The sequence below is a fragment of the Capsicum annuum genome, chromosome 11 (assembly GCF_002878395.1).
Source record: "Capsicum annuum cultivar UCD-10X-F1 chromosome 11, UCD10Xv1.1, whole genome shotgun sequence".
Lineage (NCBI taxonomy): Eukaryota > Viridiplantae > Streptophyta > Magnoliopsida > Solanales > Solanaceae > Capsicum > Capsicum annuum.
Window position 1 is genome coordinate 107,319,839 of NC_061121.1, and position 72,089 is coordinate 107,391,927.

Consider the following 72,089-nt stretch of genomic DNA (forward strand, 5'->3'; position numbering starts at 1 on the left):
TATAGATTCATGCAAACCTATGACTAAACCCTTGAATGATGAAATTAGAATTGAACCATGATGTTTAATTAGTGTACAATGGTGTTTACATGTACCATGCCTACAATATGTTTGATTAAATGCCTAGATGAAGAAAAAGTTCCTAACTAGCATGATACCATGAAATCCCCATGTATGTATAAATTATGCCTATCACATGTTTTGATGAAATGCTTCTATAAATGTATTATGGATTATGATGTTAGTTATATGTTCAAGTAAGTTATGCTTAGTCTGTTTCCTTCCATCAAGTCCTGGGGGTACTTATACCCCAAATATTATCTATGTGCCTAGAGCCATGTCATGTTTTCACTATACTCTCAGTCAAGCTATGAATCCTTAGACTTCAAATAGCCTTATGACTCAGGAAATCTCCATGATCTCATGATCTCAGTCAGTTGTCAGATATCAGTAGTATGCCATCAGTCAACGGAATTCAGTAACTCAGCCCATGTTCAGTTCAGTAAATTATGTTCAGAGTCTATTCAGATGGGAGTAGGAATTAGCAACGAGTGAACCCAAGGATGGAAACACACACTATCAGATGAGGGTGTGATTCTTAGAAGTCATCCTTGCGTTCTAGAACTATGTAGCCAGCATAGGTTGAGACATCAACACTATCCGATGAGGCTTGAAGAGGAAGATAAGCACTGTCAGATAAGGGCTCTACCGTTCTCGTATAGGGGACACTATCAGATGAGGGTCGCCCACAGCTTGTCCTCCAATTGGAGTTACAGATTAAACTCCAACTCAGCCATAGTTGCGTATCAGGGGCATGTCGATTAGATAACTACTCCCACAGTTTCATGTTATAGAATCAGGATTGTCAGACACAGTCAATCAGTCTCAGTATTAGAACTCAGATAGTTCTTCAGATTTCAGGACTGTCAGATACAATCAACTCATATACAGTACGGAACTCAGAGAGTTCCATCAGATTCAGGATTGTTCAGTATTGAATCTTATGGCCTTTCAGTTCATGTTTCCGCATTATAAAGTATTTTATGTAGTATACAAGTACAGATATCAGTCATGGGTTAGCTTGTGGTCCTTCGAGATCATGAACACCATGTAGCATTCTGAGTACCAGATTAGGCACGTTACAGAAATAAAACTTTTCATGAAAGTAAAGAACGCAATGGTTTAACGTGGAAACCTATTTACTCAAGGGAGAAAAAATCACGGCTTACCCTCACAAGCGCTCAATAATCCACTATAATCAAATTCATGATTACAATTCCATTGGAACTTAACTCTAAGCTCCACTAGTTTGTAACAACTCTATTATAAACTCTCCTTTACAATTTTGTCAAGATCTCTCCTCAAAATTGATTAACTCTAATTGATATCAACTCAGGTAACTCTATCCAAGCACTCTACAGACACAAGAAAAGCATTACTCTTATAAGACGAGTAATTCAATTATAGACCAAGAGTTGACTCAAGAACAAATACTCTTTCAGCACAAAGAAACTTAGAACTTGAGCAATATTGAGTTTTTGCCAATTTCCTCCTTAAATAATCATGATTAGGGTAGAAATTTGATTAGGTCAGGTGTCCTGTTTGGTACACTGCTCACCTGCGCAGTTTGTTACACTAACAGACAAAACTGCACATAAATGTGACAGTTGTATTGAATTCAGAACTCATGAAGATCCATAGACCTGGTCCCTCGTTGTCAGCAGATCATCATCAAAACAAGAAATAGCACATAAATTAAAATTAAAAAAATAACATATGCTAAGTACTAACACGGCCTTCGATATGCAGTCTTAAATAAAATCCCAACTGCTCATTTGATGAATTATAACTAGGGAGTTTTGAATGTCAAATAAAAAATAAAAGTCAATTGCCATTTGTAGTCCACAGTCGAGAGTCTACGAGCAGTATAGGTTAGAACGTTGAACGTTGCCAATTAATTTATTTGACTATGATAGCAACTACTCTTATTAAAAAAATTAGAAGTTTCGATAAATCCAGATATTTAGTACTACTAGTTTAATCTCACGTGTCTCGCATGTGTAATGTTTAATTATTTAAAATTAAATAATTTTTTCTATTACAAAGATTTTAAATAAAGTGTAAAAGTTCAAATCACTTTTTAAAAATCTTTTACACTTTAATATAATTATATAAATGTAAACATATACACATATATATTACCTCCAGAAATTCCAAGTGATTGATGGATCATCACTTTTGTGTTTGTCATATAGTATCTCTTTCCTTTATTGCCAAACGCATCAATTTGAATCATATTTGTGTTACGGTTATTTTATTTTCTTAATATGTAAAATTTTTTCTTATTTTTAAAGTTAAATCTTTACAAAATCATTAATTATATTCTTATTACGTACTTTAAAGTTTTAAAATTCTAGTACATCTTAAATTTTTCTTATTCTAATAGTTTTATATTTATTTCTAGATTTTTCAAATCTTCTTAAAATCAAATTTAGTTGATTAAGAATTCTTAAACTAATTAAAATGGTATTAGTTTTCATCAATTTTGATTACTAAGGAAAGGTTTTACCATAAATATATTTAATTAATTTTCACCTCTTAAATTAGAAAAAAAATTATTGAAATTCTGATGACTTCTAATAAGGAAAGGTTTTACCATAAATATATTTAATTAATTTTCAACCATTAAATATTAGAAAAATAATGAAAAGACGATTTTATCTAAAGCAATGACTTTTAATGAAGGACAAAAAGTTCAAACAACATTTCTAAGGCCTTCACACTTTTAATAGATTATAGATATAGATGACAGATAGATTATAGATTATAGATTATAGATTATAGATATAGATAATATAAAGAATAATATAATATTGCGATAAAATAATTTAATTGTAATATGGTCGGTCTCTCTAATTCCCCACGCCTTAGGTTGATTAGTATATAGAGATAGTCCAAGTTGTAGACCAGCAGTTTTAATTTGACTTTAATAATTCTATTTTTCTCTTTTTTTCATGAATTTTAATCCTTTTTAATGAAATAGTTCTTGGACTAAAACGTAGTAAAAAAATACTAACACTTGGAATGAATTGAATTGATATATATTTTCTGTCAATAATAAACGATTAATGTGTTGTTTTTCTATAAGATTTTTCCTTTGGGAACTTTTGAATATAATTTTCACTTAGTTTTGGTCTAATTTTTTTTATTTTTTCATCCGCTGTTCGGTACCCGCATTGGAGTCCGACTAATCCAGATTCACGCCGAGTAGCACCCATTCGGGGGTAGTGCTCCCTACCAAGGATTTTTCCACACCCAGGGCTCGAACCCGAAACCTCTGGTTAAGGGAGTAGCAGCCCCATCCACTTCACCACATCCTTTCGTGGTATGGACTATTTGAAGATTAATTGATTGATTTTGTCAAACTCTTGATTATTTCATTTAATTAAAATATATTACGTACTTGCATAATTTGAGTTAAGAACTTTCCACAGTTAAGTAGTCATTTACTTTCTCCATTAAATTTTTTTTAGTTTAATTTTTGAATTTTATTATTTAAAAGAAAATAAAAACATAGTCTTTACATCAAATGGGTCAACCCATCCGGATAAAAAAACAACAAAAAATGAAAATACCCAACCCGGCCCAAACCAAACCCCTATCTTATTACATATATACCAATGTATAGGGTTTCCTAAATCAGGTTTCTATTTCCCTCCATTCCCATCTGAGATATGTTGCCGCCTCCTCCATTGTTCAACCATTAGTTCTTCTTCCTTCAGCCCTAGGTGATAAACTCGGTACCATGGATGCTCCATATGCTTGCTTTTATCAGCTTTCAAAAGTAAGACTCTGTAGCTTCTTTCGTTTATATTTTTGAATTGATTTTTCAGCTGATTTTTATTTGATTTGCTTCTCAATACCTATGCTCCCCGGTGGAATCAAAATCAACTTTTTGTGCTTCCTTAAAGAATCTTGTCCACTGAATATTGTTATCAATTTCGAGTAATAATCTTTCCCTTATTTTTTTCTTTTCTGTACTTCGTCAGTGCTCTAATGCTTTCAAAATGACAAATACGGCTAGTATGAAGATAGTGGGATGCTTCGAACCACAAGTATTTAGAAAGTAACACATATCTCAGGTTTATCAACTCTGATCTGACCCTAAGATCCTTCTCTTTTGCTGCAAGTCCATTTTATTGGTTGCTATAGTTTAGGCTAGTTAGCTTTACACCTTTTTTGTAGCCTTGCATGGCTTGTAAATATTTGCTTATGGAACTTGCAAGCTTTAGCCTTATCAGCTCTCACCTTCTCTATGGCGACACTCTTAAAAATAAAACTTGTAATTTGTCACTGTTAAGTATTTTATTTCTAGTAACTTTTAGCTGCTGAAAGCACGTAAATGTGAAATTCCCTTCATCTATTGCATAATTAGCTAATAGTCTGCTAGCTTATTCCTCTCCCTTAGAATGTGTTGGCATAGTCTTTCATCGGTGTCTATATTTTCTCTATTATGTCTGATATACTCCATGAATAGTTTAAATTCTTGTTTAAAATCTTCTGCTTGGTTAATGAGTCTGTCTGAATAATCACATTGCTATGTTGTGACTAATTCCAATGTACTGCTGCCTATAAAATAGCTTCTGCTTCTGCTTCTATATTTATGGTATCATCAATATTATCTCCCTTAGCATATAATAAATCCCCTTGATCATCCCTCAAACAAAATGCATAGGAACTTATCACTGAATTACCCCTAGATGCTCCATTTGTATTGTAATTTAACCATCCTTGCTGAGGAAATTCCCACATAAATTTAGAAACCTTCCCTCTGGCTCTATGATTTTCAAATTCTCTCAAAATGTCTGGCCATGTATATGGAAAATCCTTATAGGATCTTATCACTTTAAGCAATATTCTTAGATTTCTGATTATGTTGTGTTGTACTCTATGCTTTGCAACATTCTTTCCCTCATGTTTTGTAGTATTTCTCCTTTTTCACAATTCCCAAATAATCATGCTAGGAATGTCCCGATAATAACGTCTATCCTTTAGACTGACATTTGAATTCCACCAAGCCAGAGTTGTTTCCCTAAAGCTCAATCCATAAATGTTAATACCTGCAAAAGAAGAGAAGTAGGACCAGGTCCTATTAGCAATAGGTGATCTTAGAAACACATGTGATATGATTTCCTAATCAGGATTAATACAACACCAACACATAGATGATCCTTTCACACCCCATCTTCTTATAAAATCATCCACTAGAACTTTTCTTTTCCATATCTTCCATATTAAGAAAGCCATTTTGAAAGGCAAACCTTTTATCCACATCTTCTTGAAAATTTTGCTACTTTCTTCCTTCTACCTAATATATTGCCATGCTGATTTTACAGTAAGCATTCCACTAGATTCAAGAATCCAATGGGTCTGTCTTCTTCATCTGCATGTCTAGGTGACTTTATTTTTTCTAGACTATGTATATCAATTTCTTCTGAAAATATCTCCTTGATCAACTCTACAGTCCAACTTCCTTCTCTGACCAAATCACTAACTTGTTGATACCTATCATCCCAATCCCTACACTCCTCACTGATACTATATAGTTCCCTCAAGGTTGTCCAATTATCACACCAGATGTTAGAATTACCCTTCCTAGTTTGCCATAGAATTTGGTGTTCAATTAGATACCTAGCCTGCAACATTATCTTCCAAACTTGTGATCCTCATGCACCATTCTTCCATATAATCATATTAGGGTGCTCATTTTTACAATATTTTTTATGCATGTATGCACTCCAAATAGACTTTTTGGTTCAAAAATTCCACCACAACTTACAAAAAAGAGCCATAGACATATCCTTCAATAGTCTAAATCCCAAACCCCTCCCCCTCCTCAGGCAAGTATATAGAATATCATCTTACCTAATGTCTACCCTTACACCCTATATAACTACTCCAAAAAGATTGAGCCATTATTTTCTGAATTGTATTAAGAACATTCATAGAGGGGTTCATTACTGATAGACAATAGATTGGTATACTTTGAAGAACATGCTTGATAAGAATGGCCCTACCTTCATAAGACAACAATTTCCCTTTTCAGCTTTGCAGTTTTCCACTAATTCTGTTCATGATATACTAATAGTAGTCTTTTTTTTCCTCATATGAAAAATGATACATCCTAGGTATGTAAAAGGAAAATTTTTTCTTAAAATACCTGTTGTTATTTCTTCCATCACTACACTCTTTGTGATACTACTTTATGCAAATATATTGCACTTTTCTCCTTATTAATCCTCTTCCATGATGCCTTTTCATACTTTTCTAGAGATTCTAATACTGTCTTTAAAGTACTCAAATCATCCTTGTACACATTTATCATGTCATATGCAAAGGCAAGATGATTAATTCTTGGACTCCCCCTAGGCATTCCAAACATTTTAAACTCATCCTTCAATAGCAAAAATGTTAAAGACCTTGACATCACCTCAGCAGCAAGTATAAATAATATAGGAGATAAAGGATATCCCTATTTCAATCCTTTTGATGATCTAAAAAATCCTTTAGGTTGACCATTAGAAAGATTAAGTACCAATTATTACTCACTAACCTCTATACCAAGTCTATAATAACTTCTCCAAATCCCATTTTTCTCATCACCTTTGTTAAATAAAGCCACTCCACCTATCATAAGCCTTCATCATTGAATTTCATAACCATGTTTGGGGGTTTACCTCTTTTTCCTATCTCAGATATAATTTCTTGAACCGCCAGTATATTTTCTGTTATGTTTCTCCCTTGAATAAAACTTGTCTGTTCCTCTGATATAATCTATGGTAGAAGACTCTTGATTCTCTCATGAATAATTCTTGAGAAGATCTTATTAATAAATTACTTAATGATATTGGCCTTAAATCTGAGAAAGTATTAACTACTAACTTTTTAGGCTACATCACTAAGTTAGTATGAGTAATAAATCTTGGCAATTCATAACCACAAAAAAACAACTATCATATTATATACATCCTCTCTAATAATGTCTCATGGATCCTGGCAAAAGGCTCTTGTCATTCCATATGGCCCTCCAGCATTGTTCCTGTTTAACCTCATAACTACTGATTTACCTCTTGCTTGTTGGGAACTTTAATCAATTCTTCATTCTGCTGTGAAGTAACCATTACTGGTAACTCATCTAAAACTGAAAACTCCTCAAAATCCTAATCTTTTGAGAACTGGCACCTTTTGTTATATTAATCCGATCTTTCATCTAAATTTCCTCATCATTTTAAATTTTATTCACCTTCAATTTGTTTCTCCTTCCTCTAACAATAGTTTCAAAGAATTTTGTGTTTTTTCACCATTCTTAAATTATTTAAATCCAGCTTTTTGCTTTTAGAAGTCTTCTTCTCTTCTTAACTGAATACCTAAATTTGCCCGAGCATTAAACAATTTTGCTCTATTTGTCCCTGAATGGTCCTACTCAAATTGTACCTCCATTACCTTAATGATGTCCTCCAATGTTGCAATCTTTTGAAAAATATTACCAGACTTTTCTTTACTCCATTGAGTTAAGGCATATTTGGTCTTTTTCAACATTTGATGGAACATAATGAATGAATTTCCTTGAACCTCTATTGTCCAATTTTGCTTTATAGTCTCCAAACATGATTTTTCCTTCAACCAGAAATATAGAAATCTAAAAGATTTGATGATTTTCTCATTAGAAATACTAAAATACAACAGCAAAGGAGCATGATCTGACCCACTTCTTATTAAATGTTCAAGTTCTAATATTGGAAATAGATTTTGCATCATGACATTCCACAATACTTTGTCCGGCCTTTTAAATATAAAGTCTTCATCAACTCTTCCATTCCACCATGTTTACTTTCTTTGAATCCTGGATCCTATAGATTGCACAAACTAATGCAATGGTTGAAATTATCAGTTTCTACAATAATAATAGGTAAACCCCTTAATTTCTCTTCATCACAGGTGATCACATTGAAATCACCCCCAATAATCCATAGATCATGCATAGATTGAGCTATATCAGTTAAAGATTTCCACAAAATCAATCTTTCTTGTTGATTACACTTAGCATATACTAAAGTTACCACCACTGACATTCCTGCTTCCTGATTGTGCAACTTTAATGTCATCTCTTGCACTTCATCCCTAATGACTATGTAATCAACAATAGCATCACAAAAGGCCCAAATTTTTCTAGATGAATTTTCCACTGCATGTTGCATTCCTAATCTTGCTCTGTAATCCTCTATGTTATGACTGTCTTGAAAAGGTTTCATAATACCTATAAAATAAAAATGATATCTTCTTTGTAAAGTGATTAATCTAATGAATGTTTTTTGAGTGTTCACGACCTTATATTTCAGATCAAAGCATTCATCCTAATTTATGCTTTGAATGACTCCTTGTCTGCATTGTAGTAGCACTTATATTCTTGCCCTTTTTATACCTTCTCCATTACATATTAGTTGATCAATTTCACTTTTGCACATCCTAAAGAAATTATAAATAAAAAGAATATTTTGTTAATTTACCCCTTATAATACTTTCCTGAAACTTTAAAAACTTATTTTTATTTTTTTAAAGATTATTAATTATAGAAATAAAATGAAAGATTTTACTTAATTTTATCTTAGCTTAGTAAGAAGAAAAATAATTTAGGATATTTACTTTTAATAAGGTGATCAACTTATATGAAAGGAGGGATCACTCATTTTATGGAGGTCTTTTTTGTTTTTTGTGATTTTCACATCTTTTTAACCTTTTGATTTCTCATTTGAAACAAAATATATATAAGTGCGACACAAAAAATCATTTTTCTTAGAAGATTGATCAATCACAAATTTGGTTTTAAGAAAACTAAATAGTTAAAATATTACCTCAAACATAATCAAATCACTTACACATTGTTTAGATGGTGGTTTTTTATGGTTTCATAATGTACGATTATTGTATAGTATAGTACAATACAATGCTTGAATGGACTGTATCATTCACTGCTGTTTAATAATAATTTTATTATTTGATTTAATGATATGGTACTGTATCATAGCCCTAAATTATTATAAATGTTAAATTTATTAATAATTGTTAATAAAATAATTTTTTCTGCTAATCTGTCATAAATTATGTCATGTAAATATATTAAGTTGTTAAATTCATGTAAATTTTAACAAAATTAATACAAGAGTTGATCAAAATGAATGTAATCGAATTTATTTTTTATAGAAACAAATTCTATTTCCTTTTAATGTTTGAAATTGACCACCAACGAAAAGTAAAAAAATTAGGGTGGGGGTTTGGTAAGGGGTGGGGTCAGGGTCAGGGTCAAGGTCAGGATAGGGGGTGTGATAAGAAAAAAGTTTTTATAAAAAATTTAAAAAATAAATAATATCTTTTTTGGACGGGGTGGGGTGGGATGGGGTAGAGGGTTGGGGGTGGAGAGAAGGGGAAGGGGAGGGGTGGCTCATGGGGTGAGAGGAGGGGTAGAAGTTCGAGTTTAATAATATATGGTAAAGGATAAAATAGGATTATATAATATTAAATAAGGATATAATTGGAAAAAAAATAAGCAAACCATGATATACCACCAAATCAGTGGTTCAATAAAGTGAGTGTTTTCATGGTTATCAAACCATGAAATTAAACCATAACATATCATACATTTTAAGAAATAATCAAAACAAACATGGTTCCCTAAGTAACAATAACATACTATACCATAGAAAACCACCATCCAAACCGTGTGTTAATATATTTGGATAACAAAAGCTTAAGAGGGTGTTTGGATGAGCCTTTTTTGAGTGACTTAAAAGCTAAAAGTCAAAAGTCAAAAGTACATAACAACCTACTTTTAATTTTTTACATATTTTTTTTACTTTTTAAGTTTAAGTGCTCAAAAGTATTTTTTTTTTGTCTTTGTCAAACACTTTTAAAAATAAAAAAAATACTTATAAATTAAAAATACTTAAAAATAATTTAATCCAAACACCCTCTAAATCTAAAACAGATATATTGAATTATTATTTTTTATGCAAGTAGCAAACATGAATAAGTTTTTTTTATCTTTTTTTGTCAACTAAAGAATACGATATGAGATGAAATAATCATGATACGAAACTTGGAATACCAATATTTATTTATATTCATAAGAATCTTGCATTGGATAATTCGTTAATTACTTTTCATCTTTTTATGGGGGTAAAACTGGAATGTATTAAGTAAGTAAATTAGGAGTAATTTATAAAGCCTTAGTCTGGCTCAAAAATATGCAAATTCAGACTACTAGTCCCCCCCCCCCATTACATACTGATCTACTGTGAGATCTCCCAGAATAATTTTTCCAAAAACTACTCCAATACTAGCTGGTGGAGTAACAAAAACATGGAGTTTGTCAAAACAATTTAGTTGGGATCCCCTCTTAGCCATCAAGTCAGCCATTCTATTCCGTTCCCTGTATGTATGATGGACTGGTGGTCTCCCAAGCTCCTTAGTAGTAACCTCCATTCAAATATAGTTGGATCATAAAGTAAGTTACCATGATAAAGCATGTTGATAACTTTCTTAGAGTCAATGCATATTTCAAGGGGTTGGAGGTTGTGCTCCAGGGCCAGTTTTAGGCATTCCTTCAAGGCCAACAGTTCCATGAGGTTATTGGTAGCATGGATGAAGCTTCTGCTAAAACCAATAACCCAATCCCCCTACCTTTCCTAATTACACCAGCAATTCCACCTCTATTGGGATTACTAACAGTTTCCAAACGCATATGCAAGTATACGTGGTCTTATCAAGTAGTAAAGTAGCCTTCAAGAATCCAAGCATCGATCCCACAGAGACTTGATTTAACAACGATTCTATTTTAGTTCACAATTTAGATTCAATTGATGCAAGCGTAACCAAAAAGAGAGTTTGGAATTTGTAAATTGTAGAAAAGTAAACAATGCGGAAATTAAAGATCTTAAAACAATCAATAGGAGAAAACCCAAGGTTAAAGCACTTTAAACAATCATACTATGTATTGAATTTCATTCGTTAACTTGTTTATCTTGGTTGTTGATTCATAGGGTTAGTCGCATGATTATGATTTCTCAACCTCTAATTCTTTACCTAAGTTGAACCTTACAACTACATCGTTGAGCAGGGATGTAATGGTCTACTTAAGTTCTTTAAAGCTATCATCCTATGTGTGAATCAAGTAAGCCATCTAAGTACATCCTTGTCCTAGGTTATAAGTTCAATTCTTTTTTCATAAAATAATAAAAACTCAAACTTTATTTATTCCCATGTTCTATCTTCCTATTCCCTCTCCCGAGTTCACAAGGTTGACAATAGATTTATTCTAAGGGACGCAAATCCTTAAAATATTTATAACAAGAATAAACAAAAAAAATAATAATAAAATCAAACAAACTTAATTCAAAACAAGAGTACTCATGTTCTTGGCTTTAATCCCGGATAAGGGCGTTTAGCCACGCATAGTCATAATCATAATCACAATAGTGTAATTAACGATTAAAATATGAATAAACTAAATTAAAATAATAAAAAACTAAAAAAGAAGTTTTAGCAGCCCATTGATATCCAAAATACATCCAAATATATATAAAAATGTGATACAACATGTATTTATAGTATAGGAGTAAGCCAAGGCGGTGTTGGAATTGAATTGCAGCACTTTGTGAGCACGGGAATGGGTGGGGTGTCACCCTGGCTATAGCCCCACTCAAGGTGGGTCTGAGCCCTTACTAGAGCGCCGATCCATTCAAGGTTGTGCCCTGCCCATATCCCTACTCCAGGTGGGGTGGTGCCTTCATATCGCCCTGAGCCTCTGGAAGTTGCTCTCCGAATTTTGGTTAAGTGTTGAGTCTCCCCTCTTAGTCCCTTGTCTTGTGGTGTCTTTCAAATAGATTTACAGCCTTATTAACATCAAAATATCATCATATTCAGCTCCCAAAGCATCCTACAAACTCACACCACACGAATTAGGAGACAAACACAACACACTACTCATAATGATGAATCAAAACAAGAGCTAAGCTAGGCTAGTTCGCATTGATCTTTCACTTATTGTTCCAGCTGTACACTCAATAAAATTGAACTTTGATCACCCCCAAAAATTTATTACACTCATAATTATGCATTAAAATCATTTGGAACACATTAAACACAATAGAATCCAACTGAATCAACTAGACAAGCACCTAGCTCAAGCTAGTAATGCTAGTTTTCCGAGTTGAACTTCTAAATGAATCTTTTAGGTTCAAAATTGTTTGGACTTCACTTTGAAAATTGTAAACACATGATTTAACACTGTTATACACATTTATATCATTATCAACCCATATATTACACGAATCATCCTCAAAACAAGGCTAAAAAGGCTAGAATAGTGATGCTAGAATACAGAAATACACCCAACATCACCACCCCATGCTTAAAGACTTGTTCATCCTCGAATAAATCTTCACTATAAACATTATGAGATGCAGACTCTACACCTCCAATACATGCAAGACACTCAAGATAGTACTAGAATCACTACACAGAATGCAAGTTTCTATACTAAGAATATTACAAACACGATTGAAAGCTTATGAACACTACTCCAAAACATCCTAACCTCAATAATTGACTCACCTAATTGGAAAACTCATGCTTATCGTTCAATCAAGGACATCATACAAATCACTCACATTCATCAAATATATGACCCTCACAATAAAAGAGTTACCCATAATCACTCACAATTATGTAATTCATACATGGGTACATAAATCAAATTACACTCACTCTCACAAGGAATTCATAAGTTACACATAGTGAACCATAGGTTTTACCTTAGTGTAGTGCTCCACTAATATTAGAGTATCAAGTATAGGATCAAATTGGTCTTTTTCGGGCTATAATATAGGATAAGGGGCGGGTAGAAACTATTTAGGAGTAGTGACTAACCTCTCTAATTGCTTTAATACACTACATTGTACATTTAAAACCAATCTCCAACAACCAAATTACACTATTTTTGTCTACCCCATTTTTTTTATTTTGCTCCATCTCTTTTAAGTATTTTCACAAACACTTGATGGGCGTATTGTTTATTCCTTCAAGATTCAATTTTTCCTATTTTCTACAATCATGGAAATATTTATAACACCATTTATATCACTGCCAACCACCACACATCAAATATAAAAACCAGTAACTATTACCTTGGGGCATCAATTTCACCTTTTTCTTCTTCAATTTATCAGACTCTTTACCAAATTAATTTTTCATTAAACCACTTAGGAGCTTTTTGGATCAAATTATGATATGTTAAAGAAGGTATTAGGCTATATATGAGGCTACTAAAGAAGAAGATAAAGGCTCAATGGGGATTAACTAGGATAATGCACAAAGGGTAGGACAAATAGAAGGCATAAATCAAGGCTATCAAAGAAATGCCTAAATTATCTCCTAAACCCACACTCTCTATTTTTCTTTACACACACACCGGGCAAGTTCTAAACATCACATGCAACAAAGAATATACAAAAATCTCACACGCACATGGTACATGTTCAACTCAATAAGATCATCATAAACTGTCAACCAAATAATAGCACAAATTCAAATTTAAGCTAAAAAGTACAAGAGTCACAAAAATGAGTCTAAGAGTCTCAAAAGTAGCAATTCACTTATTTCGCTTGCTTTTACCAAACAAAACACTTGCACCATGTAATCAAAAATAGCACCTACAAGAATATCTTACACAAAAAAAATTAAATTGAGCCAAAATTTAGGAATTTTCCCACCCCACACTTAAAAATCTATTTTGTCCCTAAAGTGAATTTAAAAGTAAGAGATATAAATACTCTCTGAGATATCTAGTAGCGTCTTTTGCATTAATGGGATCTGCAGGACCCCACACTCTATATTTTTTATGCTCCTTAGTTTAAGTTTATGGTACTCAGACTTATCATTAACCTATAATTCAACCAAAAAACAATAACTATGTGAAATAAAAATAAAAACTAAAAAGAAAACATACCTACTTAACTTGGGTTGCCTCTCAAGCAGAGCCTGATTTAGTATCGCGGCACGATCCGGCTCACTCAACCATATTCCTTTACCCTTTTACTCACACTTGTTCTCCATTTTCTTATTCTCTTTACCCCTCTTGGGTGTGAATTTTCAAGAGCACCAGGTTTTTCAACTTTAGCCTTTTCAGGATCATTAATTTCCATCAAATCAGGCTTAGGAGATAGAAGCTTAGGCAGCTCAATCAGGTAGTCCAAAGAGGTCTTTGGTGGATTAACCACCCCACACTTGTCCCCTTTAATAACATTGATCATACATAAATCTTTATAGTGGGATGTTATATTGGGTGCTTTGTAAAAGTCAAATACCACTTCTTATTCCTCTATCCTTATTTTGAGTGTGACTTCTCTAATATCAATCAACGCTCTTCTGGTTGCTAAGAATGGATGCCCAAATATGATTAATACCTGTTCGCGTGCCTTAAAATCAAGAATAATAAAGTTAGCAGTAATAATAAATTTAGGCTCCTTTATGAAGATATCCCCAATTACTCCTTCCAAATATGCCATGGATCCATCTGTGAGCTACAAAACCACAGTGATCAATCTAGGCTTTCCCAAGCCTAATGTTTCAAATAGAAATAGGGGTATCAAATTTATGCTCGCCTCTAAGTCACTCAATGCATGGACTACTTTACTCCCAGTTTGGATAGGGAGAGTAAACTTTCCTGAATCTCTCAATTTCTTAGGGATTTTTGTGTCATTACAATGTTACACTCTTCAGTGAGTGTTATCGCTTCCACATCCTGGAATTTCACCTTATTACAAACCACATCCCTCAAGTACTTAGCGTACTTGTGCATACCCTACAAAATATCTAACAAAGGTAAGTTACTATAAAGCCCTCTGAACTTGTCAAAGAACTTCTTAAGAATTACATCCTCCTTCGCTTTCATGTGCTTTTGAGGAAAGGGTAATGGCGGCACTTGCTTCTTTTCTAGTTCAGTAACAACTGTCTCTTTCAAGTACTTAGACTTTCTTGACTTATCAGCAGCTTTTTTAGAAACTTATTGGGGAGTCAAATCTATATCTACCTCATTTATTGCCTTGGGAGGTTCTTCTTAAAGCTCTTTACCATTTCTCAAGGTAATTGTCATAACCTGTTTTGGATTTTCTGTATCTGCTGGCAAACCACCTTGTGTCCTAGTATTTAATACTTGTTGTATCTGCCCAACTTGAATCTCTAAGCTTCTCTGAGCAACTTGTGAATTTTTCATGTCTACAACCAATTATGTCTGGCTAGCTAGGAGCTGCTTCAACATCTCTTCCATGTTACTAGTTGACTAATTCCCTTGTGCCTGTAGTTACTAAATTTGTTGTGGTTGTGCATTCCAAGACTGATTTTTCCACTTTATGTTGTAGGCATTACCATAATTTGTCCTTTGAGTATTACCTACATACATCACTGATTCTGGATTGGCAGCATATATACCTGCTAAGTGACCACTATTACCGTACACTTCACACCAACCTGCAGCTTGTTGGATGGTATTGACTATGGCTGCAGGTTGTAGAGCTCCCAATTTTAGGCTGTTGAACTGAGTGTTTATCATATTTTGCAATGCTACAACCTAAGTTGATAAGGCAGCAAACTGATCTACCTCCAATACACCCGCAATTCTTTTTGTGGAACTTCTCAAATCTGAATGTCATTCAGGATTTACTTGTGATATATGATTCAACAATATGTATAGCTCATCATAAGTCAACTCTAGCATTTGACCACTTACGGCTAAATCTAGCAAAATCTTTGTATTCTGATCAAGTGCTTCTAAAAAGTATGAGAAATTACCTTATTGGATTGTTAGTAATGCGGACAATCCTAAAAAAGAGCCTTGAAGCATTCCCAAGCATGATATAGATTTTTGTCAGGATTCTATTTGAAGCTCACTATCTCACTGCGAAGTCTTGCAGTCTTGCCTAATGGAAAGAATTTGAAAAGGAACTTTCTGGCTAAATCTTCCCATGATGTAATTGAATTGGTTGGATCCGCATTCAACCACCTTTTAGCTTCCCCCAACAGTGAATGGGAAAAAGTGTCAGACTTATAGAATTTGTACTCACCCTAGTTGGAATGAATATGTCGGTAAGCTCAATGAAAGTCTTCAAGTAAACTTGTGAATCCTCGTGTGAAAGCCCTGAAAATTGTCCACTACTAATGAGAAGCCATACAATATTGTGCTTTAACTCGAAATTCCCCCCAACAGTCAGTCTTTGAATTGGGGAAGTCAAGTTCATCGGAAGTGGGACTACCACTTCCCAAACTGTCCTGTAGGTTGCTTGTTCTTTATCCATTGGAGCAGGAACTACTTGGTCTTCTTCTATTTATGGAAATTAAAGAAGATGGATTGTGTCTCTTCTTCATTGATGGAAGTGTTGTTCAGGTTTGGGGCTTGGTTCAACCAAATCCCTATCCCTTGCCAGTTTTCTAACCTTAAAATCTATTTTCTGCAATCACAAAACCAAGACGAAGTGTAAAAACACCAAATAAATCTAAAAGTAAAAACTAAATAAACAATTTCCAAATAACAAGTCCCCGATAACGACTCTAAAAATTTGACAGTGCTCAAGCACACACGCAAGTGTATGTGGTGTTATCAAGTAATAAAGTGGCCTTCAAGAAGCCAAGTATCAATCCCACAGAGACTTGATTTAACAATGATTCTATTTTAGTTCACAGTTTAGATTCAATTGATGCAAGTGTAACCAAAAAGAGAGTTTGGAATTTGAATTGTAGAAGAGTAAACAATGTGAAAATTAAAGATCTTAAAATAATCAATAGGAGAAAACCCATGGTTAAAGCAATTTAAACAACTATACTATGTATTGAATTTCATTCGTTAACTTATTTATCTTAGTTGTTGATTCGTAGGGTTAGTTGCATGATTATGGTTTCCCAACCTCTAATCCTTTACCTAAGTTGAACCTTACAACTACATTATTGAGCGGAGATGTAATCGTCCACTTAAGTTCTTTAAAGCTATCATCCTACGTGTGAATCAAGTAAGTCATCTAAGTACATCCCTGTCCTAGGTGCTAAGTTCAATTTTTTATTTCATAAAAGAATAAAAATCCAAACTTTGTTTATTCTCGTGTTCTATCTTCCTATTCCCTCTCTCGAGTTCACAAAGGTTAACAATAGATTTATTCTAAGGGTCGCAAATCCTTAAAATATTTATAACAAGAATAAACAAAAAAATAATAATAAAATCAAACAAACTTAATTCAAAACAAGAGTACTCATGTTCTTGGCTTTAATCCCAGAAAAGGGCGTTTAGCCACAATAGTCATAATCATAATCACAAGAGTGTAATTAACGATTAAAAACATGAATAAACTAAATTAAAATAATAAAAACCCAAATAAGAAGTTGTAACATCCCATCAATCTCCAAATTATGTCCAAAGATATGTAAAAACATGATACAACATGTATTTATAGTATAGGAGTAAGCCAAGTCCGTGTTGGAATTGAATTGCAGCACTTTGTGAGCACGGGAATGGATGGGGCGTCCTCCTGGCTATATCCCCGCTCTAGGTGAGACTGATCCCTAACTAGAGCACCGATCCATTCAAGGTTGAACCCTGCCCATATCCCTGCTCCAGGTGGGGCAGCGCCTCCATATCGCCCTGAGCCTCTAGAAGTTGCTCTCCGAATTTTGGTTAAATGTTGAGTCTCCCCTCTTAGTCCATTGTCTTGTGGTGTCTTTCAAATGGATTTCCAGCCTTCTTAACATCAAAATATCATGATATTCAGGTCCCAAAGCATCATACAAACTCACACCACACGAATTAGGAGACAAACACAACACACTACTCATAACGATGAATCAAAACAAGAGCTAAGCTAGGCTAGTTCTCATTGATCTTTCACTTATTGTTCCAGCTGTTCACTCAATAAAATTGAAATTTTCTCACCACCAACAATTTATTCCACTCATAATTACACATTAAAATCATTTGGAACACACTAAACACAATAGAATCCAACTGAATCAACTAGACAAGCACCTAGCTCAAGCTAGTAACGCTAGTTTTCCGGGTTGAACTTCTAAATGAATATTTTAGGTAAAAACTTGTTTGGAATTTACTTTGACCATTTTAAAAACATGATTTAACATATTGTTACACATTCATCTCATTATCAACCCATATAGCACACGAATCATCCTCAAAAGAAGGCTAAAAAGGCTAGAATAGTGACACTAGATTGCATAAATATACCCAACATCAATTACCCAAATAGGAACCATCAGTATTTGGTTTGAAATGGTTAGCATAAGGAGGTAGCCACTTAAGGTCGATTGAGGTTTTTACGGTGATAGGACCAGTGCTGCAAAGGTGGTGGTACTTAACTGCTTCAGTATAAGAAATGTTGAAGCAAGGTTCGGTATGAGAGTTGTTAGTTATTGGCATTTTCAATTTTCCAGATATGCCAAGGTCAGTAGGGGAGGAGCATTTCCCAAGGTACAAATCTATCAAACCACTCTTTCTTGAGGATCCCCCAGGTGCTTGTCCAGTTCATTGTGTTGAACATGGAGAGTTGAAGGTGGGTATTTCCCTTATATTTTTTGGATTAATTCTAGCTAGATTGGCTTTGTAAACCTATAACCAAAGAATATATGATGTTGATCTTTAGAAATTTGGCCAACCCTATTACAGAGGTTGGAGATGTTGATACCTCTTTGAGTAAGGGTGACCTTGGTAGGGAGAATGTTATAGTATAATAGCCATAAGAAGGTTCTAATTTTGTTGGGGACTTTCAATCTCCATAACTAATTAGAGGAGGTAGGTTCCCTAAGGGTGGTGTTAGAGAGATTTTTCAAGTGATAGTAGGCACTCTTGCAAGAAAAGATACCATTACCCCTTAGTCTCCAAAGGGAGGTTACCTATCTAAGGAGTCTGTTAGGCAGGAATGAGTTTGGATGCTATAGGAGATGTTAAGGGGAATTTCATAGGAAAAATCCTAAAGTTCCAAGTCCCCTTTTTCCAAATATCCTTCACCATAGAGGGATCTTGAGGGTTCTGATGGGGGCCATGTAGGATGTTGGCTAAGGGGGGCATTCCAGGTATCCACTTGTCCTTCCAGACATTTACCTTGGTTCCATCACTGATTACCCAGAAGATGGAATCCTTACAGCTATTCCAACCCCTATGGATGGCATTCAAAGTATAGTAGGTAGAATTATTCGATATACCCCCAGGCCCATATCTAGAAGTGGGTATGGTGGACCACAATAAGGATGGATTGGTGTACATTCTCTAGGAAAGACTGCATAAAAGAGAGTCATTCTTGATATTTTTGTGATGTATGCCAAGTCATTCCTCTCTCTTAGGCTTACTAACAGTGTTCCACTTAACCAAGTGAATCTTCCTATTTGTATTAGTGGTTCCCCAGATGAAATTTCTCTGGGTTTTGTCAATAAGGTGATGGATACTATTGTGAAGGTGGATGTACTGCATGACATGGTTTGGCATGCTAGTAATAAAATATTTGGCTAAAGTGATCCAGCCAGCCATGTTGAGGAATTTTGTTTTCCAGCCAGCCATGTTGAGGAATTTTGTTTTCCAGCTAGCCATCTTGTTGTTAAGGTTGTCAAGGATAAATTGGAAGTTCCCCCTCTCAGGTCTTTTGTGGAAAATGGGAAATCCCAGGTATTTTCTAAAAGAGTTTGAGGGATTGATGCCTAGGGTATAAATGAGGATATTCTGGTCTTCTTTACCACAATTCTTGGAGAAAAAGACTTTGGATTTAGCATTGTTAATCTTTTGGCTAGAATGGGAGATAAAACTTTAGAGGATCTTATCAATTGTTTGGCAGTTCTTAAGTTCAGCTTTTACAAAAAGGGTTAGGTCATCAAAAAAGAAAAGATGGAGATAGAAGGGCCCCCTGGATATGGAGACAGGGGTCTATTGAAGAATGTACACTTCAGAGTTGATTTTTCTAGAAAGAAGTTCCATACAGAGTATAAAGAGGTAGGGTGACATGGGGTCACGCTGCCTGATTCCCTTTGAAGGCATGAAAAGAGGGATTTCCCTCCATTGACTAGGATGAAAATATTTGAGGTGGAGATACAGGATAAGATGAGTTTGGAGAGATGCTGTGGAAAGTTAAAAAAAAAAAAAAGGGCATGTATGATAAAAGACCACTCAAGTCTGTCAAAGGCTTTTTCTAAGTCAATTTTAAGGATATTAGCTCTTTTTCCTTTTAGTTTTGAAAAATGGCTAATATACTCCTGGACAATAATAGTGTTTTCAGAGGCCCTCCTTTTGGAGAGAAAAATGGCTTGAGATTTGCCAATGATAGCAGCAGAATTTAACCAAAGGAAGTCCAAGAATTTCCCAGTATTTTTGGTACATAAAATAGTGCATTCCATCAGGCCTAGGGGCCTTATTTGGTTTAAAGGAGAAAATAGCTCTTTTAACCTCTTTTGGGCTAGGAATCTGTGACACCCCGTATTCAAGTACGTGTATTGGCGTATTTAAGTACGTGTATTGGTCTTATTTATATGGAATTAATTTTATTTTATTTTATTTATACCGGAATTTGCCCGTCGATGGTTCCATACGAAGGTTATTGAATAAGATTTCCAATGATATAAAGATTTCCAAAAACGGATAGGATTCAGATATAATCGATCGCGTTCAAAATTATAAAACGGTGGCCGGGATATTTAGGAATAGTAAATGTGCAGGAAAATTTCCTACATACAAACTATTTTGGGTCAACTTCGAATGATCATAACTCCCTTAATATAATGAACTGGGAGATCTTCGACCTATGAAAAGAAAGATCTTTGAGTCTTATTTTCAATGCAATTGGTTTCATCCAAATACAACATCTGAGTAAGGAGTTATACTCGTTTACTTCAGCCTCTCAAAATAGATTTTTAGGGTCAACTTCAAATAATCATAACTCCTTGTACAGGACAAACTGGGTGTCCTACTTTATATGAAATGAAAGCCCTTTGAATCATCTTTCCAACGATGCCAATTTCACCCAAATCCGATATCGGAGAAAAGAGTTAACGTTGATCTACTTTAGCTTATCAAAATAGTCCACCAAAGAAAAGATTTGGTATTATTTAAATTTTAAAGGCATTTTGGTTATTTCCTACTATATTATGAACGGGAATATGTGTATATATACATGTATATGAGTTCAAAAACTCATTTTCATCATCAATCATTGAGAAAGAACAAACCCTAGCCAAATTTGACCTTTAAATTACTTTTGATTCAACCGTAGAAATTTCAAAGTAATCTAATAACTGCGTTTGTCATCTCGAGAGCTTCGAACGGCACCTATTATTTGTGCAAACAGGATTGCATAATCAAGAGGTTAATTCTAAGGTATGTATATTGTTTGCCTTGTTCTTTTCCATATGTATATGTGTGATAAAGGATTATATGTGTTGGTTGTTATTGAAAGGTGATGGAAATAGGGTTATGGACTATTTTACATGGTTTGGTTGTATTGAATTATGGAAATTGGATATGGTAATTGGGTTATGAAAGATGGATATGGTAATTGAGTTATGGAAGGTGGATATGGTGATATACTATTGAATTGATAATTATTTATGTCTATGGCTCAATTTGGTTTAATGGATTGGTTGGAAGGATAAATGAATCCAAACTTGATATTGGATGATGTTGTATGAATATGCATGGCATGTGAATGTAATTGGAGTATAAGAGGGTTAAAGTGACACCCTTTATGGTGTAATTAAGGCTTACTACTCAACCACTAGTTTGGGGAATTCAAATAATTGAATTATGATGTTTGGTTGCTAATACTAGATTGCTATATATGTTCATTGTAGATAAGTAATCCAAAAAGACGGGAAGTCCATTTGGGACTAGTATTGAAGGTTGACAGTCAAGTATGTAAAGCATACTCTATACCATATCTTTGGCATGAAAGTGAACAATTGTTCTACTAAGAAAGTTTCCAAAGTTATTCAGTAACATGTGATCCATAATGATTTTGTATGATGTCCTACGTTACCAATGAACTTGTTTCCACCCTATAAGATGTCAAGACATTCCAATACTTACTTGTTTTCCAAATCTTACATGTTTATTGCACTAATGAATGTCAGAAAGTATTCGGTTACTCAAACAAGATCCATGTGCTATTAATGACTCCAAAACATTTCATTGATATACCAATAAGTTCCTACTTCATTGTTATGGCATTGATGACTCCAAAACACTTCATTGATGTGCCAATGAGTTCTTACTTCATTATTATTGCATTGATGGTCTATTTATATATCTCTTATTGATGTATCATTGTTTCAAAGTATCAAAAATGCAGTGGCGACCGAAATAACAATCTCAAAGATTAATTGAACTAAGTGATGAAAGTTCTCTCTTATCAGGTGGTATCCTAGGGGCATAAGCCTATCATGGGTTGATCCCTATTTATGTGTTTACGGATGGTATCCGAGGGGCATAAGCCTATCATGGGTCGATCCCAGTTGATATGTACTGGAGGCAGCCTAATGGTCACAGTACAGTACAGTAATGATTACAAAAATGATAAGAACGAAGGTAAAGTGATTGAATAAATACCATGTACAGGTTGTCATAAGTTCTAGTAAGTGTGGTCCACTCCTATTACGATTTATTCACTTGTTTCTGATTTCTATAGAGCTCCTATATCATATGTGATTATCTACAGCTTTACATACTCAGTACATATTTCGTACTGATGTCCCCCATGGGGGACCTGCATTTCATACTGCAGGCACAGGTACCTCAGCTCATACACCGCACAAGTAGGAGCTAGGATATCCAGCTGCTTTTGGTGAGCTCTAGTTTGCTTCGGGGCCTTCCGTGTCATATCCAGTCACTTTTGGTATTGTATAAAAGTTAGTTATATGGCGGGGTGTATCCCGACCTTAGTTAAACTCTGTGTATTGTCTAGAGGCTTTGTAGACCTAATGTACAGTCAAGGTGGTGTTTTGTTAATAGACGTGATGGCTCCGATGGCCAAGTATTGTATATACATATATATATGTGATCGAGCTTATACAGGTGATTATTTCCTTTTATATACGACATGATGCTGTCCGAATTTTGGGTTGTCATAGAGGTATGCATGGGAAGTATAAGGTTATGAGCTGGTTCTCCCAGGCCTCCTCGGTTACGGGTGCCAGTCTGCCCCAATAGGATTTGAGGCATGACAGAATTGAATCCAGGAAAGCATGGTTTAATAAGTTGATGGATCCAAAGGATGAGGGATTGAGTTGAACTCTTAGGTATTCCAAAGAATGCTTGGTAGTGTAGAGTGTGCAATAGAAATTAGTGATGGTATTGGCAATGTCTCTTTTCTGGTAGTACCAGATGCCATTCCCATCAGTGAGAGAGTTTATTCTTCTCCTTGAGGGATTTAATTATTCTCCTTCTCCTCCTTTTGAGAGTGGAGGTATGGAACAACCTAGTGTTGGAGTCTCCCTCCATTAGACATGAAATCCTGGAGTTCAGCTTCCATGATTCATTCTCTATATTGAGTATTGGATTGAATTCTTAAAGAAAAGTCTATTCTAGGCCATGGAGGAAAAAGATGATGGGCTAGTTTTAGGAAGCCTGAATTCCAGCTAGCTTTGCAAGCAAGTGCTTCTTTTTCTGGAAGATGTTCCCAAAAGTGCTCTTGTTTCAGTCTTTGGCCTTGTCTCAAAATTAGAGGTAGCACTGGTGAGGTTAGAGCAGTTAAGAAAGGAGGCCCTTACAAGATTAGGAAAGTCAATGTGACTAAGCGACATGGACTCCACCCTAAATGGTTTGTTCTGGTTCTTGGGGGAAGCCCAAGTTTAGGAGCAAAGGGAAGTGGTCTGAGTGGGTTCTTGTGAGGTGAGTAATAGAAGACTCTGGGAATAAATAGATCTAATTGTCATTGGCGAGGCACCTATCAAGTATTTCAAGGATTAGACTCTATCTACTCCTGTACCTCATATTAGACCAGGTATACTTACTCCCCCTGAACCCGAGGTCAATAAGATTACAATGGTTGATACATTTCTAGAATTGGTTGGTTCTATTGAGGTTTATCCTATTGCCACCAAATTTCTTAGTAGCTCTTAGGATTTCATTGAAGTCTACACCTACCAACTAACTTTTTTCACTAATAGAAATGATGCTGTTAGAGAAGGAAGAGAGATGGTCCTAAAGATCAAGCCTAGAGATGAAGTATGTACAAGCATATATAATACTAATAAACTAGGAAGAAAAGAGGAACTAACCTTAAAAGAGGCATGAATTGCCTGAGAAGAGATGGAGACAGTGTTAATAGAGATGGAGTCATCTTTCCTTATTATAGCTAGCCCACCTGAGTTCCCCACAGCTACAGACTGGATGTGGCATTGAAAACCCAATTCATCACACAAATCCTAATGGTCAGTCATCCTAGTTTCCAGCAGATCAAGGATGATAGGCTAATAGATGTTGACCATGGATTTATAATGCTTCCCGATTCTTAGCCCCCTAGTATTCTAAACAATGCAGCTTTGTGAAGGTTGGTGGGGTTTTGTAGCAATCTCCTTCCCCTTCCCCTTGGAGTTAGAGGTTTCTTCTATTGATGAGGCTTTTCTCTTCTTATTTAGAGGAGTTATTTTGACTGAGAGCTTTTCTTCTTTCATACAGTTTAGAATATTTACCTTTAGGCTTAGTTTGGTTAGGCCCTGAGGTATTAGGATGATTACCATCTCCTAAATAGCTCTATGAACTCTAAATTTATGCATCCTTCAAGGGTTAGAGCTTCTGTTCTTGGAATTGTTATCTGAGATAGAATCTTTTGTATTTCCCTATTATATACTCTTAGAGCTTCAGAGTAGTCTCTCTTTCTACCCTCTTTAGAAGCGATGAGGATATGGTTAGGGGCAGTATCAGGGATTGACTAGGGAATCCCTGGTTTCCCCCAGAGGGCTTTGCAAAAACTGGTCCTTGAAGCATTAAATTTAGGTTTTGGAGATGCAAAGAAAGGTAGGTTGGTAGATAGATGGTTTATGATGTTGGAAAGGAGAGTAGGTGTCAAGTCCTCCAGGGCAAAGGATTTGATCGCCTAGAAGAGAGTTGTCATCCATAATTGGTCGCATAGGTCGATAGCCCATGATTTAGAAATTCCATTGCTAATTAAGCCCGGTACCTTGGGTCCTAAATTAGGATGGCTATTTTTCTCCCTTCCCACTCTAAGTGCAATGAAACAGTTTGGTTGGATAGGCAAATCTCCAACCAGGAGGCTGATTGGTGGGTTGAAGGAAGTGGTTGTGTTGATATGGTTAATGAGTTGGCATTTGTTGAGGGATCCATGGTTTGTTTCTTGTTTAGACTCAACCATGAATTCCTCCAGGTATATAGCCTTAGAGGTCACACTGACGGGGAGCTGTAGAGTTCCACCATTGGGAACTCTAGCAGTATTAAATACAATGTCCATGCTTGGGATAGTTCCCGTCACATCTCTATGGAAAGTGGAAAGGCCTCCCGCCGTCAGGAGCTTAGGTTCATGATTTCCAGAGTCTAGGTGGCATGTGGGGGGGGCCCATTCTGAAGGCTCTTTTCTTTTTAACTCAAAGGAGTTCGGAGGTGCAGAATTGTTAAAAGCTTTTTGAATTAAAAGCTGGGCATTGGGCTCTTTGACAAGGGATTGGGCTCCCAATTTTTTTGGGCCTTTAGTAGGTAAGAAGCACTTTGTTGAGGCATTTACCTTGGGGTCTGTTGGTCCATTATTTTTTTGACCCACCCCATGGGCCTCCAAGGCTAGATCAGGTTTCGGCCCAGCAATAGTCTTACTTTGGGCTTCAGCTTGAAGAGACTGAAAGGTCCCTCTATGGACAGGCCATCATCCCTACGGTCAATGGGGACGGGGAGAGAGGATCCTTCTTAAGGGGGCTCCAGCGAGGTAGGGTTAACAAACTACCTGATGGTGCATCGAATATTTTAACCTTGACGATCGGTGGTGTGTCGTTAGTCCCTTTAGGGTTCTTTGCCAGCAATTTCTTTCTCCTCACAAATGAGATAGTTTGTCAGTCCTATTCTTTTTTTCTCGTCTCAACCAGTGTCGCCGATGTACTTGCCTCATTTGAGGAATTTTCTTAATTTAATTTGATGGTTTAATGGCAACTGTGGTTACGTAGCCTAGGCGCCCACATAATTTGCACAGAAGGACTTCCCCTATGTAAAGAAAGAGCTGTGAATGGTTCCCAATGGTCATTGAGGATGAAACAGGGGTGTCCAAAGGGAATTGGACATAGATCCTCGCATATCTTCCCCTCAGAGTAGCTGAAGTGCAAGCGTCCATTTTTAATAGCTTCCCTATTTTTCTCCCTATTCTCTGAAGAATGGCCGCATCGTAGAATTCTGTTGGTAGATGTGGCAGCCTAACCTAAATCGCAGTTGAGTCTATCTTGGACTCCCTTGGTACGAAATTTGGTTCCCATTTTCTCACAGAAATAAAGCATCCGGCAACGAACCAAGTTCCACCATGCAAGGTTGTTGATTGGTTCTCCAGCTTAGTGAATTTTATAGAAACCCATGCCTAGATCTATGAGGTATAGTGGCTCAGAGGGTTTTCAAATATCCTCTAGTTTTCTTTTTAGTTATTGATGATTGAACTTCATTTTGACTGCCTTGATGATGATTGAAAGGCTCCAGGGTACATAAAGACGTTGTTTGTCTTCTTCAGTTAGGTTAATTGAGTTGGCGTTTTCTGTTTCTTGGTTGTTATTTGAGAGATCCACCCCCAATGAGGATGTTGGGGTTTGGATAGTCCCAATTGTGATATCTTTGTAAGATAGAGGAACATCTTCCATTTGGATTTTATTAAGGGGAGCCCGATTTGGGTGGTTTGGGGGGAGGGACGGAGTAAGTGTCTCATCCATGGCTTGGGTTTTTTGCCTTGTTTTGAGGGGGTAGAAATTTTAGTGAGAAGGGGTTCTTTCTCTCTCTAAAACCGATTTTGTTATGTTAATTTTTTTATTTTACATCTAATATAGCGTGGAGTAACAATACGTGAATTAAACACCAAAAGACAAAAATACCATGTGCCTTTTTATCAAATACATCATTAATATATTTTCAATTTTGTTAAATTTAAAGAATAAATTTATATTATATATCGTATCCTATTTATCCCATTTTAAGTATAATGAATCAAACATTTGATAAAAATATGTTTGTATTTATTATCCTTACATTATCAATTCCTCTATAAATAATGGGATAACTATATGGCTTAGCAAATATAGGCCCCTAATTATCTTATTTAGCCTAAATTTTTATTAATTACAATTCATGCCCCCCTCTTTTCTATTAATTATCCCTAGTTATAATTCATAGCTTTCTTTTTTTCTCTCTTTCTCTATTTTCTATTACTCTCCTTTTTTCAGTTTTTTCTTCATTTTTTCTTCTTCTTTTTTCTCTTTCTTTTTTCTTTTTTCACTTTTTTTCTTTTTATTTTTTCTTTTTATTTTTTTTCCTTTTCATTTTTTCTCCTATTCTTTCTTTTTTTGTATTTTTTTTCTCTCATTTTTTGTTGTTGTTATTGTTGTATTTTATATTTTATATATTTTTTTATATTTTATACTTATTTGGATCATTCTATATTAAATAAATTTATTATTTGTAGTTGAATAGTTTAACCAAGAATATGTAATTTATTATTTGTATTTGTATACAAAAAAGTATAAGGATTAATTATATTTATTTGGGTCTTAAATATATAATTATGCAATGTGTCATTCAATGCAAATGTATCGATAGTATTTGTACGTCAAATTTATCATTTGTATTTGTATATAAGTAAGTATTATTTGTATGTGTATGGTTCAAGTTGTATAAACATGTATCATTTGATGCAAATATAATATTTGTATTTGTATAATTTATCATTATATAAATACAAGTATTCGTAGAAAGAAAAATAAAAATTCTTTTACAATTGTTTAAAAATACAAATGATTTTGTCAATTACAAACAAATGAAACAAATTAAATTACAAATAAAAATACAATATACGGTCAACTTACAAATATAAATACAAAATAGTTCTTTAAAAATATAAGTGCATCGATAACCCTTCTACCGGCATAACTCATAAGCAACTGGATAAAATACATAAATCTGAATGAATTAAGTGAAAGATGACTCTTTTCTGAATCTGATCAATATATAACTAAATTAAAATGATTACAACTCCGCTTTCATAAAACAATACTGGAATCAAATACACTAACTCTACTGACTATCTATGAAGCCTCTACTAGTATTGACTATAGGTAGCCGAGCCATGACCCCCAACTATACCAAATCAATACGATTGAATAAAGAAAATATAATACTGCTCAAACTATACGACTGACTCGAGCCCTTGAATCAAGAGGACTCATCACCTGCTGACTGGAAACTGCAAACTGTCTGAATATGGTAGGCGTGCTACAACTGAATTGATACCTACATTATGAGATAATGTAGCACATAGACATATCTATATATCAGTACTTTGAGGATGTACTAAGTATATGGGGGTGAATTCATAAGTAAAAACATCATCTCATTATCATAATTTGTAAAATAACGCATGCTAAATGTAACTGACTCACATAAGCTGGAATTTCTGAAATACTGAAATCTGAAATCATGAATAGCAAATCAAACTTTATAAGTCTAGTGATTCATAACATTTAGTTCTAAAAGTTGTACTTGTATTTTATTTTTAAATCATACTGTCGAAGTATAGAAAGGATTCACTCTAAATTCTGAAATTTGAAGGCTGAAATCTGTAGCTAATATCTTTCTGTACAGCATAATCTGAGTACACTTTGTGAGCATTTACACTTAGTTTTTTAAAAGCTTTCTATTATTTTTTTTTTTTGAGAAACTGTTCTGAAAATCTTTACCATTAAGCTGTAAAGAAAACACTTTATCTTAAGGGAATTTTTTCAAAACTTTTTTGTACTAGTAGGAAAATACTCAAAACTTTTTATTTACTTTTACTAGCAGGGAATTCTTTTAAACACTGTTCTACAAGGGAAAATACTTTCTCAAAAACTTATCTGTAAGGGAGGTTCTTCTAACCGACATAAATTATGCGAGCTACATGGAGTCCAATGTCTCATCCTCCTAAGGAAGAAACCTCACATTGGGGAGAGGTGTCATACTCTTGCTAGAGAGTATAACCTACTTTCCATGTGATCGATCACAAGCTAAATCTATCATCCATATAAAAATGAAAATAATCTCATAATCTGTACCTACGTTGGTGTGTAGTTCTATGGAAGATAGGGCATGCTAATCCCACACTTCCCGCTCGGTGCTAAATGCTACTCCCTTTTTATTTGCTACGCTCATTCTATTAAAAATCCACTTTAAAACTTGCATAAGGGTTTATTATAAAACCAGTTAGGCATTTATTTGAATCAATCTATAAATGAAGTTATTTTGCTTTCTGAAATCTATAATAAATCTGTAAAGTGGATTCCAAAACTTATCTAAGGATCAAAAGATCAAAGTTTTACTGAAAAACTATAAATAATCTGATAATAGGATGCTTAGAGCATCATCATCTTTCTTGAAATAATAACATTAAATCTTAGAGTAATAACCCATGCTTCATTCTCATGTCAAAACATCATAATTATCATGCTTGATATAGAAAATAATGATAATTCATCTCAAAGTCTGTAAACTACTGAAATAGGCATGAAAATATGAAAATAGACATGCAATTCAACTTCTAAAATACTTGAAATCTCAAAATCTTGTAAAGAGCAATAATGGGTATGAACCCTAATTCAAAACTCATGAATAATCATTCAAAATCATATAAATTTAATAAAAAATTAGTTTTGGGCACAAGGATGGAAGAAATAAACCCCACATACCTTGATTGAAGATTAGATGAAGAAAATTGATCTATGAATTTCTATTTAAGTTCTTGAAGATGGATTCTTGATTATCTTGCCTTAGGAATCCTCAATTTGGAGCTTTCTTGGAGAATCTATGGAGGATTTTTGATTTCTTGGAGAAGAAGCTTTGGATCTTTAGGGTTTTTCTTTTAGAGAGAATGGATGAAATTGGGCATAAAGTGCTTAAAATAGGCTTAAATCCTATGTTTGAACGGATGGGGGATTAGGAATTGACCAAAATACCCTCTTTAAACTTCTAACGGGACTGGAAAACATAACATTTTTTCAAATTGGGTGGATACTGCAACGCGCCACTATCGCGGTGGCTTATTGGAATTGGACAACTGGGAACTGAGCAGACTCAGCGACGCGCCACCATCGCGGTGCCCCTTTGGAATGTCATTTTGGCCACCTCTGCGACACATCATTATCGCGAAGGCTCATTGGAAATTGACAAATGTGAAATGGGACTCCTCCGCGATGCGCCATAATCGCGGAGCTTCACTGGAAAGAAACAATTGTGATTTATGCCTTCTCTGCGATGAGCTGAGAGTCCAGGTGGCACACTGTCAACTTAAAAATGCTCTACCTTCTCAACCGAGTGTCGGATTTGGGCGAATTTGGTATTGATGGAAAGATTATTCAATTCCCCGCATAATGGAAACTCGAAATCTTAAAAATTTCATATACATAAAATGGTATTCATTTTTTAAGCTAGTCTTTAACATTCTAGGGGCAAATTTAAGCTAGAAAAAAGTACGGAGTATTACAATATCTCTCCCTTGGGAATATTTGTCCTCGAATGTGGCTAATTAGGCTGAAATTACTGAGGAATCTGAGGCTATAAGTTATCAATCATAACTAAAATAAATTGTATGACTGAATCCCAATGTAGTGAGCTACTGAACTGATTTGTGAGTGCATGAACTTACATGAAAATAGCTATATGGCTGAGATAGAAACGAGAGAGTCAACTTATGAGTAATCATTACTTTAGGCGGGATCTAATTTCGTGAGAAAAAGATGAAAGGTTTATGACATGAAAACTCCATGAAAACTCTGAGCATTACAACATCTCCCCCTTGGGATCGTTCGTCCCCGAATGATACTAATTTGGCTGAAATACTAGGAAAAAACTAAGATGATATGCAGGATACTTATGAACTGAATCATAAATTAACATCTGAATCTGAAACTGATGCATGATGCATATACTGAATTGAATGCACAATTTACATGGATGTGAACAAACTACCTCTTGAAATGGCTATACTCATGAAATTGTAGGTAGTAAGACTAGACTAAATTGGAAGATGGAAAACTATGGAAATTTGTCTGTCGGACTATTAAGCTGGATTTCTGGCTATATGGACTGAATCATACTAAACGCTCATACTCAGATGGAGTATTTCTCCAACACTCTTCTAAGAAATTTCTAATGCTATTAGGGAGTAAATAACTTTGTACATGATTTGAACAAAACATTTGAATAAGAAATCACAACATTGCTACCACTCTATAGCATGGAACATAGATCTATAAATCATAAGCTAGGATAGAATTACTAGGCCTTAGGCAATGCAACTTCTTACTTTCAAGCTTAGCAACACTTCTCAAATACTCCCTCAATTATATTGTTCCCCTCAAATACCATACTCATTTGATTCAACTTATAAATCTCATATGGGCATTGATAAATCCGTCTACTAAAGTCTAAACTGAACTAAATCCTCTCATCGTGGTCAACCCTTACTCGGAATCATGAGGTACTCACATAACACCATAATACTAGTCTGAACCATAGATTCAATACCCCAAGCATTGTCACAACTACTCACTCAAGGATGATTTTCTTATTACTTTAATAACTAAATTCAACCTCTTACTAGAAGTCCATTAATGCATAACACACCTATCCTTTTTTATACCAACATGACGTTCAAGCCTATCTTCATAACCACACGTGCACTTCTAAACAAATACACATAAGAGCATCTTTCTCATGTTCTCTAATTTCTTTATCAATAACAACTTCCATGCAATGTTCAATTCTTAGGAAGACACACATAAAATATTCTCAACTAACCAAGTCATACACAAGAAAATAAACTTCATCTCAAAATTCTTTCAAACTTATAGATATACATAAAACTAGCATACAACCATCTTTCCCAACATAACATATTTACTCTCTCCTATCTACGTAACTGTACATCATTACTATCTTGACCTAAGGAAAGGTCACTAAAAGGTTAGAATACCAGGGCCTGAAACATAAAGGAATACCAGGCATAACTTGACACTTTACTGAGGCCTGGGGAATAGAGTGTTCACGACATGGATTCAGTAAAGAGATCTAATCTGAGGACATACATGATATAGATCTGAATTTCATTGATCGCTAAGAGTGTTTCCTGAGTACTGGAAATGAACATACTGTAAAGCATAAGTACGTAAGTCATGAGTTGCATGACCTAAATTTTGGAGTTCATAACTTTATGGAATATGATTCGAACTGCTGAATGAACTGGAACTCCTCATACTAGGAACTGGGAGAGTACATGATCCTGTATTAATTACATGAACATGACCTATGATCATGCAACTAACACACAAGGCATGAGTAGATATTGGGATAACTGAAGCACAAATACCAAAATAAGAATGGGTTGAGCCTCATCCCCACTCTCTTATGTTCTATAACATGCTGGCATCTCTACTAGAATCTGAGAGCTTGACTTAGTCACTTGTTCTATCATCTCTCCTTTAGTTTTAAGCCATCATTCTAAGTCCGAAGAACCCTTTACTAAACTCTAAACTAGACTACACTCACTGCACTCTGGAGTCTGGAATACAATAATACACACAAATAATAACTTACTCTGAAAGACTACACGTGAAAGTGTAAAACCCACTTCTAATACTTCCTTTTGGGGTACAACTTTATCTTTCTACAGCCCCACTAATCATCATATAATATCTTGAACACTTACTAACTTAGAATCTTCATGAGTATCACCACATCCTGAATTCACACCATCTAGAGCTTCAACTCTTATTTCTATTCGCTCATTCTTCAAAGATTCAAACTTAGATTCTGACACTTAACACGGATATCTTCAACCTTTAAGAAACTATGTTGCTTCCATCATAGCCTACTAATATTGCATCTCTAATCCTATATTTCTAAACCATGAGAATCAAGATCATACAATAGGGCTCAACATCATCTATTCATAACTCAACTCCTTAACTTAGCCATTAAGAACATCATATACTATATAACTAGTCTCTTTCCTCTTAGCAACTCAAAGGTACTACTAACCACACACAACACATAATAACCTTAGAAGATAATGTAACCCTATATCACCTTGGGCATGCTTCTTCATCATGCATATAACACCATACTTAATTATGAATTAAAATGGACTCAAACTCTTGCACATACTGTTCAAGCCTACTAGATCACTTCCATATAACTAGCACCACTAACCAAGAAATCATTACATCCACCTTGATGGCCATCAACTGTTCAAAATTAATATCTAGTGCTAAACATGATTTAAGAACCCACCTTACGTACTATTCTCACTTGGAGGCTATAAAATAAACATCAAGAAGCACTAGTCCACTAGAACTTCATAATAATAATGGTCAGTTAAAATGACCTATCTCATTATAATCCATTAGCACATACTAATTTTACACGTCACAACTATTTACCCATCTATACACTTAAATTACGATTATAGCTCTATAGGTTTTAACTAAACTCCTTTGTGTAACCTCAAGGGAAGCCAAAATTAATGATACTAAACCACTAAATACTTTATTAATATCTTATACTTTTCTAATACAATAAATACCATCAACAACTCCTTCCGTACTTCAAGAAGACAATAATTCACCGTAACTGATAACTCTTCCTGCACCCTCTACTAAACTAACACATAAGGACATATCAATTTAACGCATCTCAATAACATACACAAGTTTTATCTCTATACTTTCAATCTCTATCAATCTTCATTCGGACTTTCTTGTCGCTACTCTTCTATACCCATACTTCTAACCATAATAAGGTTCTACTATTCATAAATCATAACATTGAAGTCCACGATACCCCTCCAATGCATACTTTATTTAATAGTCTAGGTTCATACTATCTTCTCTCATGAGCACTATCTGTATTGAAGGAATAATGAGGAATCTGAATATATATCTAATTCTGTCTCAACTGAACAACTCATAGGGATGAGGACATAACTTTCAACTTGAGGGACTTATGACACACTAGAGGGCTCCTCTCAAGGTCTTTATGTGACTTTTAAAACTTTTGTTAGACAATCTGAGAGCATTATCTAGGGAGAAACTTGGAACTGGCTAATCGTATTATCTCAAGAATAAGTCATAGATGAGGAATTTTAGGGTATCATATGAATAGATAGGAGATTCTGAGAGAATAACTTTACTACACGATCTAGAGTAGGAAAGAGGGGAAAATTTTTCTTAAATGCCCTGTAGCCACTCGAAGAAAAGTACAGACATCTTCGTACCGTTCCGCAAGACTCTACTAGACATAGCTTCATAGACACCCTAGGACACTTGAACTCTATGCTCTAATACCAAGTTTGTAACACCCTAAAAATGGGTTTCGAGACGTCACACTGTGCTTATGACCACAAGTGGCCCCAAGCTAACCTGTCTACTGGCATAACTCATAAGAAACTGGATAAAATACATAAATCTAAATGAAATAAGTGAAAGATGACTTTTTTCTTAATTTGATCAATATATAATTAAATTAAAATAATTACAACTCCGCTTTTACCAAATAATACTGGAATCAAATACACTAACTCTACTACCTGCCTATGAAGCCTTTACTAGTATTGACTATAGGTAGCCGAGCCATGACCCCCAACTATCCCAAATCAATATGACTGAATAAATAAAATATAATACTGCTCAAACTATATGACTGACTCAAGCCCTTGAATCAAGAGGACTCATCACCTGTTGACTGGAAACTACAAACTGTCTGAATATAGTATGCATGCTACAACTGAACTGATACCTACACTATGAGATAATGTAGCACATAGACATATCTATAGATCAGTACTTTGAGGATGTACTAAGTATATAGGAGTGAATGCATAAGTAAAAATATCATCTCACATAAGCTGGAATTTCTGAAATACTGAAATCTGAAATCATGAATAGCAAATCAAACTTTATAAATCTAGTGAGTCATAACATTTAGTTCTAAAAGTTGTACTTGTATTCTATCTTTAAATTATACTGTCGAAGTATAGAAAGGATTCACTCTAAATTCTGGAATTTGAAGGCTGAAATCTGTAGCTAATATCTTTCTGTACAGCATAATCTGAGTAAACTTTGTGAGCATTTACACTTAGTTTTCTAAAAACTTTCTATTATTCTTTTCTGAGAAACTGTTCTGAAAATCTTTATCATTAAGCGGTAAAGAAAACACTTTATCTTAAGGGAATTCTTTCAAAGTCTTTCTATACTAGTAGGGAAATACTCAAAACTGTTTATTTACTTTTACTAGCAGGGAATTCTTTTAAAAATTATTCTTCAAAGGAAAATACTTTCTCTAAAACTTATCTTTAAGGGAGGTTCTTCTAACCGACATAAACCATGCAAGCTACATATAGTCCAACGTCTCGTCCTCCTAAAGAAGAAACCTCACGTTGGGGAGAGGTGTCATACTCTTACTAGGGAGTATAATCTACTTTTCATGTGATCGATCACAAGCTAAATCTGTCATCCTTATAGAAATGGGAATAATCTCATAATTTGTACCTATGTTGGCTACGTAGTTCTATGGAAGATAGGGCACGCTAATTCCACACTTCCCGCTCGGTGCTAAATACTACTCCTTTTTTATTTGCTACGCTCATTCTGTTGGAAATCTACTTTAAAACTTGCATAAGGTTTTATTATGAAACCAGTTATGCATTTATCTGAATCAATCTGTAAATGAAGCTATTTTACTTTCTAAAATCTATAATAAATCTGTAAAGTGGATTCCAAAACTTATCTGAGGATCAAAAGATCAAAGCATTATTGAAAAACTATAAATAATCTGATAATAGGATGCTTAGAGCATCATCATCTTTCTTGAAATAATAACATTAAATCTTAGAGTAATAACCCATGCTTCATTCTCATGTCAAAACATCATAATTATCATGCTTGATATTGAAAACAATGATAATTCATCTCAAAATCTGTAAATTACTGTAATAGGCATGAAAATATGAAAATAGACATGCAATTCAACTTCTAAAATACTTGAAATCTCAAAATCTTGGAAAGAGCAATAATAGGTATGAACCCTAATTCAAAACTCATGAATAATCATTCAAAATCATATAACTTTTAATAAAAACTTGATGTTGGGCACAAGGATGGAAGAAAATCCTTGTTCATAAACACCACATACCTTGATTGAAAATTAGATGAAGAAACTTGATCTATGGATTCCTATTTGAGTTCTTGAAGATGGATTCTTGATTATCTTGCCTTGAAAATCCTCAATTTAGAGCTTTCTTGGAGAATCTATGGAGGATTTTTGATTTCTTGGAGAAGAAGTTTTGGAGCTTTAGGGTTTTTCTTTGAGAGAGAATGGATGAAATTGGGCATAAGTGCTTAGAATAGGCTTAAATCTTATGTTTGGACAGATTAGGGGCTTGGTAATTGACCAAATAACCCTCTTTAAACTTCTAAACAAAACTGAAAAATGTAACATTTTTTGCACTGGGTGGCCACCACGATGCACCACTATCGCGGTGGCTTACTGGAATTGGACAATTGGGAACTGGGCAGACTCCGCGACGCGCCACCATTGCGGTGCCCCTTTGAAATGTCATTTTGACCACCTCTACGATGCACCATTATCATAAAGGCTCACTGAAAATTGACAAATGTAAAATAGGACTCCTCTGCGACGCGCCATGATCGCGAAGCTTCATTGAAAAATGAAAATTGTGATTTTTGCCTTCTCCGTGACGCATTGAGAGTCCAAGTGGCACACTGTCAACTTAAAAATGCTCTAATTTCTCAACTGAGTGTCGGATTTGAACAAATTTGGTATTGAAGGAAAGCTTATTCAATTTCCCATACAATGGAAAGTTAAAATCTTGAAAATTCCCTATGCATAAAATGGCATTCATTTTTTAAGCTAGTCCTTGACATTCTAGGAGCAAATTTAAGTTAGGAAAAAGTACGGGGTATTATAATTTTTGTGAGCGTTTGACCATGAGAATCCAATATTTCACTTTATTCAAATTTTTAAAGTTAAATGGAGTTTTTTTTTTTGTTAATAAGTTAAATAGAGTTGAAGTTGTGCTTGAACATACATTTTTCAAAAATCTTTAGAATTGAATGTATTTTTTAATAAGATTTATATCCTCAATTTCTAAAAGCTGAAAAAAATCTCAACTTGACTAGTTTATTTAAAACATACAATCAAATATTTTTTCTTTAGAAAATAATATCTCAAAATAGATAGTCACATTATAATGTCATAGATTAGATTTTACGTACAAGCTACTATACATTATTTTTTCATTGTATTTAAAATTTTAAAGTTGGAGTTGTGTTTTATTATAGTTTTTACAAATTGTGTTTAGTTGTTTGAATGTGCTTTTCTTGAGAAGCGTGAAATTAATTTAAATGCGGTCATTTTTAATTTTTTTTAAAATGTAATGAAAGTGAATAAATTTTAGTGTTATCCAAGTTCCAAACAAAACTTCAAGTTATTGTTAAAACTGTCATGATTTGATAATCAAATAAAGTGAAAAATTCTCATGGTCAAACAAATCCGTTTAACTTTGAAAACAAAAATAAGTTATTTTTGGGATGATCTTGACTACTATAAATTTAATGTGACATTTGTTTACTCTTACTAAAGGTCTGAATCTAAATAGTTCCAACCTTAGGCCATTAAATGTATTTAGTTTCATTAAGATTTAATCTATTAATTGGTCTGAATAGTTCTTAACCATTAAGATCTTGAACAAGGTAATGTCATTAAAAAGTATTCTTGTGTAGATAATATTAACTACCACTCTATTCATAATTACTAGCACCAACCACTACCACCACTAGCATTGTCAGCCACTATTACAATCATCAACTTCCATTATTATTTTCAGTCAACATTACCATTGTCAATCCCCAACTACCTCTGCAATCACAACTACCATTGCAATCATCGCTGCTATCAACCACTATCACTAGTGGCTACCATACATTTCACCTCCATAATTATGATTGTATTCGTTGATACAACCATCATCATCATTGTTGTCATCACTACCACTATCAACTACTACAATAATTACAACCAATTTCTATTACCAACCAACTGCATTGTCACAAGTAGCATTATCATTAACTACCACCAATATATCGTCAACTACTCACCACTATCGTTCATTGTCATTATGGGTGCCACCATTGCCACAGTAATCACTATTGTTGCCACACCCATCATCATTATCTACTGCTACCACATACGCCATCACTATCAGCCACAACTACAATTACAATCAACTCAATCATTACAACTAGCACTATTGCATGTTGTCACCAATACATCGTTAACAACCACACCATTTTTAGTTATTGTTGTCATCGTAGTTGCCACCGCCACCACCATCATTATCTCCACTATTAGTCACTATTACCATCATTGTAGAACTTTAATTAGTCACCTCTACCATTATAATTCACAACTAGCACTATCAATAACTCTCTGTAATGACCTGTTCAATCATTACTGAAAATCTCTGTGACAAAAGCATAATAATCTCATTCATCATAAGTTATAGGATCAATTTTATAGTATGATAGTGCATTGTACATGGACAAAGGTCATACAATAACCTAACACAAAGTTAAATTGAAAGTGTTCTCACCGATTGAGTTCCGAGCTATGTTTAAACAAGGGTTAACTTCAAATAAGCATATCTCCTACAATATAAAGATTTATAGGATCCAGTATCCACCAAATGAAAGGTATTTGAGTCTTATCTTCTAAGCATTTGATCATTCATTAATCCTCTTTTGAAATAAAATGTTATAATCGTTTTACTGAATACTATCTGGACTAAAAAATTAACCATCACAACGATACTGCTGTAGGGATAATTTTACTGTTGTAATGGTAATTAGGCAGCTTTTAATTCAATGATTTTTTATTTTTAACTCAACAACTTCATCCCAAAGTTATAGAGGGACGATTTTCCAACTTCTTGGGTGAAAAATCTTTATTGAGGTAAATTCTTCCGTCATCTTCATTTAAATCTTTTAACATTTTAGAATCATTATAACAATCTTTAATGATAGAATTCTTGGGGACTTGAACTCTGCATTCATGGTATTTTGGGAATAACCTATGGGTTGTGTTAATATCACCTAGAATTACTTCTAGATTGTTAAGTAACGATTTCTACTATGAATTCGAGATTCTAAAATATAAATTTTGATTCTTGAGAACCTTAAATTCAATAAAAATGAAGTATTTACCTTTGAAATTTCTTTAACGGAGATGAATTAATTATGATAGAACTAGTTAAAGTTTAATAGACCTTGTGTAATGATTTAGGCCATGAATAAGGACAAAATTAGTGGATTGAATTTTTAAAGTAGCTATTCAAAGAGTAAATTATTAATTACTTTTATAATTGTTTGATTTCTAGATTATTGGGCTAATAGAAGCATGAAGGAAAGAAAAGAACAGCCTCGATACGGCTTGCTTGTTTCAATATTTTCAGTCGAGTCAGATTATGATTTAATGTGTAGTAAACTTGAATTAGTCACTACAATAACTATACTTAACAAAATACTTCATGTCTAGGTCTACGTGTATGGTGGTTATATGAATAAACTTAAAAATAATATAATAATAATATAATTATGTATTGTTATATTTTGTATGAATCCCTTGATGGGTATTTATATTTGTATGACTTACTTGAGGATTTATAGAGTTTAATATGTGAATGTGAATAATACTAGAAGAATTGGGTGACCTTCTAATCTATAGAACCAATCCTCGATAGCTTAAAAGGGGTGAACCTAAATATGAGATATTCTTGCTAGAAGATAATTAGAATGATTGATTGTGATAAGAGAATATGATAATATAACGAAACCTAAAGTCAAGTTTTATTAAGTTCTAGAAATTAAGATGTGTAAATGTGTATGACTTTGGTTAGAATTATAAGTTGAATAGCGATGAATGGTTGAATGATCGATTAAAGAGGATAGTTCCTTGAACTTAGTGATGACTTGAATGTAAGGATTACTAGTTAATAACTGAATTCATTGGTTTCAATATGAATAAAAGAGAGTTAGATTGATGAGTGAAATAGGATGATGAATTAGAGTGTAGATATCAATTCTAGTAGGATGTGTACTCCTAAAATTGATACTGTTTGATTAGGCTTCGAATATGTTTGTAATTAATGATTGGATTGATAATGTTCATTTGAGTTAGTGGTGAATTAGCCTTCGGACATAGTTATAAGTAAGTGGTGAATTAGCATTCGGACATAGTTGTGATTTCATATGTTAGTGGGTATTCGTTGTTTACTTAGAATGATGAGCTTATTGGTTGTTGACTGCATTTACTTGGTTATCATTAATTATGAGTTCTGTTTTGATCGATGTCTGTATCTAATTTCAAATTGTAATTTGCCTTCAGGCATTACTTATAATTATTGACTACATCTTGCATTTACATTGATAGTGTTGATGATATTGAGATTATGATGTTCATGATGTTGAATTATATTAATGATGATGATAATAAGATGACATTAATGATGATATTGAGATCATGATGCTGAGAATGATTTTGAGATGAGAAAGAGATGATACATACATCTTACATACATACATTTATTATATGCATTTGAATGCACATTTACATTTATATGTGGTTGATGGTTATTTGAGTGGACCAAGTTATGTTAATAACATATTATGATTTCTTGTGTGGACCGATTATTTGATAAGATATTATATTTTTTAAGTAGACTGGTTATGTTGATGGATATGGTTTGACATTGTAGCAAAGTGTGAATATTAGGCACGTCCTAGATTATATATAAATATTGTTCCTCTATGCATAGAGTTATAAACTTGATGTATATTACAGTGTCCTTTATTTTAAAGTTGTTGAGGCCAGTAATTATCTTGGTTATTGTAATTTTGACGATTAATGAGAGAGAGAGAAGTATATAGAATTCTTGTAATAAGGTAAGTGCATAAAAATTGTGGTTAAATTAATTTATAGAATATAGTTAGCTAGTCACGTCTAAAGGATAACTGAATAATACTATAATAAAAGAAAGGCTGTGAAGTTGGAAGTTGAAGTAGGTTAAGTATGTTTAATTATTTAACCAGTATGCTTGGTATGATTTCTTATTATTTGTTATATGTTATTATATATTTCTTGCTCGGGAAATGGCACCTATCAGTACATATGGTTGTACTGATACAACACTTACTATATCTTCATTTGGGAATATAGGTATTTTGCATGCCAATTGGAGTTTCTATATTATTCTTCTGTAGCTCTTGACATCCTACTCATACATAGATGTGTCTCAATTCCTTCTTCCATTGATTTAGTGCTCTTGCACCGATTTAAACTAGGTTATGAGAAATTTGTGTTTTAATTTTTGCAATATAATTGTGTAATGAAATCTGTTGGATAAGAAAGTCTTCTTTTATTTAAGAGACTAATTATATTTGAAACTGTTTATTATATCTTATGCACTTAATTGAATGGTTCTTCTATCTAGGATAGAGTTGGATAGATGTCCGCACAATCCGTAATTTAGATCATGACACTCTCTTACACATCATCAACTATCAATACCAATATTGCCAAATACTAACATCAACTAATTTCACTATCACAACAATCACCATCATTACGACAATCATTGCAACATCAACCACCTCTACCCTCATAACAATCCCCACCACAACTATTAACCACTAACACCAACCACTACCACCATATCCACCACAATAAACTAACTCTATTGTCACTAGGAAACATAACTGTTTTATTTTTTTTATTGAATAATAATTGTACTTTATTAAAATTACATTTTCTTAGTATTTAATTAATTTTTTATTTGAATTGTATATTTATTATATTTACAAATAAATAAATTATATGCATTCAGATGTTAAAAAATAAATAATTTATATTATTTAGAGAACAAGTTGAGAATAAGTTATCCTGAAATTAATTATTTAGTGATTAGTTATTTTGGGACAAGTGATTCCACCATATATATATATATATATATATATATATATATGATAACTTATTTCAGCATTATGATATAAAATGGTGAGATAAATAATTTCAGGGAATAACTAATACCCTAAATTAAATATAAATAAATAATTTTAAATTTATCTCAAAATAATTATACTTTATACCTCTCACCAAATTGACTTGAGTGTTTAAATCCATAGAGAACATAAATTCACTATTCAGATGTTTTAATTTTAATGAAAATAAATGAAGCTTAAAATAAAGTTTCCATCCAGGAAAAATGATCAAATGATGAGGTGGAGGTTTGACCAATTCTGTTCTAAGTGTATAAACTGCCAACCTGTCATTTTCACTTTTTGTTTGGCTTACTTGCGACTCCCCTCTTTCCCTAATCCTCTTCTTCCTTCTTCTTTACAATACAACTCTATCCTTTTTTCATTTTCTCTCTGTGTTCATTGATCAAACAACTTTTATAATTGGTAATTTCTCAATTTATTTATTTTTTCATTTTTTCTCCTTTATCTTTCATCGTTAATTATTTTCTTTTGTAAGTTTTTTGCAGTAATTTTTTCTGGGGTTTTCAAGAATCAAGTATTTGCTACAAGCACGCCAACGACCAGAATATTTTTTCCTTTCAGTGAGTTTCTTTTACTACTGTTGTTTTTTTCTATTAATTATTATTTTATGCAATTCAACAGCTTGAATATTTGAATGGAGTTCTTTTTAAATTTTTTATTCTTTCACGTTGAATTTGTGTCCCCATCCATGATAGCCGTTGTTTCTGGACGTTTACCAAGTCGGCTTCATGTTTGATTTGGTCTTGTTTTTCTTCCTTAAACGTGTAGAAAATTAGACAAGTATGTTCAAAGGGTTTTAGGTGTGGAAAATGTCATTAAGTTTGAATCTTTCAGTTGTTGTTGTTTGTGTGCTTTAACTTTGAACGTCCACAAAAGGGAATTTCCATGCTTTTTCAAGGATCTTCATGTGTGTTCCTTTGAATTCTAGATAAAAAGTTACTAGTTATTTTTACACCTCAGTTTCAGTTTTGATGCTTTTCCTTTTTTTTTTTTTTGGTTTCAACTTTAAGCAGCCACAAAAACAGACATTTTAAGCTTCTTGTTAGTTTTAGCAGAATGATCTTCATGTGGGTTTCTTGAATTCTTGAGAAAATGTTTAGCTTTTTCACCTCAAGTTCACTTTTGATGAGTTCCTTGTTTCAGTTTTGAGCAGCCATAAAAGAGAAAGCTTCTTGTTCGTTTTCCTAGAGTAGTCCTCATGTGAGTTTCTTGAATCTCAGACAAAAATTTGATCTTTTTTACCTCAAGTTCACTTTTTGATGATTTCGTTGTGTTTCTTATAGGTATAGGTGATCTGGGTTGTCATTGGATTTCTTGGATTTCAGTTTAGACTACGGTGTCTTGTCTCTATGGTCAGCACATCACAAATTGAGCATTTCTTGAACACACCCACCCTGTATGGATGTAAGTGGTTACTTTGAAGTTTAGAAATGTTGGGGGTAGATGAGAAGGATAGGGGACCTGGTGGGAATCGAAAATCATATGCACGGTCTATTTCGTGGTCTGATAGGTCCCCTACCAAGTCCAGTGCAAAACCGCAATGGAACAGTAAAGCACGGGCTTGTTTGCCACCCCTTCAGCCTCTTTCGATTACTAGACCAAGTGCTGAGGAATGGCCTTGCGCTGGATCAGATGATCTTGGTGTATGGCCTAATCCCTCTACTCCAGGTGTTAGGCTTGGATCCATCAGCGCACTCGAAGGTTCAGCTAAGAAGCAGGCTCCACGAGAATTTGAATTCAGGAAGGATAAGCTTGCTTTCTTCAATAAGGAATGTTCTAAGATTGTGGATCACATTTATTTAGGAAGTGATACTGTGGCAAAGAATCGAGATATTCTCCGTGAGAATGGAATCACTCATGTCTTAAACTGTGTAGGGTTTAGTTGTCCGGAATACTTCAAGGATGATCTTGTGTACAAGACACTTTGGCTGCAGGATAGCCCAACCGAGGACATCACAAGTATTCTTTATGATGTCTTTGATTATTTTGAAGATGTTCGTGAACAAGGTGGGAGAGTCTTTGTACACTGCTTCCAAGGGGTGTCCCGATCAGCCTCCTTGGTTATTGCATATCTTATGTGGAAAGAGGGGTTGAGCTTTGAAGATGCATTCCAGCATGTCAAAGCTGCAAGAGGAGTGACAAATCCAAATATGGGTTTTGCTTGCCAACTGTTGCAGTGCCAGAAACGAGTGCATGCCTTACCTGTAAGTCCGACTTCTGTGCTAAGGATGTACAGGATGGCACCTCACTCCCCATATGATCCCCTTCATTTGGTGCCAAAACTGCTGAGTGAGCCAGGAGCTGAAGGACTCGATTCTCGTGGAGCTTTCCTTGTTCTTATTCCTTCTGCTATATACGTGTGGATAGGGAAGCATTGTACCTCTGTAATGTCAGATAACGCCAGGGCTGCAGCCTTTCAGGTAGTCCGCTATGAGAAGGCCCAAGGTCCTGTGTTAATTATCAATGAAGGCAAAGAGCCTTCTGATTTTTGGAGTGCTGTTAGCCATGAAAGCGTCTTTTCTGGTGGTTGTGGCAAAGAAAAGACCAAGGTGGAAGCAAGTTTCTTAGCTAGAAATGACCTGATTACTGATAATATCAGCCAGTATATCGGTCAAAAGAATGAATATGATCTTGATTTTGAAATTTTCTGCAAAGCACTTGACGGTGGGGTTGTTCCACCTTTTCCATTATCAGGTTCTGAATCTGAAACATGTCTTCCTGCAAGACAGAATGGATGGAGTAGATTGAGACGGAAGTTTTCCAGTGGAATAATGAAAGAATTTATCACAGCTTCCAAGTTATACAGTCATACTGGCCAAACGAGTCCTGTACTTGATAAGATCGACACTAGTAAAGAACTCTCTCCTGCTTTGCCTTCATCACCTTCAAGTCCTCGGGGTAGATCACCAGATTCCTTCTCTTCTTACGCAACCAGCAGTCCAAGTTGGACAAAGGATCCTTGTAGGGATGTGGGAAACCCTGATCTTGATTCAGAGCCTGTGCTATCTCCATCACCTTCATTTAGCTCACTTGATTCTCTCTCTTGTTTTCTTGTTAATAAACCAAAGTCTAATACCACATCCCCCTCACTCTCACCTTCAACCTCAGATTACTCCAGTTCTTTTACCTTTTCTCCTTCATCTTCTAATTGGTCTGATTTGGCATACCTATCTGCACAGCCTTCACCTACAAGATTTGAATATGGGGATCCTAATTCTGTGAAGAATGATTTCTTCAAAGGAAGTTCATCTTTACTTTGTAAAGGAACACCCCTTCCAGCAGCAGAGGAAGCATTTCCAACCAGTCGTGCTCTTAGACGGGCAAACAGTTGCTTACAGTACAAAGAAGCCTTCCCTTCACTAGCAGAACGTAGAGGCAGTCATCCTCCTCCTATGATGATGTTACGTTCCAATGATGACTCCGCTCAAATTTCAGTGAAGTTGGTGAGAACATCATCATTTTCTCTTCCTAATTCTGTGGACAATACAATTAAGTGTGTTGAGTGCGACAACCTTAATGACGGAGATTTTGTTGATACTAGTAAAGAGGAGGTAATGTTAGATGCTGAGAATTCGATCACTGACAATCAACTCAAAACTGGAAATCAACCTGAAGATGTATCTGGCAGTTTCGATGACCTTCCAATTGACTTAGGTCTTTACCAATGGCCTTCTGTGCATAAATTAGGCTTGGCTTCTGGGGTTTTCGATTCAAGGTCTGTCTATATCATAATCATTCCTGACTTGAGTTTAGATGAAAATAGATCCAGTAGTTTGTACATCTGGATAGGGCGTGATGTGCAATGGAAGGAAAGTCCAGATCAAGTGATCAACAATGATTCCATGTGTGAAGATAGTCATGTCCATTGGGAAAAAGTTGGACTCAATTTTCTTATTCAGAAGGGCCTGGCCACTAGCTCTCTAGTTCAGGTACTTATTCTGCATCTTTTTATTAAAATGAAACAGAATTGGTAACGTGTGATCTTTCCTTACGTGTTTTTTGTTACTTACTTTAATAGATGCAAGGTCCTTAGCTTAAATTTATGAAGTGGAATGTCTGTGGACATTGATCTAGTTGTGCATGTGCATTGTCATTTTTTTACAAATGATCAATTAAAACTTTTTGTTATTTGACTCGAATGCAGATAGTGAAAGAAGGTGAGGAACCTGAGCAGCTTCTTAAGCATCTGCCCGGTTTCTCATTTGAGAAGGCATTAGATGTTGGGGTCAAGTAGGTTCCATAAAAATGTCGCGGATACCATCTGAGGGATACAAATCTTTGCTTTAGTCCTTCTGTCAAGGATCTTGGTTAATGAGCATCCCAGGCAGTAAAAGTCGAAGGTTTCTGCTTGAGTGATGTTGAATGATACAAGGAGAGGATATATAAATTTCTCTCGCAGGACATGTTCAAGGAACAAATTGCTGTATAGGAGTTGTTAAATAAGTATATATACTGCTCTTGTTGAAAAATAAGTATACTGGTCCCTTTTCCCCGTCCATGCCATCTAGCACCAAAAGGTGTGGTAGCCCTGCATTGGGACATTTAGCATTGTTACATGCCCAAATTCTCTTAAATGTTTTCATCATAAATTGTTCAATGAAAGATTGGGGCTTGTTTGGCTCCGCAACTTCTTCAGTCATTATCGGAATGAACGTGCTTGGGTGACAAAGATATCAACTGTCTTAAAACTGTGTCTTCGTTATGTAAACTTTGAATACACTTGAGCTTTGGCGGGGACAATATTTGGTTGAACTTGAAAAATTAGAATAATTACAGTTAAGGTTGAAAAGAAGTTTTAGAAATTCTGTACGTGAATCTCACTATTTTCACGTTCGATTTTCTTCAAACAAAATTTTCAATAGTCTACAGAAGTTGAAGTTGAGCACTTAGGTGGTACTCCGTATTTCAATTTTTTGTTTTTTGAGAACTTCGGGAAAACCTGCAGTCGCTACAATCTCTGTCACAGTCTCTGTCATTCGGTGCGCACTGGGTAAACCAATCACTGTCGTAAACCACACAGGAAATGTAAACTGCACTAGGTAAATCCTGTGCGACAAGCTAGATTGAGGAGGCATTAGGAGGGATTGATACCGCAACCTCTGCTTTGGAAGTCACCCCTCAAACCAACTCAACCACACCCCTCTGTATTTCAATTTATGCATCTCTCTTTTAGTTGCTTCAGAAATCGCGTTAAAAGTTATATTTTTAGGGGTCGTTAGTGTATAAGAAAATACTGAATAGGTTGTATTAGTAATGCTGAAATTAGTAGTGCAGGGATTAGTAATACAGAGATTAGTAATATTGGGATTATTTTTTATGCAGTGTTTGGTTTGATGTATTGAAAATAATATGCATTGTTATATTTTAAAAAGAATATTGTATGTTTACAAAAAAACCCTTTGACATATTATAACTTTGTCTATTCTTTGCAAAAAAAAATTTTTAAATAAAAAATAAGTAAAAATATAACTAATTATTTACTTTGGAATTTTAAGATTCAATCATTCACTTATATATTTTTTTTTTGTTATCTTTTCTTTATTAGTTCATCATTTTTTTGTTGTTTCCACTTTGTGATGTTCTTACGTTGGAGGAAGATACGTGTAACTTTTGAACGAGACAATAGAATTATTATTGATATAAATTTGTGTTCCGTAGAGTGCATATTAAAGTTAAGTAGAAAAAAAATATTTTTATTTATGATATCCTATTTACAAAATTAAAGTTTGTATGCAATCATGCAATTTATTTTCGGATTGTGACCAATAATTATTTTTTAAGTTAATGGAGTAGTTTTTTTATGACTAAAATTATTTGGAGGGATATTATTATCTTGATAAATTGAAAAGAAATAACTCACATTGAATAAATTGAAAAGATTTAGAAAAAAAAATTAAAGAAATTTGAGGACATTTTTGTCTTGACACATATTTATCCATGAATTACTAATCCCACCAAGTTGGATGTATTAGTTATACAATCTATAATACCATGTAGGGTGTTTAACTAATCCATGTATTAGTTATACATAGCTTCAAAATTACTACCAAACAATGTACTAAATAATCTCATCATTTAATTCATGAATTATGAAAATAATCCATCCTACCAAACGGGTGCTTAGTGTATAAATTATAATCCTTCAATCCCAATTCACTTGGTTTGTTTAAGATTATAATACTCCAGTCTAAGGCATACAAAATAAATAAAAACAGAGTGAATATCGCTTATGGCCAAACGCGCTTGGATTTCAGTTTCCAAGCACGCCCTTAAATTCAATTCTTCAAAATTTTACATGTCAAAAAAAGGGGGTAATTTCGAAGATATGTTAACTTCCTTGTGGTATAAAATATAGGGAAAAGGCTCAAACATATAAATGACTCATTTATGTCATCCGTTAAAAGTTGGGCTCCTTCATGCCATCGTCATTACAAAACTGGCTCATCTATGTCATTACTTTTTAACAGACAGTTTTTTAAAACAGCCTTGCCACGTGGCAGCTTATTAGAGGGTCACGTCATTTTTTATTTTTTAATTTAAAAAAAAAGAAAATTTAATTTTCTTTTTAAATTTATTTTTTGATCCATTAAATAAAATCCACCCAAATTCTTGATCCATTAAAAATTAATTTGATCTATGCTTTTAAAATTTGATTAATTTTTCATGATCAAACAAATATTTAAAGAATTTTTTTTTTTTAAATCTACTACTAAAATTTATAACCAAACGCTATTCTAATTAAGCATATAGTATGTCTTAGCATACATGAAATATTTTGTCAGCCGAATGTAAGTAACTTTTTAGTTTTTTATTTTTTTATTAAGCATAGAATGGCATCATCAGCATCAGGAGCGGCTCAAGCAAATTTATGACCTAAGGCAAAAATCAAACGGAGGTTTTGCATTTTATTTTTTTACATAAAATTTTTTTTTCTATAAATAGTATTTAATATATTTCTTAACATTTGTAATTTATTATTACTAAACAAAAATAGGCCCCTCAAATTTTGGGGTCTTAGGCGGCCGCCTTTTCTCCTAAAGGGTTGAGTCATCTCTGATCAGCATTCAACATTTGTACGTAACACTTTATGCATCATTATTTATCATTGCAAAAACAAGAAGGCGACAACATGCCGACATATATAGTATACGTAGAATTGAAAAAATGAGAAGCTAACTATTAATAATATAATAATAATATTTGATGTTTATATATCCCTTCAGTTTCAACTGAAAAATGACAAAAGTTTTAGTTAACGTGAATCTTTTAAAAAAAAAAAGTGATAAAAAGCTTGGAGTGTATACTCTCTCCATTCCCTTTTAGTTACTCGCCCGTCAATTAAAATAGTTATTTTATTATAATATATTTATTAAATGATGTTTACTATTTTATTTGAAATTAATTTGAAGAAAAAAAAATTAATATTAAAGGTAAAATATGAAAACAATCTTAATATGTCAAAAATGACAAAAAAATAAATCGAACGAGAATGTTTTAAGAATATATTTATGAAAAATTAATCAAATTTTAAAAGCATAGATCAAACTAATTTTCAATGGATCAAAAAGTTGTGTGGATTCTTTTTAATGGATCAAAAAAAATTTAATTTTTTTTAAAAAAAATTAAAAATGACTTGGCCCTCTAATAAGCTGCCACGTGGCAAGGCTGTTTTTAAAAACCATTTGTTAAAAAGTAATGGCATGGATGAGCCGGTTTTGTAACGGCGATAGCATGAATGAGCCCAACTTTTAACGGATGGCATAAATGAGTCATTTCTGATAGGTCAGTGGCATATTTGAGCCTTTTTCCTAAAATATAACACTCACATCCTTTATTTTGATGTTTTATATGTTAGATTTAAAGAAAAACACACCACAGGTTCACATAAATCAAGAACACCTATAAAAGTAGCGAAATATGCGAGAGAAAAGGTGCACATTATTACAACACGTAATCAAAGACGAACTAGGCTGAGTCTTCCGCTCCTTTGCTTATGACGGCTGGCAAGCGTCTTATGTTAAAGCCAAAGATGAACTAGGCTGAGTCTTCCTCTCCTCTGCTTATGACGGTTGGCAATGCGTCTTACGTTAAAGCCAGGAGAGGGGACCTAGCCTTATATTTATAGGCTTAAAAGTCTTAACCTAGTGCACCATCCATTATGAGCTCACAGGTCTAAGTCTTAATCTAGTGCACTACTCATTATGAGCTCACAAGTCTACTACAGGCCTACACTATTGTCAGCCCACACCCAGAAAATTGTCATAACCCAAATATTAATGGCTTTAGATATTTGACCCCAATAAGAAATGTCTTTAAAGAACAATCTTCCTTACTTTTTAAGTATAGTACAAGTATCATTTTACCCCTCTACACCTCAAATATATTTTTAAAACTTTGCATACTTATTTGTCTCTCAAATTTTATTTTTTATTATTTTCACTTTTTATTTTTTCCTTTAATTTATTTTTCTATTTTTTATTATTTTGACTTTTTTATTTTTCTTTAATTTTATTATTTTCACTTTTTTTTTCTTTTTAATTTTATTTTCATGTTTTAATTCATTTGTCTCAACGTTTATTTTTTTGCTCTTTTTTCTTTTTTCTCAAGCATTATCTATTTCTTTTTTTCCTTTTTTATTTCATTTGTCTTTAACCTTTATTTTTTGTTTTTATTAGTTCATTTTTTCTTCCCTCATTTTTCTCAAACTTTATTTTTATTTTTTCCTTTCATTTTTTATTTTCTCAATTTTTTTAATTCTTCTTTTTTTTCTTAAGCTTTATTTTTTTCTTGTCTTTTTTTTCTCACTCTTTTTTTTATTTCTCTATTTTGTTTGATCGTTTTTTTCTTTTTTTAGTTCTCTTTTTTTTCCTTATTTTTTTCAATTTTTATTTTTATTTTTTCTCTCATTTTTGTTTTTCTCAATTATTTTAATTCTTCGCTTTTTTTTTAAATCTTTATGTTTTTTATTTTCTTTTTTTATCAATCTTTTTTTTATTTCTCTATTTTGTTTGATTATTATTTTTCTCAACTTCTATTATATTTTGCTAATAAATAAAAAATTGGATAGTCCGCAAAGGGATCTTCTTTTTTTTTACATCAAAGCAAATTTAAAGGCATGAATTATTGTTATGAAGTTCTTTGAAAATTCTTGAGATAAGTCGTGTCTCTAAGGCAAGAGTTGTAGAATATCTCATAAGTAAAGACATAATGTGGTAGTGTCAATTCTTATCCGTGGGGCATAATTTATTATTTGAAGGTCCTTGAGCAAAGTCTTGCCTCTAAGGCAAGAGTTGTAGAACATCTCATAAATGAAGACATAACGTGGTAGTGTCAACTCTTGCCCGTGGGGCATAATTTATTATTTGAAAGTCCTTGAGCTAAGTCTTGCCTCTAAGACAAGAGTTGTAGAACATCCCATAAATGAAGACATAATGAGGTAGTGTCAACTCTTGCCCGTGGGGCATAATTTGTAGTTTGAAAGTCCTTGAGCTAAGTCTTGCCTCTAAGGCAATAGTTGTAGAACATCTCATAAATGAAAACATAATGTGGTAGAGTCAACTCTTACCCGTGGGGCATAATTTGTAGTTTGAAAGTCCTTGATCTAATTAAGTCTTGCCTCTAAGGCAATAGCTGTAGAACATCTCATAAATGAAAACATAATGTGGTAAAGTCAACTCTTGCCCATGGGGCATAATTTGTAGTTTGAAAGTCCTTGAGTCAAGTCTTGCCTCTAAGGCAATAGATGTAGAACATCTCATAAATAAAAATATAACGTGGTAGAGTTAACTCTTGCCCATGGGGCATAATTTGTAGGTTGAAAGTCCTTGAGCCAAGTCTTGCCTCTTAGGCAATAGTTATAGAACATCTCATAAATGAAAATATAATGTGGTAGAGTTAACTCTTGTCTGTGGGGCATAATTTGTAGTTTAAAAGTCCTTAAGCAAAGTCTTGCCTCTAAGGCAAGAGTTGTAGAACATCTCATAAATGAAGACATAACGTGGTAGTTTCAACTCTTGCCCTTGGGCCATAATTTATTATTTGAAAGTCCTTGAGATAAGTCCTGTCTCTAAGACAAGAGTTGTAGAACATCCCATAAATGAAGACATAACGAGGTAGTGTCAACTCTTGCCCGTGGGGCATAATTTGTAGTTTGAAAGTCCTTGAGCTAAGTCTTGCCTCTAAGGCAATAGTTGTAGAACATCTCATAAATGAAAACATAACGTGGTAGAGTCAACTCTTACCCGTAGGGCATAATTTGTAGTTTGAAAGTCCTTGAGCTAACTAAGTCTTGCCTCTCAGGCAATAGTTGTAGAACATCTCATAAATGAAAACATAATGTGGTAAAGTCAACTCTTGCCCATGGGGCATAATTTGTAGTTTGAAAGTCATTGAGCCAAGCCTTGACTCTAAGGCAATAGATGTAGAACATCTCATAAATGAAAATATAACGTGGTAGAGTCAATTCTTGTCCGTGGGGCATAATTTGTTGTTTGAAAGTCCTTGAGTCAAGTCTTGCCTCTAAGACAATAGTTGTAGAATATCTCATGAATGAAAACATAATATGGTAGAGTCAACTCTTGCCATCGAGGCCTAATTTGTAGTTTGAAAGTCCTTGAGCTAAGTCTTGCCTCTAAAGCAATAGTTGTAAAACATCTCATAAATAAAAACATAACGTGGTAGATTCAACTCTTGCCCGTGAGGTATAATTTTTTGTTTGAAAGTCCCTGAGCTAAGTCTTGCCTCTAAGGTAAGAGTTATTGAACATCTCATAAATCAAAATATAACGTGGTAGTGTCAACTCTTGCCCATGAAACATAACTTATTGTTTGAAAGTCATAAGTCTTGCCTCTACAATGTAGTGGTGTCAACTCTTGCCCATGAAACGTAGCTTATTATTCGAAAGTCATAAGTCTTGCCTTTATAATGTGATAGTGTCAACTTTTGCTCAGGAGATGTAACTTGAATGGAAGAAATCGAAGAAAAGAACAAAAATAATAAAAATTGCAAAAAAAGAAGAAAATGAAAAAAAATATTTTTAAAAAAAATGTAGAAGTTGAGAGAGAATAGGAAAAAAATAAAGGTTGATAAAAAAAGAAAGATTAAATAAAAATAAAGGTGGAGAAAAATTTAAAAATAAAAAAAATTATAAAAGTAGACGTTGAAAGGTGTAAAGAAAAAAAGTAAGGGTTGAGAAAAACTAAAAAGAACAAAAAAAAAGAGGAAAGAAAAAAATAAAAATAATATAAAAGAAAAAAAGAAGTTGAGAGGAAACAAGTAAGGGTTGAGAAAATTAAAAAGAAAAAGAAAAAAGAAAAAAAATCAAAGTAAAGTTAAAAAGATAAAAAAATAAAAGTTGAAAGATATAAATATGGAGTTGTTATCCATTATGAGGATCTTTTATGTAATTTACTCCATTGATCAGGGGCAATTTTGTTCAAAAAAATATTAGTTAATAGGTAAAGGCTATTTTGAGAAAACTTTTTTATTTGAGGCTAAAATTTGAAAGTCATCCTAATTTGGATCTATTTTTGAGATTCACTCGCCCACACCAATAATATGAAATGGATACAGGTCCATATGAAATTCGCATGAATACACGGCCTGTGTCTTGTCCACCAACTAATAACATCAGCTCGTTTTACTTTAAAGTAATAAAAAGTTTTAAGTCCACATAAAATAAATAATTCTAACATTCTCCCACTTGGACAACGTTAACTTTTAAAGAAAAGTTTTGAAAAACTTATTTTTATGAAAATGACTCTCGGGCTGAATAGACAGTGTCCATAAACATTTAGTAGTGGAACGCCATCTCTAACATAATTCAGTCAAGCAAAACATTATTGTTGAACTGCAGCAATACTTGCATCAACCAACGACACAAGACCAGTCCACAATTACTAACACTGAAGTTTTGTAGACATAAACCAAATGATGTGGTAGTGTAGCAAAAAGTAGCCAACATGGACTCCAAATCGAGGTTATTTCATTGTTAGTCCTTCAAACGATTTTTCATATCAATATGTACGCTTAAAAACAACATGCATACCATGGAAAAATTGTTACCGTGATTTTTTGTTACAACATGTGTGAGCACTAAAACAACATGTGCTCCACCAGAAAATCTTAATTTTTAAAGTTAAACATGTGCAACATATTACATGGTGCAACAACAAGAAAAATCCACAAGGTAGAATGATATACCATATATGTCTTCAAAAGAAAGATCCAATAAAACAAGTCTTAATATACTAAAATAATATTAAAGTGTGCACAATAATAATCAACAATATAAAGAGTGAGAATGATGAACTTACTCCCACTAATCTTGAGATAGATGCAATGATCAATCTTACTCAACCCCATAGAAGTTATAATTTCCTCGAACTTAAAGTACCACTGTCGAGAAGGTTGCTTCAAGCCATAGGTAGATTTCTTCAACTTACACACAAGATGCCAACAAAACCTTGGGGGTGCATGTAAACCTCTTCTTTAAGATCACCATTCAAAAGGTTATCTTTGCATCCATCTGATGTAGCTCAAGATCAAAGAGTCTCATTTGTTGCCTAGTCTCTGCGTATCTACTATAGTACTCACCCCTTCGATCAGACCTCACTATCTTAATGACCTTTTTCAGTTGTTTCTCTACTTCAGTTTTAAACACTTTGAACATTTCAAGAGAATTTGATTTTTCTTTAATAAGAAAAGCATAATCATATCGTGGAAAGTCATCAATGAAGATGATAAAATAACTTGCCACATATTGTAGTAGAATACAGACCACTTGTGTCTGTGTGAATGATTTTCAACAAACTACAACTACGAGTAGCATCCTCCCCTTTTTTTTAGTCAACTTTCCTCTAATGCAATCAATACATGTTTCTATGTTTTCAAAATCAAGAGAAGGTAAAATATTAGATTTAACCAATTTATCAACTCTATACTTAGAGATATAACATAAACGTCTGTGCCACAACATGTCCGATTTTTCGTTAAAATTGGTCGTTAAGATCCAACAATTTCAGAATTAAAAGAGTTGTATTCAATATCAAAAGTCAAGAAAATTTTAAACAAATCATCAGATAGGATTCCATGACCAACAACTCGGGAGTTCAAAAGCAAATTAACTGTTCCATTAAGAGAATTAAAACCATAACCAAATCTGTCTAAAATTGGAATAGAAATTAAATTTCGTCTAAAAGACGATACACAAAGAGTGTATTCAAGAACAAACTTATAACCAGTTTCTAAGTCTAATACTACAGTTCCTATGAACTCTACTTCAACTTGAAAATCTGTGGCGACTCTAATTCTTGACTCCGTTTTCTTCGGATTCCTTTTATTTTTGAACCCCTGCAAGAAAATGACAACATGAGCAGTAGATCCACTATCAAACCTCAAGAATTAATGAGGAAATCTACAAAGTGTGACCCAAAATAAATAAGAGCTAGATGATTTCCTTCTTTTTACTCCTTTTTTAATCCAAGAATGAAATTTGGTGCAATCTCCCTACTTGTGATCAGGTTTCTTACAAAAAAAGTAATTATTATTTTTCTTAAAAAAACCATGTTATTGGTCCCAGGATAATCAGTATGATCTTTACCATGTCTTTTGTTGTCCTGACCCTTCTTAAAAGTATGATTATTAGATCTTTCAAACTTTATAGGTCCCTTGCAAGAGCTTGCTTTGGAATCATGAGAAGCTAACATGGCAACCTTACTCTTCCCCTTTTAATTATTCCCTCTTCAATAACATATTTGGAGATCAGATCATTGGTTGATCAAGATTCATCCTGAGTATTATAGGCAGTTTTCATTGGGCTAAACTCATCAGACAAAGAGTTAAGAGCAGAGTGAACAATGTAAGTTTCAGGAAGAGTTATTTCAAGAGTTTTCAGTTTGGACTGAATGTGGACCATCTTAAGTATGTAATCTCTAATAATCCCAGTAAAGTCATACCTTATCCCATTAAATTTACTTATTAGATCTCTAATCTCAGCCTCATTGGATACAAGATATCTTTCTTCTACTTGGGCAAGAAATTTGTTTTTGGGCATGGGTAGTTTCAGGCAATCCACTTTTGAGGTGCTCAGTAATTGACCTTCTAAAGGCAAGGATGCATAGCCTATTAGATCTCTTCCACTTAGCATAAAATTCTTTTTCAGAAGTTGTACTAGAATCAGTGAGATTCGAAGTCTCATCCTCACACAAGGCTTGATCTATCTCAGCCATGCCCAAAGCAAATTCAAGATTATTTTTTTCGTCACTTAAAGTTAAAGCCTAACAAAACCACAACTTCAGCATTATTATTGTTTAAATAATGGTAACTTTTAACAACATAACATGAATGAATTTATCAAAATAGCAAGGCATAAGAATAATAATCTTATCACAACGATGAGTCTCGCAACATCAACAAGTAGCCCCCTTTTGGGTAGGGCAAGAAAATATTTTCAATATTAGAAACCTATTTCCTTGGACAGATAAATTTACTAAAATTAAAATATCTTCACATAATGGGGCTCATGACAATACTAATTTAAAACACACAATAAATCTCCTTTGGGCAGATCATTGTATATTCTAACTTAGTGATATCCCTCGAAATAGATTAAACAAGTCTCATAAAACAAAGCAAATAGGTCACTTTGGTGTACACTATTTACTCTAATTTATAAAACAAATTCAATCTCAGGGATTCAACATGCCATTGATTGATTTGCTCATATGACACAGTAAGTATCCACTCAATTAAAAATATTATAAATCTAAATATGATTTAGTTACAATTCAAATGAAACCAAATTCAAATAGAATAAATAAATAACAATTCGACATCTTTTATAAACAATAACTTACATTTTTAAAATATATCATAAAATAAATAATCTTTTATATTATTTAATTTAAGCATATGGAACTAAATAAATGAATGAATCTTTAATAACATAGCCGCCAGAACACATTCTTAAGAAGGCTTTAGTTTAGCCAACTTTACTTCAGTCAATATCAAAAATAAATAAAATTAACACTTAGTAAACAAGAAATGCAGCGAAAAAAAAACACATGGATAAGGCATATCTTTCATAGAATTTTTCTCAAGATCATTTTTGGGACACAAGTGTAAGATTAACTTATCACCTTTCATCACAGGGATATCTCTAGGCTTGTAATTTTTCATCTGAAATCTTTTCAAAATATGATCAATATAGGCCTTTTATAAAAACTCCAATAACTTACGAGATCTATCTTGTCGAATCTCAATGCCCAGAACAAATAATGCATCTCCTAGATCTTTCATATCAAATACTTTGTTCAATGAATGCTTAGTTTCATGCAATAGTCCAAAATTCAAGTCATTCATATAATACCACATCATATCATATTCATAGCCTTTTTTATTCAAAAGCATGTTAATGACCATCCAAAATATTTAAACATCACCCTTTTTATTCAAAAGCATGTTGATGACCACCCAAAATATTTAAACATCACCCTTTTTATTCAAAAGCATGTTGATGACCACCCAAAATATTTAAACATCACATGAGGGAGTTCTTGTTTCAAAACACATGAAAACTTATGCAAACTATTCCCTTTTCAATATTTTATTCTACGGTGGTCATCTCTTTAATCAATCACATGCAAATTCTTTATTAGGAAAGATGAACATTTGTAAATCAAGGCAAAACCCCTCTCATTCGTTTATAAATCAATAACATTCCATAACATTATTAGGACAATGAGTTTCATAACAAAAGAGGTAATCATGCAAATCATGCTCTCATATAACTTTTCAAACTAATAATACATGTACACATATTCAAGTTTAGGAAAATAACCTCATAGTTTATATAAGATTTCATCATAAAACGGGGCTTACAATACATGCTCTTCATCAATTTCAAAACCCATCTCATGTACGAAATTAAATATCTTAAATGATTGTTTAATTGATAAATTTATGCTCATGGAGTTTAGGATAGTCCCACATACAAGAAATTTTACATTTTAAAATTCAACTATTCTGGTTCCACTTACAGGACAGTAGAACCTGAGGTTGTAGGTTTAGTTTTATATATCTTTACCTCCGCAGGACATCCCAAACTCAAAAATAATTTAAACTGAATTTTTTATTGGCCCGCAACTCAAAAGGGATTTTAGGTACAGACTTGAAAGGGACACGATTAAGAATGTACATGGATATTTTAATAGCTTCACCCCAGACGAACTCACGTAATTTAGATCTACTCATCACACTTCTCATCGCGTCTTTTAAAGTACAATTTCGCCTTTCAAGATAGTGAAAAACTTCTGAAATAATTTTAATTTGCAAATACTATCAATACACTTTAAAACATATTCAGACACTTTTGACAAGGTATAAAGCAGCGAAAAAAATTGTCAAAGAATACAACCATTTTTTTTTTGCAATTATAGCTCCAAACAATTCTTTTTTAAACTAACAGCACTCCGTAGATTATTTTTCACATCGAACAAAAATAATTGTTTCATTAACCATAATAATAACCCCTAGAACCCGAAAAACACACCACAATTTTTTTAAAAAATAAATTCAATTGATTTGGTTTAATCCACTTTTCAAAATCTAATTGATTTGGCCATCGGCTGACTCTTAATCATATGTACACCTTTTTTTATAGAATAAAGTAGTGTGTAGCAATCGGATCGAAGTCAGCCACCAAAAGGGAAACAAAAATTATTTCAGATATAATTTTAAGACGGAGTGCATCACGATCATTATTTCTAATTATTTTTCTTATGAATTGAGTAATAGGGTTCAAAATCTATGTGAAAAGCTCTGATACCAAGTATTAGATTTAAAGAAAAACACACCACAGGTTCACATAAACGAAGAACACCTATAAAAGTAGCGAAATATGCGAGAGAAAAGGTGCATACCTTTGTCCATCATTGCAACACGTAATCGAAGACGAACAAGGCTGAGTCTTCCTCTCCTTTGCTTATGACAGCTGACAGCTTATGGGAATGCGTCTTATATTAAAGTCAAGAGAGGGGACCTAGCTTTATATTTATAGGCTTAAAAGTCTTAACCTAGTGCACTACCCATTATAGGCTCACAGGTCTACTACAGGCCTACACTATTGCCAGACCACACCAATAACATGAAATGGATACAGGCCCATATGGAATCCGCATAAATACACGACTTGTGTCTTGTCCACCAACTAATAACTTCAGCCCATTTTACTTTAACGTAATAAAAAATTAATGTTAAGTCCACATAAAATAAATAATTCTAACATTATAATGATTCTGTTTACATAATTATTTAAAATAAAAAAATCACAATATGAGTATATGACCAAATTGTCCTCACCAATATATGCTATTAGGGATTGTTTGGTACACTAGATAAGAAACATAATTTTGAGATAAAATTTGGGATTAACTTTATCCCACATTTGATATAAGATATTAACTAATCCGAGAATTATTTAATCCCACTATCGGTACTATAATGATGGAAATTCCATCACATATGGAGAGTGGTATAAAATAATCCGGTCAAACACATCGATAGGTACCTCAACTTGGCACGATCTTGCACTTTGGCACCTCAAGTAGATGTTGTTCACTTTAGGCACCTCAAGTAGCGTACAGGTGTGTCATTTTGACACTTTTTGCTGAGTCATCATTGGACGTGTGTTACACGCATTGTGAACGCGTTTGAGGACATTTTCATAATTTTTTCATCATTTATTTTTCAAAATTGTTGAAAATTTTCATTGGCAAATCAGCAACAATTTTCATCTTAAGCAGCACTCTTAGCCCCATTTTTTGAACATTTTTACCTATCTTAGACTCCTTAGGCATCACATTCTTACTTTGATCAATATTAGTATGAGGATTAAAGAACTCACATGAAACTTCCCTCAAATTTGAACTGAAATCATCATCATCAGCTTTCATATATTCAGAATTTTCATCACCAGTGTCATGAACGGTGACAACCTCAACTGAAACCCTAGAATTCAAATTCGTTGATTTCTTCAGATAATTTGATGGGACTTTTGCAAAATTCACATTTTCCATATCATTTTCAATTGAAATCAGTTGTCTAACCTGCTTCATATTTATCGAAATACCTTCTCCGGCCAAATCAGTCGATGTAGAAGACTTAGAACCAAAATTGAGATAAGATTGATTTTTGATGGGCTTTTAATTTTTCAATATTCCCAATACCCTTTTTCATCAAATCATGTTGGGAATTTGGATGTGAGGGTTGGAGAAATAATTTGAAGGTGGCGTTGCACAACGGAGAAAGAGATGATTGTGCTGTGGGAAGGAGGGGTTACGACAGATGACCTGGTGTGGGGGGGGAAGCTGAAAGATAATTTGAACAAGATGAGGAAACTGGAATACAAAATTACAAAACATCGCAATTCATTCAACCAAATAAAAAGAACATGGAAGAAAAAATTAAAAATGAACGGAAGAAATGAAGGAAATTAACCAAAAAAAACCTTGAAGAAATTGAGGGGAAGGGGGCGTTGCAACAACTGAGGCATTGGAGAAGATGACTGTGTTGATTAAGTTTTTGTTTAATTTAAATTAATTAATTAAAAATTATTTGAATAAAAAATGACAAATGTCCTATTATTATTGATCATTTTACACGTCATAGCGCGTGTAATACACGCATAAGATATATTTTTGCGGATTGTGCAAAATGTGTCAAAATGACTCACTCATATGCTACTTGAGGTGCCTAAAGTGAACAACGTATACTTTAGGTGCCAAAGTGAAAGATCGTGACATGTTGGGGGACCTGTCGATGTGACTGACCAAAATAATCATGTTGGATGTTTCAACTCATAAGAGATCCCTATTTATCCAAGTTGGTGTACCAAACAACCCCTTAATATTTATCGGTCTCCCCAAATGGTAAGATTAAAAAAAATATAGAGAGAGAGGATGACATATTTTGCTGATGACGTTAGAATATGTTCGACGTACTTAAGATTTAAACTCCCAAATCACTACAATCTGTACTTTCACGAGGTACTGCATTTTTGGTATATGAAACATCAAAGCACTCCTAGATCCAACAATAAAGCAAATTTTATTCTTTATCAAGCTACTAAACTATATTGTATGTCTTCGACATAACATTTTCTGGAAACACGCATCATTTGTGCGTACAACTTTCCATTTTGATTAAATTGTATTGTAATTGCTCCCATATGTGGATTCCTTTTTTGGAATATTTCGCAAATAACAGTTCAGCTGAGGATCTATTAGAAATAGTTCCTCTATCTTTACGAGGTAGAGGTGAAGTCTGCGTTCTATCCTCCCAAATCTTGGAATTACATTGAGATGTTGAACACACTCAAAAGGCTAACTAGTTACATACACCGACAAAATTGACGACAACAGATGTTTGAAAGAAATAGGTCTATCTTAGGATTTGATTGAATTGCAAATTCTTGAATGCAATATAATAACCCAGAAAAAGAGAAGAAACGGATTTTGGCTATGAGATTTGACAATGGACCAAAATCATCTACAACTTTATGTTTCTGGGATTTAAAGTGAGTATACATATGCGTAAGAAAGATAAAGGATTTAGGACCAAGATGTGGGGCTGATGAGTAGGGCTGTGCAAAAATCAAACCGATCGATAAATCGAATCGATAAAAATGTTATTGGGTTATTGGTATTGGGTTATCGGATTAATGATTTTGTATTGGTTTTATAAAAAAATTTATTGCGTAAATGGTTCGGTATTGGTTTTAGCTTATTGGGTTATCGGTTAAACCGATCACCCAATAATTATACACTAAGTTATTGTTTTATTCCTATTTATGTTAATTCAGTGATTCACAAAGTATTAACCTATTCAGGGCAACAAAGGCACAACATAAAGTTCGGTTATTATCGTAATAAAAATCTTGAAGCATTTATAGCTTCCAACAATTAGGATTCAATTTTTTTCCTAACTAACATTCAATTCAAGTTTGGAGATTCTTGTAAACTAAAATGCATTGCGTAGGTTTTGGCGGTAATTAAGATTTTATTTTTTTTATGTTAGTTGTTACTATTTCTGTTTTATAAGTATTTTCTTATTGGTTAAACCGAAAATCGAACTATTAAAGACCAAAAATCGATAAACCAAAATCGATAAGAAAATATCTTATTGGTTGGTTATTGGTTTTATATATTTAAAAACCGAAAACCGATAAATTGAATCAATAACACGTAAAACCGAACCGACTGATGCACACCTTTACTAATGAGTGAAGAAATACTACCCTCTTGGAACATGCCCACACCTACAAGATTTTTATTAACTGAGGCACAAATAATCAATGTAATAAACAAAAAACAAAAATTACGGTAGTACAATAATTAAACACGGGGAAAAATTAGTCAGATTGTGATTTTTATAACAAAAACATCAAAATAAGATAATTTTTAGGGAGAATACGCACAAGAATTCTTGAAGTTTGACCGGATTATCAATTGAGCATACTGAACTTTGCGGGGGTCCTATTACCCCAGATATTTTTTTCATATTTTAATGACATATATCTGCCACTTGGCCCATTGTGTGTTAGTCACGCACATTGAGCACATGAAAAGTGTTAAAAACGTTATAAACTCTTTTTTTGCCAAACAGCCCCTTAATTTTCTAATTTTTAAAAGTTTAATATTTTTATTTATTTTTTCATTCTTTCACTTCTCTCTTCTCTCTTTCTTTCTTTTCTTCAACAACGGAGTCTTCAACAATGGTTGCTCCATTATTGAATTGAAATTGAACAATGTACTACACTTCAATTTCAACTTTATTTCGAAAGTGACTTCACTAAAATTTCTTCCGGAAGTCTTCAGTTGTTCAATGTATTCCGGAAGTTTATAACGTATTTTCATTGTTGAATAAAATTATTTAGTTCAATTTTTTAGTTCCGAAAGTCTAATTATTTAGTTCAATATAAACCTTTATTTTATTTTTTTCTATTAAAATAATACTCACATAATCATTGTCTTCATTCCACATACAGTGAAGACCACTAACCATACACACACAGCCATAGAATTGAGAGAGGGAAGAATCGAGAGAGGGAAAGAGAATGAAGAGAGACAGTGAGAAATTGAGAGAAAATAAGAGAGGAAAACAGGTCGTTCCTCAATTTTCCGGCAGCCAATCTCGCCAGAGCTCCGGCAATAGCCGAATCTAGAAAACATAAACTACTGATTTTGCAATTTGAATAAAATTATTGAAGAAAGTTTTCGATTTGAATTTGAAATTTGGGAAAAAAATCTCTTAAAAAAATAGTATGAACTAAATAAAAGTTGAATTTCAAGAATTAAGAATCGAGATTTTGGTGGCGAAATGGTGAAAAAATGACTATTACCAGTGTTGTTTGTAGGAGAAATATAAAATTATTTGTAGTATTATCAATATTTTGGAATTATTTGTAGTATTACCATTGTGGAGGAATATGATTTTAATGGTGAAAATGATGAAATGAAGAAGAAAGAGCGCATGTTTACACCTCCAGCTGCCAAAAACTGGGTATTGCGTTTTGGGGAGTTAATAATTCCACTTTAAAGAAGTCCGAAAGGAAATTAATTCCACTTTAAAAAGTCTAGGTAGGTAATAGGACCCCCGCAAAGTCCAGTATGCTCAACTAAAAATCCGATCTAAGTTCAGGTATTTTCGTGGGTATTATCCCTAATTTTTATATTGTATACCATAAGGGAGATTAGTCAAATTAGGCCAAACCTGCGGGGAGATCCGAATAACTGATTTCATTCCAATAATTAACAGGATTCCAGTGTTTTACTGGGATGCAGAGATATGGCTTTTCATATCCTTGGAATTCCTTTAAACCAATGCTCAACCCGAATTTAAGAAACATTATATAAAGGGGTGCATCAAGAACTCCATTTTTACACTGCAAACCTTCCCGGATAATTCCATAATCGAGAAGACAGTTAATTCTCCATTGGTGAGAATTTTACAAAACTTACGAGAATGAAGCAATATTAGTTTATGATAATATGAACAAAATATGCAACTGCAACTTCATCTCATGAACATGCAACTTCAACTTCATCTCATATTTTCTTTTGGGATCTTAGGAAGGCCATTGTAGGGCCTAGTGCAGTGCCTCTCATTGATCGATACGACCAACGGCTCTTCCCAGTGCTTGCCTTACCCCAGCTGCTTTCCTGAGCTAATTCTGCCTTCTTGGACTTTAAAGTATCACTGAACTGCTCCCACAGGTTTACTCCTCCACTTTCTGTAAATTCACATTGATGCATAGTCAGGATCTAGTTATGAAATTAGACACTGCTATGGATTTCATAAATCACTAGTCATCTAAGGAGTCTGTAAAAAATTAGTTCACACCTGAAGGAGTTGATTGCGTTTTTATTACATTGCTTGCTTCTCCAGCTCCTGCAACGGCAAAAACAAAGGTCACAACAGCACATTAAAAGAACCTAGATTTTATGTTATATCCCCCAGGTTTAACAATCCCATTCCTTAAGCACAGGAAAAACGACGAAAATTACCAGCAGCTGGGGTTTCAGTTTTCTTTTTACTGCTTCCAAGCATTGGAGTGGACTCGTTCGAAGCAGAACCTTCAATAACCCCACCAGGTACTGCTTGGTCTGGAGTACTATTCATCAGACGAACTTCAAGAAGGGCTGGAAAATCTATCTGCAAGAAGATTGGGTTTGTATTGAGAAAAGTCATACGCCTTAGGACCTACAGACTATGCATCCCAGAGGATGGCAACTTAAGTTCACCACTCGAAATATGTAAAAATATAGACCACCACTTATAGGAGTGAGTTAATTTTACTGAAGTACCTCCAGAGATCCGTCTTCATTATAGATAGAGCTATCTGGTTGCTTTGAAGACTCATCCTCAGTAGAAATGATTGGAAATTCAGCTACTGGCATCAGCAAAACTTTATTTGCTTCAGAATTATACCATGATATTTTCCCAACCTACAGCAGATGGGAACATCACATTCACTATCATGATGTACATCAATCAGAAGTACATAATATGGAGAAAACTTTAACTTATACCCGATAGGAGGAAACTTCAGGGGTCCAGGTTGATGATAACTCAAGAACCCGGTACGCAATCACAAGACCTTCCTGCCAAATTGAAAAACAGTTTTCTTAAATAGTAAAATTGTGCGTTGCCCAAATCAATACATCAACCACCCAACTTAGTGTAGATTGTCAGCTGCTTTGTGTGAGTCTCAGTAGTCTAAAGTGAACTGCAGATATCAGTGCAACAGATACTGAAAGCTACAGATACATTAGAAAACAAGAACAAACCTTGGGCAGGCCAGAAAGAAAAGGAAGTGTATTGAAGTCAATTGATTCATGAAAATGCGGCTCTTTTTCACCATTCACCATCTCAGGATGTTCTTTGTTTGAATCTAGAGAATCATTCTTTGGGGAAAATGAAACATTCTCTTGGCCCCATTTCTGTTTCTTATGATCCGTCATCTCGGGATGTTCTTTGTTTGAACCAAGAGGATCGTTCTTTTGGAAAAATGGATCTTTCTCTTGGCCCCATTTCTGTCTCCCACGATTCATCATATCAGGATGTTCTTTAATTGAATCTAGAGAATCATTCTTTTGGGAAAATGAAACTCTCTCTTGGCCCCATTTCTGTCTCTTACTATTCATTATCTCCGGATGTTCTTTGTTTGAACCAAGAGAATCGTTCTTTTGGGAAAATGAATCTCTCTCTTGGCCCCATTTCTGTCTCCCACGATTCATCATATCAGGATGTTGTTTGTTTGGACCTAGAGAATCATTCTTTGGGGAAAATGAAACTCCTTGGCCCCATTTTTGTCCCTTTTTCTTGCTCATCATACCGTTCCACCTGAAACTTTCCTGCACGTACCTTGGAAATTCATTACTCAAGAGAAGAGTTATCTCATTAAGAAATGTATATATTTCATTTCACAGAACATACCTACCACTAGCCTGTCTGACACATTGTAATCTATATCATTACGCTAATCAAAGATGATGCAATTTCCAGTAGTAAATGTGTTAAAACTGATTTACAAAGGTGACCAATTTTCTGATATTTGCGCCGTCACATTCTAAACGGAATATTTTTGACATTTCGTATGATTTCAGTACATAAACAACTTTTCTAATAGAAGAAAAAAGGGAAAGGAGGACCAAAGCATCCTACTGAAAGATAATTAAATACTTGTATAGCAGATAGTCACTTTGTAAAGGACAGACATGTCTATGCAATGATATTTAGTGAAGCAATTCTGAAATATCCATCAACAATGGAACACTAAAGACAAATGGATAACGATTATAACAGATAAACACAAATATTCAAATGGATGAAAATACAGTTGCCAGATTATTTTAGATTGTTTTCTCTTCTCCAATCTGTTAGTATAATACAACATATAGAATTTATTACCCAACATCTGACATATGGTGAAAACCAATACGATTAATAGCATTATGCGAGCTTCTATAAAGTATATCTGCACGACTTTATTTCATAGCACAATCTCGTTTAAGTCCATGTTCATCGTGGAAAAAATTATGCATGTGTCTGATGTACCTCAAGTTATAAAAACTTATTCTAGGAGGCCAAAATAAGCAATTGGAAAACTTAGTAATTGTCATGAGACAGTTACACATGTATTGGGTGGTTTTTTCTGTAGAAAAAGGGGCAGGACAGTGGGCAGAGATATTCAGAAAAAAGAAAAGGGAATCTTCTAGGAGAGTTCTAGCCTCTCGAATGTCTAGGAATGCTGGAATTTGTGTAATCTTAGTATTATGTACTGTATTAGTGAATTTCATTCATGATTTAGGTTGTATTTTAAGGTGTTAGCAGTTTCTTAGTGGCTGTTTTCGGAATTCTTGTTGTAATATCAGTATATCTAGTGTAAAACATCAGTGTTTGTTCCTTTATTTAATGTTTTTTGCAGTACGTCTATCAATTTGGTATCAAAGCAATAACATTCGGGTATGGTGAGTAAAACGGAGGGACGCACAGAATAGGTAGAGACTAATTTGATAGGGGTAAGGGAAGATGCCAGAAAACTGGAAGGATGATTTCAAGAAGAGAGAGTCTTGCAAGAATTGAAGCCCAAGGGCGAACTGAGATGGTAGAAGCTTCCCCTTTTCAAACCATATCCATTGGTAACCAAGAAGAGGAAAGCAATGTCGACTTGGCTGGAGAAAAAGATGGGACGATGTTCCGAAAACTACAATTACCAGTTTTCGAAGGAGAGGATCCTTTAGGATGGATTTTCAGAGTGGAATGATATTTCGTAGTGAATGAAATTTCTGAAGTGGAAAGATTACGGGCAGCAGGTGTTTGTTTGGAAGGAAAAGCCTTAAATTGGTATTATTGGATGGGATCTTGGCAACAAATGTCAACCTAGGAAGACTTCAAAAGAGAGTTGTTGAACCGATTCGTGATTCTTAATGGGGCTGAGGCAGATTACCACATTCGTTGCGTTTCGTGAAGATTTTGAAAAGGTGTCAACATCTATGACTGAGGCATCTGATGAAATGTTATCAGGAGCGTTTCTGAACAAAAGTGATGCTTTTACAGGCTCAAACATTAAGGGAGATAATGGAGATGGCTAAAAAGGTGGAGGATCGAAATTTTGTGTTGCAACAAGTTCATAGTTTTAAATTTGAACCAACCAGAGGAAATTCAAGCAATAAACCAGTTGGATTTAGAACCAATTATCATCGAGTTGCAAATGTTCTTGAAACACGAAACTCAAGAACCGAAACAGCAAGTCATAACACTGATTCATAATTGCATCCTGCCGCAAGTCGACTAGCTTCAACTCTTCAGTAGCAAAACCCGAGGGACAATTTAGAAGGTTAACTGATTCAGAATTTGCTCGAAGAAGACAACTAGGGTTATGTTTCAGATGTGATGAAAAATTTGGCCCTAATCATCGTCGTAAAAATAGGCAGCTTAACCTATTGATTGTTTCAGACACACCCATCATAGATAAGGATGATACAAAAGAATCTTTGAGCCTACCGAAGAAGATTTAGTTGAAGAGGAAATGAAGGGTTATGATGGTGTTGAATATGAATTCAGCCATGGGACTTACAGGATGTAGAACGATGAAATTCATAAGGAAGATTTATGGGCACAACGTAATTGTTTTGGTCGATAGTGGGGCTAACCATAATTTTATATCTTTCACCCTTGCTCATCAACTCCAATTATCTATTAAGAAGACCAAAAGATTTGAAGTAGTAATTGGTAATGGTCAACAGGTTAGCGGGAATGAAGTATGCAAAGAGGTAAGGATGGATGTGGAAGGAATCCAAATCAACCAACAGTATTTTCTATTCGAATTGAAGAGAACTGATTTGGTTTAAGGGATGGAATGATTTAGTCACATTAGGTGAAATGAGGGAAAGCTGGAAACTTTTAACCATGAAATTCAAAGATGCAGGAAGATCAGTGTTGCTTCGAGGGGATCCAGCTATGGTAGCTTCGGATAGTATCACACAAAGCCATGACCAAATTACTAAGGAAAGGGAATCATGGATTTTTTGCCAAGTTGAATCAGGTAACGAGAACTAAAAATGAAGAAGCTATAATATCAAAGGAGATGAAACGTTCTTATCTGATTATCCAAAAGCAGGTGAGCAAACCTTGGGTCTACCCCCACATCGTTCTTGGGATCATGCTATTACTCGCACAACCACCGAACATTCGTCCATTTCGATATCCTCATTCACAAAAAGCAGAGATCGAGCATTTGTTCAAAGAGATGTTGGCTGCTGGAATCATTAAGGCTAGTTCTAGTCCATATTCTAGTCCAGTATTACTGGATGACTGGATGAGCTAAGGGGAGCCACCATATTTACAAAGTTGGATCTTAAGTCGGGTTATCATCAAATTCACATTCAAGCTAAAGATGAAGGAAAAACAGCCTTCCACACCCATAAGGGACATTATGAGTTAATGGTCATGCCATTTGGCTTGACCAATGCACCCTCGACTTTTCAATCGCCGATGAATGATATTTTCAGAAATTATTTGCGAAAACTTGGTTTACTATTCTTTGATTATATTTTGATTTCCAGTAGGGACTATGCTTCACATCTTGGGCATGTGAAGGTTGTTTTGGATATTCTCAAAGAGAATTTATTGGTAATCAACAAAAAAATGTGCATGTTTGGTCAGCTTAAACTTGAATATCTGGGTCATATCATTTCCTCTGAATGAGTGCAAGCTGATCCCTCAAAGATTGAGAGTATGATATCTTGGCCAGTTCCTAGAGATATCAAGTCTCTGCGGGGATTTTTGGGACTCACTGGATATTACAGAAAATTTGTCAAAGACTATGGTAAGATTGTTGTCCCTTTGACTAATTTACTTAAAAAGGATGTCTTTTCATGGGAGAACGAGCCCAACAATCATTTGAAGCGTTGAAGTTGGATATGACTCAAGTTTCCGTTTTAGCGATTTCGAATTTTTCCTCAACCTTTTGTAATTGAAACTGATGCTTCGGGATTTGGTGTCGGTGCAGTTTTAATGCAAAATGGTAAACCTATCGCTTATTTCAGTCGAATGTTTTCTTCTAAAGCAAGACAATGTTCGGTTTATGAACGGGAGCTAATGGCTATTGTGTTAGCTATCAAAAGATGGAATCACTACTTGATGGGCATCATTTCATCATTAGAACAGATCAAAAAGCCCTTAAATTTTTGCTGGAACAGAGAGTCATGAATGAGAATCAACAGAGATGGGTCTCCAAACTCATGGGTTATAAATTCGAGATCAAGCATAAACCTGGTGCTGAAAATAGAGCGGTTCATGCATTGTCAACACGCAGGGATTCTGCAGAGTTATATACATTTTCAATTTGGAAATATGAAGACAAGGAAGAATGGGACCAAGAAGTACCACGAGACACCAAAATGACTTCTATTTTGCGGAAGTTAATCTCAGGACAGCAAACAAATGACAAATACAGCTTGAAGAATGGATGTCTGCTATTCAAAGGACGCTTGGTTTTGCCAAAAGGATCATCTCGAATACCTGGTCTATAGAAAGAGTCTCATCTCCTCCTATAGAAGGCCATTCGGGGTATCTTCGCGCATATAAGAGGATGTCTGAGAATATATATTGGGAAGGTGTGAAGAGGGATGTGCAAGACTTCCTTTCCAGGTGTGAAATTTGTCAAAAGAACAAGCCTCAAACTTTGAGTTCTGCAGGTTACTTCAACCTTCGCCTATACCTCACTGGGAGGATGTAACTATGGACTTTATTACTGGCCTTCCTAAATCCCATAGGTTTGATACTATATTGGTTGTGATGGATCGTCTTACTAAGTATACACATTTTATTCCACTTTCACACCCTTTTAATGCTAAAGATGTGGCTGCTGTTTTCATTAAGGAAGTGGTTAAATTGCATGGATTTCCTAAATCTATTGTGTCTGATCATGATCGTGTGTTCATAAGCCAATTTTGGAAAGAGCTATTCAATATAGCAGGTACTACCTTACACTATAGCTCTTCATATCATCCGGAAACCGATGGGCAAACGAAAGTCGTGAATAGGAGTTTGGAGACATCTTCGTGACAGGAGAAAATCCTAAACAATGGTCCCACTGGTTATCTTGGGCAGAGTATTGGTTTAATACATCTTTTAACAGATTTGCAGGTATGATACCCTTTAAGGCATTATACGAAAAGGATCCACCATCAATTTTTCACATGGATAACATGACTTCAGTGGTAGAAGAAGTAAATGAGCAGGTGCACAATAGAAATATGATCTTGACTGAACTCAAAGAACATCTACATCAAGCACAACAAAGAATGAAAAATCAAGCTGATCGACATCGTCGAGAAGTGATTTTTGAGATTGGTGAAATGGTATGTCTCAAACTTGAGCCCTACAAACTACGTTCTTTGGCTAAGAAAATCAATGAAAAACCCAGTCCCCATTTTTTCTGGCCGTTTCAAGATTCTAGAAAAGATTGGTCACGTAGCTTATCGGTTGGAGTTACCCGTTGGAACTCGCATTCATTCGACGTTACATGTTTCACAGTTAAGAAAATGCTTGCTTCTAACTACTCCTGTTCAACAGGAAGCTAATCAATGGTAAGTGGGAAGTGTTAATTAAGTGGAAGACCCTACCAGAATTTGAGAACACATGGGAGGAATATGCAATCATATCTGCAATTTCCTGACTTTCACCTTGAGGACAAGGTGACTCTTATAGGGGAGGGTAATGATGTACCTCAAGTTAAACTTATTCTAGGAGGCCAAAACAAGCAACTGAAAAACTTAGTAACTGTGTCATGTATTGGAGTGGTTTTTTCGATAGAAAAAGGGGCAGGACAGTGGGCAGAGATATTCAGAAAAAAGAAAAGGAAATCTTCTGGGAGAGTTCTAGCCTCTCGAATGTCTAGGAATGCTGGAATTTGTGTAATCTTAGTATTATGTATTATATTAGTGAATTTCATTCATGTCTTAGGTTTTTAAGGTGTTGGCAGTTTCCTAGTGGCTGTTTCAGAATTCTTGTTGTAATATCAGTATATCTAGTGTAAAACATCAGTATTTGTTCCTTTATTTGCTGTTTTTCGCAGCAAGTCTATCAGA

At 34.1% G+C, this 72,089-nt stretch overlaps 2 protein-coding genes across 9 annotated transcripts in view; one reads left to right on the forward strand and one right to left on the reverse strand.

The window, feature by feature from the left end:
- Window positions 1-3,688: 3,688 nt before the first annotated feature.
- LOC107847400 (protein-tyrosine-phosphatase MKP1-like) lies at window positions 3,689-47,074 on the forward strand. 8 transcript variants are annotated; one of them, XM_047398886.1, is made up of 7 exons: window positions 3,689-3,844; window positions 4,050-4,142; window positions 22,866-22,925; window positions 42,921-42,995; window positions 43,579-43,635; window positions 43,719-46,364; window positions 46,580-47,074. In XM_047398886.1, exons 6-7 carry the CDS (start codon window positions 43,866-43,868, stop codon window positions 46,667-46,669), a joined length of 2,589 nt encoding a protein of 862 aa, XP_047254842.1. In that variant the 5' UTR covers window positions 3,689-3,844; window positions 4,050-4,142; window positions 22,866-22,925; window positions 42,921-42,995; window positions 43,579-43,635; window positions 43,719-43,865; the 3' UTR covers window positions 46,670-47,074. The 8 variants fall into 8 exon arrangements, with proteins under 8 accessions (XP_047254842.1, XP_016547102.2, XP_047254845.1 ...); XM_016691616.2 differs by lacking the exon at window positions 22,866-22,925; XM_047398888.1 differs by lacking the exon at window positions 4,050-4,142 and having other exon boundaries at window positions 3,696-3,844.
- Window positions 47,075-64,317: 17,243 nt separating this feature from the next.
- The window catches only part of LOC107847474 (coilin), a 31,235-nt gene continuing 23,463 nt past the window's right edge, over window positions 64,318-72,089 (reverse strand). The window contains exons 11-16 of the mRNA XM_016691745.2: window positions 65,781-66,347; window positions 65,523-65,594; window positions 65,298-65,438; window positions 64,998-65,145; window positions 64,834-64,881; window positions 64,318-64,723 (exon numbers count right to left, since the gene is read on the reverse strand). Coding sequence (XP_016547231.1) covers window positions 64,539-64,723; window positions 64,834-64,881; window positions 64,998-65,145; window positions 65,298-65,438; window positions 65,523-65,594; window positions 65,781-66,347 — 1,161 coding nt within the window. The 3' untranslated portion in view covers window positions 64,318-64,538. The remainder of the gene's footprint in view (window positions 64,724-64,833; window positions 64,882-64,997; window positions 65,146-65,297; window positions 65,439-65,522; window positions 65,595-65,780; window positions 66,348-72,089) is intronic.

What these genes read in the sequence shown, in the direction of transcription:
- LOC107847400 (XM_047398886.1), top strand. Translation starts at nt 43,866, where the DNA reads ATGTTGGGGGTAGATGAGAAGGATAGGGGACCTGGTGGGAATCGAAAA. An exon ending in CCACTAGCTCTCTAGTTCAG is followed by an intron (nt 46,365 to 46,579) that starts GTACTTATTCTG and finishes ACTCGAATGCAG; the next exon opens with ATAGTGAAAGAAGGTGAGGA.